Source organism: Phyllostomus discolor, chromosome 2 (genome assembly GCF_004126475.2).
Source record: "Phyllostomus discolor isolate MPI-MPIP mPhyDis1 chromosome 2, mPhyDis1.pri.v3, whole genome shotgun sequence".
In the NCBI taxonomy this organism is placed as follows: domain Eukaryota; kingdom Metazoa; phylum Chordata; class Mammalia; order Chiroptera; family Phyllostomidae; genus Phyllostomus; species Phyllostomus discolor.
In genome coordinates, this window is record NC_040904.2 from 178,443,015 (window position 1) to 178,515,103 (window position 72,089).

At 38.8% G+C, this 72,089-nt stretch overlaps 1 pseudogene; it reads right to left on the minus strand.

The window, feature by feature from the left end:
• Positions 1-23,564: 23,564 nt before the first annotated feature.
• LOC114513817 lies at positions 23,565-40,329 on the minus strand (annotated as a pseudogene).
• Positions 40,330-72,089: the final 31,760 nt, after the last annotated feature.

Consider the following 72,089-nt stretch of genomic DNA (forward strand, 5'->3'; position numbering starts at 1 on the left):
TATCTTTCCTTCTTAGACCATACATATATATGAGATTGTGAAATATTTGTCTTTCTCTGTGTGGAAGCCTATTTTATTTTATATTTTCTGAGTGTATCTATAGCTAAAGGCTGTTCCCACTGCTTCTGGCACTCTCTCCTTACCCTGTTATCAGGCTAATTCAAGTTCCTGCTTCAAGCCTTGACTTAGATGTACTTTCTTCAAGAAACCTTTTCTCCCATCCAAGTACTAACCAGGCCCGACCCTGCTTAGCTTCCGAGATCAGATGAGATTGGGCGCGTTCAGGGTGGTATGGTAAGGGTTCACGGGAACAAACTTAAAGGACACATGGTCAAAAACTAGGGGGAGGGTGGTAATGGGAGGGAAGTGGGGAGGGGTGGGAGGGGGGGCTGGACTGGGAGTAAAAAGGAGAAAACTGTATTTGAACAATGATTAAAATAAAATTAAAAAAAGAAACCTTTTCTAACTCTTAATCTGCTTTAGGTACTTCCTTTCTGTGTCTCTAGGACAGCCCTTACCAGCCTCCTTTTATTTCTCTTTCCCTCCCAGTGGACTGTGAATTCCTCTGGCTGTTGGTGTCATTAGGGATGAATATGACTCCCATCCTTAGCACCTCGATGCTCAGAGCATCTGTTCATATTCAGCTATAAATGAACGAATGAAATATGTTCCTTTTGAGTTTTCTTTGAGGAAAAGATAACAGATGCTTAGAAAGTGTCTAAATGAAATGATGTGTTCCAAACAGTTCCTCTTAAAAGTAGATAGATTTATTTCACTAAATGCAGTCTTTCAGGCAAACCAAACATAGGACTTCAGCAACAAATCCAGTTCTCTTGGGAGTGGCACCTGTATCTTTGTATGTCCATTGTAAAATCCTTTAAATGATAGATTCTCAGGTAACAAGGCCACAACACAAGCATTGACCATAGAGAATAGAAGGATCAGCTGGAAAAGTACCTGGAAAAGGAGACCCCAAGGGAGATTGAAGAGGGTTATTCATCCAGCAAAAATATGTTTAATTTAGGAAGAAGGGAATTGAGGCATCTGAAGAGGGCCATTGACGTGATGCTGTCAAAGGCAAAGCCATTAATATGTTACCTTGCATGTGAAGGTAATATTCAAACATTATCTTTAGGATTGCCCAAAGGATCAGCAAAGTCATTTGAGCCTTTTCAATTTCAAGCATCCAGCTTATTTTCTCTTAAGATAAAAGCCGTTCTGGGGCCTGGGATCTGAGTTGGATGTTTCTCCTTTTTACTTTGTCATATTTCTTGCCCATGTTTGCTACTGGAAGGTGGGCTGCTGAGAGCACCCAGCCCCATGCCTGGCACATGGCAGGGGCAGTGGGCAAATGCCTCGACAAGTGAGTGACATGGATAAATGCAGGAAGGGTTATGGCTAAAGGGCTCCTTCACATTTACAGAAGGGACCTGATTCTCTCCCCAGCCACTTCAGTTAAAGATCCTGACTTCCTGGGGGAAGGAAATAGATAACCTGCCAGCCCGGCCTGTTCATTTACTTTTCATCCCTCAGGTGTCTATTGACCAGTTGTTCTTTGCACAACAGTCAAGCACTAAGAATATACAGAAAAGTAAGAAAAATATCCTGCCTGTAAGGAGTTTATTGTAGACAGAGATCGAATATCACTTCATATCAGCACATAATGATGGATCATCTTACTTTCTTGAATCTCTAAACTCAGGAAAACTGTCTTGTTCACCGCACACAGAACGGTCTGAACACAAGGGTGTAGGACCACCGCTGGAAGGAACAATCCGGGATTACGTGCTTGTTTAGCTGTGGTGAAGTCTAGTGAAACAGCAATCTAACAGAAGACTGCTCTTGGTGGCTGAAATTGAACTAAAAACCAAGGGTAGAAGGTTTTCTTCCTGTTTTAACTTTAACGAAGATAAGTTTCAATCCTTCTAAATAATTGGAAGTCTTTTCTTCCATTTATGGCAGCTCTTACTATTTGTGATGGAATGAGATGGAAAATGCACAGCAGGAGTAGAAACACAAGTCATGCCCCAGGACGGGAGACGAGTGAGTTCACCTGACAGCATCACCCTTTGTCTCTATGTCACAGTGAAAGGGGGAGGCTGCAGTCATTCCCTGCCTACGGATTCTGTCTCACTTTCAAAGCACTGCAGGAAGAGAGAAAATAAATAAAAATCTTAGGTTTGAGTGTTGGCTCCACAGTTCACTGACTTTGTGTCCTCGGGTACATCACTGAGAGTTTCCTCATCCGCTCCAGGAAGCGAGCAGGGAGGCTCCGCTCTGGTGGTCATGGACAACCTTGAAGGTTTGCGCTGGTATTCTTCGGCTGTGATTCTGAGGGAGACACAGGCAGGGTGGCCCCATTAAGAACCCATCTTCTGAGACACAGAATTCCAGTGCCTTGTAAGTCAGATGGCCCAGTGGCAAGAACTTGAGCTTTCAAGTCTGACAGACCTGAGTCTGAATCCATGGGCTAGAACTTACTAGAACTTATTAGGTTAGTTACCCTTAAGGAAGTTATATACCTAGACTCTACAAGTGATCCTATAAAATAAAAATACTATTTGTACTGCATGAAGTTGTCGTGAGAATTAAAAGAAAAGAAACCCCAAATTAACAAATGTCCTGGTTTTCAATAAATGGTTGTACTGCCTCCCCCCTCTCTCAGACACACCTGTTGGCCAGTATAGACTACAGGCAGCACAGATGGGCGTGCGGCAGGGCCACAGGGATCTTTGTGCGGAACGCACAGGTCTCCTGTGCCCTCGATCATGAGAAGGCGTGTGCAACCAGCAGAATCGATTGTCATGGGCTTCAGCAAATCAAAGGTAGGCTTCCCTCAAGTAAGACTAGATGCAAACAATTTCTCAGACAAGAGGACCTTGGTTGCTAATAGCCATTTCTAGGCATCTGTGATGCCAGCCACAGCTGGCAAGACTGACTTTTCCAAGAGGGAAATTCCCTCCACGCTGGCTCAGGGAAAAAGTCCAGACTTCACCCTGTCTCTTTCCAGAAAACAAGAATCTCTCAGTTTGTGTTTACGAGAAGATTGCAGGTTTCACTCCAGCAGAAGGTGAAAAGAATGTCCCCCTCCTCTCAGCCGAGCAGAGCCCACAAGATTTGCTGAAGGGGTGGAGGAGTTGTTTCTCCCTGGCGTGCCTGCGTGCTTGTGTGTGGGGGGCGCCAGGCAGGAGGCGTCTTGGACTGGGGGCCTCAGAGCTGGGAGTCGCCTGGCGCACTTGTACACTGCATATGTTGTGCCTCGGGGGTTGGAAGTTGAGCCAGAAATAATTCCCTCTTGAGACAGAGCAGGGCCGTTCCTACTGGCTTGGACAGGGGGTGGCTCCCCTTCATCGGTCCTGGAGGAGCTGCTGTTGACAGGTTGCTGGGGTTCTTTCAGTTTGGATCTCCGTGTGGAGCATGCATAAGGGACACTGGGGAGTGGGGAGAGGAGGTCGGCTAGAATGTGAAGAGGGGTGCATACCTTGGTGGGCAGGACACCTGCCACTGCTTGCAGCCCAGGACCACCATGGGGTATGAGGGGGTCCACAGGTGCACTCTCAGGCTCTGGCCAGCTCAGATCACAATAGCAGATTCCAAATGTGTTTGTACTGACCAATGCCTCGTGCTTTGCACCAGCGGCAATGTGGTTGAGCAGCACAATTATCCACAGTGGTTCTGAAGAGTCATAATCAAGCTTGTTGTTATATAACTGTTGGTAACTTCCATTCCTTACTGTTGGGAAAATGGGCCAAGGAAGATGTCAAGGGAAGAGCAATCCAAAATGGAGCATTATGCGCTCTCTTGGAAAAACTATTTTGATGCCCTGGACCTGTTTCTAATGGGGGATTCTGGGGTAGATAATGTGGACCCGCATTCTACATTTGGCTCCCTTTACTGTCATCCAGAGGCTGTGTGGCCAAAGGGCCGACTGCGGCCCCACTCTGACCACCCAACCCATTGGATCTCTGCTTGAGACTAAACCTGAAAAGCAAATGAATTTCCTTGTTGTCATCCTTAGTAATCATATATTTTACCAACCTTGAAAGTAGTGAGGATAAAATTTTGGGGAAAGAGGCGATGAAAATTTATTTTACAAGTAACAATAGTAATAATAATCATGATAACACCCCTCAGACGAGCCAGGCTCTCACTCAGAGCTACGCTACCGTGGCTCTGGTTTGGCTGGCCTCCGTGGCTTGGCAAGCTCCATCCACTTCATCTCCCCCTTCTCCTGTTGGCTGAGCTCCATCCTCCTCTTGGCTCCTGCAGCCCGATTCCTGGCTGGCTACGCTAATCCCACATAATATTTTACGCAAATTTATATGAACCCCATTACAAAGCCTAGCAAAGAGGCACTGTTTCTTTTCCTTGATAAAATTAATCATTTATAACTTGGCTTTAAGAAACCAGCCCCACTTGTGGGTGCTCCGTTTTTGCTCATAAGAAACATTCCCAGCCCTGCTCTAAAAGAAAAAGATTTCCCATTCCTCTGCCTGGCTCTGGCCCCCTAAAGTGCCATCTACTTTGGAGATTCCCACCAGTCTCATTTAGAACCACACTCACAAGTTGCCTGGGAATTTCTCCCAGAAAGCTCCCATCTACCCCATTTCTTGGGGCTTGATTTCCCGCAGACCCCTGGGTGGTTTAGATTGTTGTCTGTATCAACAACATGATAGACTTACCATGTTTATCAAGCTTCTCCAAAGAGTTGTGGGAATCATTTGTGAATTACTTCTTTGATTTTTCTTAAACGAAATTCTGTTTTTACTCATGTTAAATGACTGTTCCCAGAGAACGGTTTCTTTAGTGGCATTGTTACATGAAGGAGGCAGATGCAATCCCTGGTTCTAACAGAAATCAGTGAAGCCACCGAATTCTAAATTTGCAATTAGGACAAAGAAAGTTCAGCCAAAAAGCACCTCAGTCAGCCCCTGATGACTCATTAATAAAGAAAGTAACTAATTTTTCACCACCAGAGAGAAAAATCTAAAGACTACACTATATGTGTCGGCACATACCTACAGCCTCTATACATAGGCTGTTCTAGGAAAACAGAATAGAATTTCTCTGCTCTTGTTTTCTTTAAGCAAAGACAAATAGCAGATTGTAGCATCTAGCACCTCAAACTTTTCAACAAGTCAGGGGAAATGGAAAGAGCATCTATTGATCCAGTCACTTTTCCCCAGCAGCGTGGGTGGCGGGAGGCTTGTGTGTGTTTTTGTACCTGGTGCTAGTGAAGGGTTAGTCAACTGTGCTTATAGTTCCAGCCTTGGGAATATGATTTCTGCTTTCCATTTAAACACTTAACTCTCCTTTTTTCTGTAGCAAAGAGTCATGCCACACTTACACTCAGGGAAGCTTTCTTATGTGGTAGTAAAGTAGGTTGGGATGGACAACAATGAGCACCCCTTCCCAAAGTGTCACAGGTTCAATTCCCAGTCAGGCCACATGCCTGGGTTGGAGGCCACAGCCCTCAGCAACCACACATTGATGTTTCTCTCCCTCTCTCCCTCCCTTCCCTCTCTAAAAATAAATAAAAATAAAATCTTTAAAAAATAGAATAAAACATCTGAAGCTCAGACATGTGGTTGGGTTTGCTCAAATCATGCAGGGACTTAGTGACAGAGGTAGGACTAAGGTCTAATTCTTCCAATTCCTCACCCATTGTTTTGTTCTTAACTTCATTTACTGTCATTCTTTGTCCCAAATATTTCAGGCAGCATTCTGGATGCTCAACGTATATGTTATAATTTTTTCCAGAAGAATTCCATATCGAATTGCTCACAATATATTCATATTATCTACTAAATAGGAAGAGATAAGTATATATCTAAATTAGCATCTGCCACACAGTCTTGTTTAGTTAATGTAAATGAAAGTAACCACAACCAACAGGGCGAACACACATGCACGCACACACACACACACAACTGGCCAGGTTCTACCAATAGGAGACAGAGCCAAGAAGCATTCTCCTTACAATCTACTTGGGAAGATCCTACTTTTGATCCTTTTAAATGAACTATTTATTTTAAAATAGGTTTAGATTTACAGAAAGTTAGCAAATATCTGACAGAGTTCTGGTCCACACAGCATCTAGTGAGCCCTATTCTTAAGGCCTCACATAAACATGGTAACTAATAAATGTGAGTCCATAATGATACAGTATTAACTAAGTTATTTTTACTAAAGTACATACTTTATTCAGATTCCTTTTGTTTTAGCCATTTTTATTTTCTGTCTTTGACTCCCATCTGAGATACCACATCACATTTATTGGTCATATCTCCTTAAGACTCTCTACACTGTGACAGTTTCTCAGACTTTTGTTTTTGGTGACTTTGAGACGAACTGGTCAGGTGTTTGGTAAAGTGTCATTTACTTTGGGGTGTCTGATATTTTCCTCATGGCTAGACTGTGGTTATGGGTATAGGGGAGGAAGATGACAGAGCTTACGTGCCATTCTCATCACATCTGTCAAGGGTGCATACTGTCAACAGGACAACACTATCGATGTTAACCTTGACCATCTGGCTGAGGTAGTGTCTGATTTGTCTCCCTGTAAAATGACTCTTTTCACCTGCTTTTCTAGTATAGCTTTTGGAAAGATGTCACTATGCACAATCCATAGGGTATGATGCTCTACCTGCTGAAGGGAGCAGTATTTATATAAATTATTTGAATTTGTCTTTGCTTTTCAAATCACACTATATATGTAATCACAAGAAACAGTAACCATAACATTAAAAGAACATAAAAAAATGTAAGATATGAAAAGGTCTCAAAAAATACTTCTTTCTGTCTTCCTGATTTAACGAGGACTGTATCAGCTAATTCGCACAGTGCACACTCACATATGGCCATGTTAAATTGTCAATATTTATTATTCACTCAATATATACTTTTTGGTACATATGCTTTGTTAAACTGGGGGTCCAATCACTTGAATTCAAAACCACACTGTGTAGCAAGTAAGAAAAGTGCCACCACTGTCTCTCAGCTTTCAGATGAGAAATCCATGGCTGAAAGTTTCCTTGGTTATTATTGATCTAGTTGTAAAGAATACACAGCTTTCTGGACAACAAGCGCAATGCTTGACTATACTCAGCAGTGTGGTCTTCCTAGCACCACTAAGCAGAACAGAACAGGCTGTTTTTATTAAATATTTCCAAGGGGAATCCTTATTTGCTGAGCCATACCTGCCGCTGAGAAATCAAGGATTCAGCTTAAAGTTTTATTTGGCTCATCCTAAGATTCCATCTCCTCTAGCCACAACCTCCTCGCTATCCTTGCCCCCCACCTCTGTAAACTGTTACGCTGGCTATGTCTATATTTCTGCTACTGAAAATAAGTAGTATGTGGACTACTTGGTTTTGAGTGTCTACTGTCCAAATATATTATCAATGTGTTTACCTGAAATCTGTTGCTGTAGAACTTTGGTGTTCTTTTTATTATTGTATTTTTCCATTACCATTTGCCCCCCTTATATACTCCTCCCCTTAGCAATCACCACACTGTTGTCCATGTCCATGAGTCTTTTTTCCCTTTTGTTCAATGCCTCCACCCCTAACCCCTGCCCCCAGAGTTGTCAGCCTGCTCTTTATTTATGAGTGTGTCTCTATTTTGCTTGTTAGTTCAGGTTGTTCATTAGATTACACATATGAGTGAAATTATATGGTATGTGTCTTTCTCTGACTGACTGGCTTATTTCACTCAGCATAATGTTTTCCAGGTCCATCATTGCTGTCACAAAGGGTACAATTTTCTTCCTTTTGATGGCCCAGTAGTAATGCATTATGTAAATGTCCTATAGTTGTTTTATCTATTCATCTACTGTTGGACACTTGGGCTATTTCCATATCTTGGTGATTATAAATAACACTGCAATGAGCATAGAGGTGTGTATGTTCTTTTGAATTAGTGTTTCAGGTTTCTTCGGATAAATCCCCAGAAGTGGAATCACTGGGTCATAAGGCAGTTCCATCTTTAATTATTGAGGTATCTGTGTGCTGCTTCCACAGTGGCTGCACCAGTCTGCAAAAGGGTTCCCCTTGCTCCACTTGGTTGCAGGACTTGCTGTTTGTTGATTTATTGATGACAGCCATTCTGATAGGTGTGAGGTGATATCTCATTTTGGTTTTAATTTGAATTTCTCTCATTGATTAGTGACATTAAGCATCTTTTCATATGTCTATTGGCCATCTGTGTGTCATCTTTGGAGTTCATGTCTATTCAGGTTCTTTGCCCATTTTTAACTGGATTTTTTTGGGGGGTTGGTGTTAAGTTTTATAAGTTCTTTATAAATTTTTGTGTTCTTATAAAAGATAAATTTATCCTGGAACTTTGCAAATCAGTCCAATAGTAGGAAATAGTGACTAGCTACTATGCACATAACATTGTACTAGACATCCTAGAAAATGCACTAAAAATAAAGGAAAGAGATCACCATAGGCTAATTGGAAGGTTTACAATCTAAAAATTGTTACAGAGTAGGAAAATCCCATGATTTGGAAATGTAAGTCTCATAATAAAGAGAAAAATAGAACTGTAAGAGGGATGAGGATTGAAAAAACCAGTGAAGTGAACTTAGAGTGAGGAGGAATGAGCTCAATAAAAACCAGGACTAAACTCAGAGAGAGGGGAAATCCTTAAACATTATATCTAACACCTCTAAAGAAAAAACATGATATTCATTGTCACACTCAGATCCCCCCTTTTCTTCTTTAAGGCTTTCTCATGAGTTATCCTTTATAATAAACCACTCTAAAGTATTTGGCACCAGGAATAACAAGTGATGTTCTCATGATTTTCTGGGGAATGGTTTAAGTATAAAGCAAACTCAAAATATATATTCCTCTTTCTTCAGAGTGTTAGGAGGAGAAACTATCCAAATTCAAGTTCATCATACATTTATTTCTAATACAACATGTTCAGATTTTATAGCGTAAGCTTAAGCATCTTATTCTTTTCTTTAGCCCTTCCAATCTTCATAGTATTGTGGACAATTTTGGCCAGACAAGATCTCCTGAGCTAGTTCACATACTATGTAATTACCCACGGTGAAAACATTTCCATTATTCTAAAACCATTCTCTTCTCCTTTTGGATATTGCATTTATTGATATCAAAGGAGACTAAATTCAGAAGATTTAGGACAGAAAGAAAATTTCTATCAAGTTTTGGGATCTTTGTCACACATGCTACATAGCAGGTGAAGGAGAGCGATATCATCAGGCTTCAGAGTGGAATACAATGGACTGAACCTACCCCTACTGCATGCTATGGGGGCAGGATGAATCGGATCCATTAAAGGTTTTGGCGGTCAAGGGAAAGTCTTACTGCCACCATGACTCAGGTCTAGAAATGAAAAAAAGAGGTTCAGTGGAACAAAAGAGCTTTATTCCATTGTCCTTCCTCAAAGGGAAAGGACAATGGAACAAACAGTATGTCGTCCCTCTTTTCATCCACAGATCAGTTTTCTCCTATTGTTACCATACTTGTTACTGACTTGTAGACAATGCATGTTGATATCAGACTCATATTCTGACAAAGTGACTAAATGGACCTTTGTTTTGTTTTCAGAGTAAAAATGTATTAGAAAAGCTAAGGGATTGCTGTGGAACAGGGAGTATAAGGAGGCTAAATGGTAATGGAAAAAATAATAAAGATAAAAATAAACAACAGCAACAACAAAAAGAAATTTCAAAAGCAATACCTGTCTTTTTTTAGGACTACTGACAAAGAGAAGAGTAAGTCACAGCCACAGCCTTCTGGTCTACCTGCCAAAAATTTTAGAGAAATGGAGAGTGATTCTCAAGTAAGTTCCAACCTCAACCCTTCTATCAATATTAAGAAAATTTTGTCAAAGTCAACTCTTTTTATCATCTGTACTCTATAGTGATTCTAAATAATTGTCTCTAAAAAGAGAACTTTGCAGACTAAATGGATGAAAATCTAAATTTCAAATGTAGAAAACATGTACACAATAAACTCATAAATATGATTAGTTCCAAATGAGGAAGATCATCATGATGTAAGTTACTAAATATTATAATATTTTATCACAAGACAGATTTATGTAATCTCCCCCATCTTCTGTGCTCTTCTGTGCACAGGGGGGACAAGGACAGGAATCAGAACCAATACACTCTAAATATTAAAAGATTGGGTTTTTTAAATATTATTTCAAAAGATATCCTTATTTATTGTAATGTTTAGAAAGGTTGATTGAAATGTAATACCCTTGCTAGGTTTACACCTGGGAAATGCATTGGAGGTTCAAAGAGGAGGAAAAGAAAGTAGAAGTTATAAATGCAAAATGTTTTTGTATAATTATCAAGAGGTGAAGGAACAAAAAGTTATATCTATCATCTATCTATCCTTTACACTACTTTTCTGCTCAAGGGCATATAATAGTTTACTCTTGGCAATAACATAAAATCTCCTTAATATATTTCCTGTTCTTCTTAATCTGGCTCCACTCTACCAAACCCATCTCGTTTTGTCTTCTCGTTGGCACATATATTCATTCTCACAGATCCACTGTTTGCATGAATTGCCCCATTCCTTTACCCAAACTGGGCTTCATGGATGTTGTTCACACCCTTCCTGGTACACATTTCTTTCAGCCTTCTGCCTACCTTGGTCTTATAGGTGTTTAAACATTCAGCCTAAATTCCTTCTTGAAAACACCTTTCTTTGTTAGACTACTGGCATTACTTTTTTAAAAAATTGACCTTTGAAAAATCCAGACTCTACAATTTATCCTGCAACTGTTTTCTAATGGTTTCAAGTGTGTTTGTTAGTTTGATTTCTAGGCTATACCATACAGTTCTCTAAAGAAGAAAACATATCTTAAATTCCTACTGTACTTCACATAAATTTAAGCAGTTCTGGGCTTAAATATAATGCTGCATAAATACTAGAAGATGATTGATTTTTGCCTAGTTGACAAAAATTCATGCAAAATTCTCTCAATTATTTCAAACACCTGCATGAAAAGTTTTTGTTTCATCCCAACAAAAGGAATCCCGTCACGTGGCCAGAATTGGGTGGTGATGAGTGAAGGTGCGGAGTAGGGAGCAGATTCTCAGAGAGGTTACATCATTTCCTTAAGTTCATGAGGCAAATATGTGGAATTAAATGCATACGTGATGTTGTACAGTCAATACCAGTCAATACCAGCATGCATCTCCATTATCTTTTCATCTCAGAAAACTGAAATTCTAAACTCACAAAACAATAACTTGCCATTGCTATTCCCCCAAGCTCCTGGGAACCACCCTTCTACTTTCTGTCTCCATTATTTTAACTAAGTGCCTTATATAAGTGGAATAATACTGTGTCTGTCTTTTGTGACTGGCTAATTTCATTTAACATAATGTTCTCCAGGTAGATCCATGTTGTAGTATGCATCAGATGAAACTGGAGGTTCAGGAATTACTCAGTTTTATAACTTGTCTTGAGATTTTACATTTCCTCATCTCTCAGGTGAAAACAGTACTTTTTGGCTTCTGTGCCGAACTGAATTTTTGTGATAATTAAATGTGAAGATAATTAAGTGAAACTATTGTCAACACTACAATTGTTTTTATCAACATGGAAAACTACTTTTTCTTTTGGTATGGTGTAGAAAACTACTCTAAAGGGCAGTGGAGTGAATGAGAGGAAAGTTTCCCTGGCCCGCCCCTGTACACACCACACAGCCACACTCACGGAATGATGAAAACCCCTCCAGTGTCTCCGTTTAACGACACAGCCAGGTTTCATGCTGCTTTACAAAATACAGCGAAGGTCTGAGAATCTTTGGACATCAGACGGTACATGACTGCCACCTTTTTAATTGAGGGTTAAAAAGTGGGCATGAGATCCAAGGAACCTCACGTCACTGTGTGCAGGACAGTCAAGCTGTGGTGAGCAGAGCATCCAGGCTGCAGATATTTGCACAATTTTACTAGGACAAACACCCAATCTACCAGTGCTTTCATGGAAATTCTGGCTGTGTAACTGTATTAACATTGGCCAAGGCTTGAAGCTATTTTCAGAATCCTTCACAAACTTACAGGAAGTAACTTCCCTTTTTATTTACATTCGGTATTGTTATTTTTAAGTATTGCACTTGCAGGAAGATTTTTTGGCCATGGCCATGACTAATATTCATGTTTTTTTAAATCACATGTATATGAAGAATCGTGAAAACACATACCAATTGGGTTGAGTTAATAAAAAAAAAAAACAACAACACTCCAACTCTCCCCTGATTGAAATGCTAGACCTGATGGCTCTTTCTAGCAAAGCTTGAGTGCTTGCAGACTTGGTGGAGTAGACTGGCCCTCCCCGGCCTCCAGCGTGAGCTGTGGCAAAATCAATAAACAAATAAATAAAGTAAAGACCAGAGACTCCGTGGAGAGTTGGGGCTCCCTGTCTCTTTTATGAGTAATGAATGTGGTAACCACAGAGACTTGGAAAGGACTGGGATTCTCAAATCTGCAAACTGACTTTCAAGAAGGTCTGTGCACTATGACAGGGGCTTGCTGGGGATCAGAGGATCAAGGAATAAATAAGAAGGAATTCAGGCAGAAAAGCATTGGGCTTTACAATAGGGTGATAGGATAGGGATTGCTGTAAATCGACCCTCCCTCCCAACATTTATGTTCAAGCCTGAGTCTCTATGAACTCTTGTGCAATGTGACTGAATTTCCCAGCCAGTCTCTTGAGAAGTAAGATGACTTGTGCCCAAAAAGACCCACCTGACGAGGCCATCTGTTTCAAGACTGTTTCACTGTCCTGGGTGGTCCCAGGCTTTTGAAAGGGAACATCTTTCTCTTAAGAAACACACACGAAATAAATAGAACAGAAATTGGCTCTTACACTTTGGCCGCCCCACTCCATTCCAAATCCTTCATGTTTTCTTAAGTGTTGGGGGGTGCTTTCATGTGTCCATCCCTTATGTGCCTATTCTCGAATACCAGCAAAGAAAGAGAGCAAGAGGGAAAAGGAGAGACTGTAGGAGCCCAGAGAGCACATGCAGGTCCAGATGGAGTAACACTACTGTGGGCATCTTAGCAACTGTGACTTCTCTCCTCACCACCCAGTAGTCCATCAGCAAGGTTGTGCTAGGTCAGAAAGGAACCAATGTGGTGCCTTGCTCCACACAAAAGAGTCGCTATTCTACAATACCAATTTTTTTTATGTTCACAAGGAAAAACATCTTTGGGACACTAATATGGGCATTTTCACTAATATATTCATAGAAATCAAGAAGAACAAAAAGAGGATTTATTTATTTTTCTCAGCTTTGTTAAAAGAGGTCCTCACTCAGTTCTGTGCAGAATGTATGATCACCTACTTAATGGATCAGTCACCCCCTTCTTTGTATCTTTAAAGAATTCTATGACTCAAAGAAGCTGTCAATAATTCACCAAGGAGAAAGCAATGTAGCTAAGAAGCTCCTTCTTTAAGAGAAAGTCAGAAGCAGGAAATTGGTATAAGAGAGAACCAAGTTGCTCGGCCAGTGTGATACCAGGTCAGGGCACATGCCTGGGTTGCAGGTTCGATCCCTGGTAGGGGCATACGAGTGGTAACAAATCTCACATCAGTATTTCTATCCCTATATCTCTCCCTCCCTTCCCTTTTTCTAAAATTAATAAACATGGCCTTGGATGAGGATAAAACAAAAATAAGAGGGAACCAAGTTGAAGCTATAGTATAGTTCTCTTTACCTCCTCTGGAGTATCCAGAGCTGACTAAGGCTTTACTCTCCTTTGGATGCATGTGTAAGAGGCTTTGAAAAACTTCCAAGCTACAAAGTTAGAGAGGATAGAGAAATGTTGGAAATTAAAGAGGAAGAAATGAAATGAAAATTGATCACAATACAGTGGCTCATCAGGAGGTGGTTTTTATTTTTTTTCTGTTTAAAAATGAATCAGGATACAAGGGAATGTCAACCCTTATCCCATTAAAAATGTAATTCTTTGTTTGGGCTGTTAGCTCCATTCCTAAGACACTGATTTTTTTCTTTATATGTAAAAAACAAAATCTTCTTTAAAAAATGAAGATATTTTTATACTGTATTCAGAACAGTGTTCTCTACTCTTCAAGTGGTAGTTAAAAAGAGGTCCCACCCCAAAGGACCTCCCAACTTCAGGGCCCACAGTGAAATAAATTCTGTTCAAGGGAAGTTAAAAAATCCTATAGCAAACACATATTTAATTTTGAAATATTGAAAGCTTAGCCTTGAGACTGGAAATGAAAAATGGATGTCCCCTCGCATCACTTCTATTCAGCATCGCTCTAAATGCAGTAGTAGACAGTTCAGTAAGCAAGGACAAACATTTCAAATGTATAAGAGTAGGAAAGGAAAAACATAGACTTATTCAGAGATGTCATAATTCTGTAGTTGCAAAATATGAAATCGTCTATAGAGAACTACAGAAGAGTCAGTTTGGCAAAGTTGCTGGATACAAGGTCAGTTTGCAAAAATCTGTTGGACTTTGATATATCAGTAATGCATAAATTACTGACAGAAAAAAATACCAAGAGAAATTAGAGTAGGTCAAGATAAATAGAAGGATATATAAAGTTATTAAAATGCGATATTTTAAGGGATAATATTTCTCATATTGATCCGCAGTTTATCATAATTTGAAACTAAACAACAGCATATTTTGTTACAAAAATTGATTAAATGGTTTTAAAATGAGTATAGAAATGCAAAGGTCCAAGAAAAGCTATGATAACCTTAAATAAGGAAAAGAACAAATGTTAAGAGATTATACTACTAGAGAGCTAGACCAATTAGAGAGCTAGAACAACTGGAACAGCACGGACTTAACTCAGACAGATGCGCTGACAAATGGAATGGCCTCCAGAGGCAGAGCCATCCATCAAATTAGTGGCAAAGGTGGCAGTGCAGTGTATGGGGAAAATGACTTCTTTTTTCAATAAATGATACTAGGCACATGGATACACGCATATATGTATATATGCATTATTTTAAACTTTATCTAAAATGAAAACATATATCAATTCCAGATGGATACCAAACCCAAAGATAAAAAGTACAGCCCAAAAGATTTTAAAGAAAAATATAGAAAGGACTCTAAAAGTGTTAACTGTAAAGAAAAAATGGTAAAGTATATTATTATATTAAAACCTTTTATTCGCCAAAATATATCCATAAGATAGTAAAAAAGACAACCTACAGAGTGGGCAAAGATAATTGTAATACCTCTATCTGACAAAGGACTCATGCATACATACATGTGTTTTCTGAATATATATGAACATGTTAAAAGTCTTATAAATCAATAAGACAGAAAACTCAACAAAAAGTGGGCAATTTATTAGTCCTTACAGAAGCTTAAATTAGCATCAGCATGGCTAAAATGAGATGAAAAATATCAAGTGTTGACAAGGATGTGGAACAATTCAAATTCTATCCACTGTGGATAGAAATGTCGATTGGCATACCATTGGAAAACCTTTTACTGTAGCTGCTAAAGCAGAACACATGCATAATCTGTGACTCAGTGGTTTTACTTGCGGGCAGGTACCGAAGAGAAATGTATATACACCAAAAGCTAAAGAGTACTAGAATGCTTATAGCTGCTTTATTAGCGATAGTCTAAACATGGAATCTACCCAAATGTCCATCAATAAAAGAACCAATAATGGAATTGTGGCATATTTACACAATGGAACACTAAACAACAGAAACAAAAATCCAGAACTTCACACATTTGAATTTATCTCACAAAACCAGTGGTGAGCAAAAAATTTCCAGACCAAAGAAAAGAGTACTATATTATTTCATCTATATTTACTCCACTTATGTAAAGTTCAGAAACAAGCAAAAATTAATCAGTTTGCTTAGAAGTCAGGAAAGTGGTTAGCCTGGGAAGGAACGGACAGTACCGGGGAGGAAGCCAGGCAGGGCCTTCTAGGTTGCTCCACTGTTTACTTTCTGGATTTGGACAGGTTCATTGGTGAATACTCACTGACCTGTATACCCATGATTTTGCACATTTTCTGTATGTGTATTATACATCATTAAATTTTTGAGTGATTTATAGTTCATTCTGAACTCCAGCAATTTTCTTTCTTTAGTGTTTTTGGCTAAGTTAATTAAAATAGAAGTTGATGGATTTACGCATTAATTTACAAAACCTTTCTGCCACACCTTTAACTATGAAATCTATTTTTTCCTACCAAAGCAGAATTTTCCATTACTGCCTGTGCTATTGCATTAGAGAGTTGCCATTTCAAACACCACTGGAAGGTTCCATTTCTTCTTACAGCCTATTTAAATTACACTTTTAGAAGCTTTTAATTACAAAAACACCCTGTGCTCTTTATAGGCATTTGTCAGTTCTCACCATCTTTAAATGGAAGAAAAGGTACATCTTAAAGTTGACTTTGTTGTAAAGTGGATGTAAGATGTTGGGGTATGAAGCTTTTGCACTCTTTCACATGTCTGGTATTCCTTAGAATTGTTTTACAACATCTCACATTCTAAATGAAACCAGGAGAACTGAGAGAACAGGCAGGAAGAAAAGGAGAGCAGTTATCTGAGCCACTTCTTCACGTGTAACCAAAGCTACATAATAAAAAGTGTACTTTCTAGAGGTTGAATTTTATGAAACAGAGGAGTTTATGAAACACACTGAGGAGCTCTTCCTTCTGACCTTCCAAAAGCCACTACACCAAGGCCATTCCCATACAAGGGCAATCTTGGCAGAAAAAGGTCAAGTGCAGCTGAAAGCCACTATCTCGATGAAGCATTTCCTGATGTTTCTACTCATCCTTAATTTCTTCCTCTGCTATAATTCTGTATGTACTTTGTTCATAATCACTTTTGTTTTCTATTCTAATGTAATTGGCCTCTCTTAACCAAAATGCTTCATTTTCTCCTTTCATAAAAACCTGGGTGCTTCAAGGATTGTAATAGCATCATAGGATTACACTTTGTCTAATGTTGCACAAATTTTCCTTAACCTGCATGCAATTTCACCTTCCTCCTTACAGCACTGATAAAGAATTTTTATGCTGGAACAGATAACTGTCATTCATGTTCCCAGCAGCAGAATTCACAATTATGTAAAAGGGTGATGTAACCAATTGTCTACTGAAAGATGAACAGATAAACAGAATGTAGTATGTACAAATGGAATATCATTCAGTCTTCAAAAGAAAATTCTGATATATGCTGCAGTGTAAATGAACCTTGAACGCATGATGCTGGGTGACATGTGCCAGTCACAGAAGAACAACTATTCAATGGCCCCACTTACATAAGATTTCTTGACTGACCAAATTCATAGCCACAGAAAGCAGAGTGGTGGTTGCCAGAGTGGAGGCTGGGGGAGGAAAGAAAGGGTGGGGTTACTGTTTAAAGGGCACAGAGTTGCAACTGAAAGGAAGAGAAATTTCTTGAGATGGATGGTGGTGTTGGTGACACAACAGTGTCAATGCACGTAATGCTATGGGGCTGTGTACTTGAAAATAACTAAAATGGTAAGTTTTATGTTATGTATATCTTACCACCATAGAAACAGTTTTAGAAATTTAAAAAAATTCTCAGCTCTTGTCCATCAGCAACTCCTGGTGTGTGTGGGGGGAGGAGGTGTGATTTTTGTTCCTAATATTCCATTCTGCCTATCCACAATTTTTCTGTCTTGTGTAATAACACATGACTCGTATGTAACTTTGGACAACATTATGGTATATTCCCAAACGCAAAGTGCTAAACACGTCACCAAAAGAGTCTAGAAAGGCATTTTCTTTTATTCAGCGACAATGCCTCGGAACAGAGATGTTTTGTTATGTTTTAGCCCCATAAGGAAGCTGTTTTGCTCTGATGAGTTTTCAACAATGGAACAAGATACACGGAAACAAAGAAATAGTGGCACCGACATCACTGTTGGGGTCCTAGGAGGTCACTGACCTTCCTGCTTGGAGTCCAGGACAAACATGTTTTTAGAAATTAAGGAAGTCTCATCTTCTGAATATATATGAATGGGTAAAAATGATATCGCCTCATGGAAAATCTCTGTAATTTAAAAAATTAAATTCAGGTTTAAAGGAATAAATGATCTCTACTATATTTTCTAATTTCTCTATTTTCTATTAAAAAGTCAGCACTATCCAACTGCTTATTCAATTTCTCCTTCCTCTCCTTCTGTGCCTTCCTCCTTTTCACACATACAGTTCCTTAGGACTCACAGAAAAAAAATCAAACTATTTGTCATGGAATATAAGGTTCATCACAACCTTTCCTTATTTCTTATTGCTGGCCCAACACACCCTGGATCCACTCAGTTCATGTCACAGCAGCCACCTTTCAGAGCAGGCCATGATATGTACGTACATCATCTTGTCCTTTCTTTACAAATGCTGCATGTTCAGATCAGAACACCTTCCCAGCTTTCTCCACGTGATGACTTCCTAGTCATCTCTGAAACAATTCACTTTTTACCCTCTCTGTGGAACACTCTGTGTTTTTCCCTCCCTTGCCAGTCAGGTACCTATCCCTCTTCAACCATCCCTCGTGATTCAAGAGTGTCCTGACTAGTTCTCCTACCCCGCACATGGTGCATTCTCCACACGCAGCTGCCAGCTTTTAAACTACTGGAGTGTCCAAAGTGGTGCCTCGGTTGTCCCACAGCACTGGGCACAGCACCTTAGAGGAAGCTCCCGGATACTTGTTTGATTACATGAATGAATAAAGAATAAAGGAATGAGTAAAAGTCAAGACACATACCTTCACTATTAGGGATTTCACAGACAGAACTCAGAGGCTTATGTGTTCATGGGACAGGAACAAAGGTAAAGTTTATTTAATACAGAGAGAGCAGAGTTCTGTAGTTACTGGTTGGACGTCAACCCCTCTTACAACCCAAAATCACTTACTCCGCTTTGTCTCTGCAGAACATCACACACAGGCATGCTGGGAAAATCGAGTCACAGCAGCTAACGAACAGCTTCAAAGTTGCAAGGTAATGAATTGTCATCATCACACAAAATAAAAATAATGTTGTCTTCTAACAACCTTTTTAAGTAGAAAAGAATCCCTTTCTACACACAACATGTGTGGTAAGAAAGTCAGTAGAATTGCTTCCACTTACAATGCTTTCAAGTTCTATCCCTGGAGCCACTTGGCCTGAGATACAAAGGTGGAAAGAAACCTGGTTTCATGCACATGCATACTCACACACAGTGTGCTCTCTTATATAAACCGGGCAGTGACAAGTTCCTTGGATGGCTAAGTCAAAACTGGTCCACCAAACAAAATTCTGCACTGTGCTGGAGAGCGCTCGGGCTGCTGGGGTTGAAGGTTTGCCTTGGCTGGAGTTCCCTGTAACACCACCCACCTCTCTCCAGTTGCAATGTTCTAACCAGGTCACCTCGACGCTGTGAAACAGATGTTCATTGAAGGGAAAAGGAAATAGGTGGTGTCCATTGAAAAGTGATAGCTATGGCAGAGGGAAAAGCATATTTTTACCTACAACACATGCTGAATATTAGGGCAGCTTAATGGGAAGGCAGGCATCCCTGGCTCTCCAGGAATGGGCAGCACTTAAGTGAGCCCTTCGGTGTACTGAGAGGCAGGGAGCAGGGTGCTGAGGGGCTCAGGCTCTGGGGTCAGACTGTTCGGTTTTAACTCTTAGCTCTGTACTCCCGAGTCATAAGTCCTTGGGCAAATTATTTAATTTGTGTCTTCAGTGTCTTATCTATAAAACTGGGATGATAATAATACTGATTTCATATGGTTCTTGTGACAGTTACGTCTTGATCCATGTAAAGGATTTCAAATAATGCGTAGTGCTGTCTCTCTGCAGAAGGACACTATTGCCCATTTGGGTTGGTGACCAATTTAACCTAAAGCCCAAACAAGGGACGAACAGTGATCAGGGCTTCATCAGGGGGGCTGGAAAACCCAGGTAGTCCTCAGTGTTAAGAAGATTTTTAACTCACAAAAGCCAGGAAAAGAAATGGCAAAACAAACAACTACAGAGCTTAACACTATCTCTGGACCTTTCAGAAGCTTACTTTACAAAAGCACCACAAGCCGTGTCCTGGCTGCAGCCCCTGCCTGGGAACTGACTAGGCATCTTCTTAGCAGTTTGGTGGAGCCCTTACTTGGCGATGCTCGGCCTTGGGTTTGGGGTCCCAGATTCCTTTCTTGAATCTTTTCCCCCTGCACCTTCATGACCTTTCCGAACATTACTCATCATCTCTTTCCTTCTGAAAGAATTTTTGTTCTTACCTGATCAAGTTGTTCATGTGTATTGTGATTCAAGGTTTTTGTATGTTACACATATACTTTTTGTGGTTTTGTTATAGTTTTTATTTTCTTAACTTTATTTTTATTGTTGACACTGTTACGGCTATCTTTCTTCTTTCTCCCTTTGCCCATCTTTACCCAGCCCTCGACACCCCCTTTCCCTCTAGCCATCACCATGCTACTGTCTGTGTCCATGGGTCATACATATATGCTCTTTGGCTAATCCCTTCACCTTCTTTTATCCAGTTCCCCCTGTACTTCCCCTCTGACAGCTGTCAGTCTGTTCCCTGTATTCATGCCTGTTTCCATTTTGTTTGTCAGTTTATTTTGCTCATTATATTCCATACGTAAGTGAGATCATATGGTATTTGTTTTTTTCTGACTGTCTTATCTCACTTAGCGTAATAATCTCCAGGTCTATCCATGCTGTCACAAAAAGTAAGATTTCCTTCTTTTTTATAGCTCCATATTATTTGAAAGAATATATGCACCCCTATGTTCATGGCAACATTATTCACAATAGTCAAGATCTGGAAGCAGCCTAAGTGCCCATCAGAAGATGAGTGGATAAAAAAGCTGTGGTACCTTTACACAGGTACCTTCCGACAGTACATTGTAATATCTACCAAGTCATTGATTGGCAGAAGTTAGAATTAGCAATCTGGATCCATAGCTTCTCTATTCACAAACTTATTTTTTTTATTACTGCTAACAAAACTACATGCTAGAGCATATAGTATATACATGTATAGTATATGCAGATAGTATATACATACAATAGAGTATTAACCTTAAAAAATAAAAAGGAAATCTTAACATTTGTAGCAACATAGATGAACCTGGAAGTCTTTATACTAAGTAAAATAAGCTAGTCTCAGGAGGACAGATATAATTTTACTTACATAAGGTATTTAAAATAGTCAAACTCATAGAAGTAGAGAAGACTTCAAATTGTGACATTGGAAAACATAATTCAGCTCTTAACACCCTTCTTGGCTAAAGAGATTCACCCAGAAATGAGGCTACAGGTAGAGAGATATGCATATGTAATATACTCATATCGCATAGATACAGCCAAATCCAAAACTAAAAATTCTGTTCCAATGACATTGCCACCAGCACTGTCTGATGGTGGGTGCTTTTCGAAGCAAGACTCACTTGAAATTTATCATCGTTTTAAACTCAGTTTGCCCTGGTGTAGGTTCCTGACAGCAACAACAACAGAGAGGCAGAGAATAGAATGGTGGTTGCCAAGGGCTGGGTGACAGGGAACTGAAACATTGTTCAGTGGGTAAAAAGTTGCAGTTATGCAGTAGGAATAGATTCTAGAAGTACACTGTACAACATTAGGATTGTAGTTAACAATAGAGTGTTGTGCACTTAACATTTTATTGAGAGGGTAGATCTTGTGTTAAATTCCTTGACCACATGCACAAAAAAAGGCACAGAAACTTTTGGAGGTGATCGATGTGTCTGCTGCCTTGATTGTGGTGATAGTACCCTGCGTGTACACATAAAGTCCGAATCCATCAAATTATACACATAGAACTGTGCAGTTGTTTTGTATATCAATTACACCTAAGTAATACTGTTAAAAGTGAAGTGGGGAGATAAGGATCAATGAGAACAGTCATACACTGCTATTGGCAGTATACATTTTCTACAACCATGTTGAAAATAATTTTTTTAAAGATTTTATTTATTTATTTTTAGAGGGGGAAGGGAGGGAGAAAGAGAGAGAGAGAGAAACATCAATGTGCGGTTGCTGGGGGCCGTGGCCTACAACCCAGGCAGGTGCCCTGACTGGGAATTGAACCTGCGATGCTTTAGTTCACAGCCCGCACGCAATCGACTGAGCTACGCCAGCCAGGGCTCCATGTTGAAAATAATATGACATTATTTTATGCATTTGAAGGTATACATACCCTTTATTCAATAATTGTGCTCCACACAGTATATAACCTAAAGAAATCTTGTCCTAAAATTTATAAAGAAGAGCAAAAACAACAAGAAAGAACATAAGGAAAATTTGCCTTATTAGATATCAAGATCTGCTATAAAGTAGTGATATATATTAAATAAATATTGTGATATTTGTGCAGAAATAAAAATTATATCAAACTATAGAATGAATCAAACTATAGAATAAAGCAGTTAGAAACAGATTCATGTATATGTGGGCAGTGTAATATGACAGGGTAGCAAATTAGCAGAGAAATAATAATTGTTGTTATATACAATGAACATACATACATGTGTGTGAAATACTTACATCAATTTTTTGTGCCAGGCATAGTTATAAGCATTTTTATGTATTAAGACAGTAATCCTAATAACAAGCCTCAGAAAACAGACTACTCAAACTATAGTGACAGCAGGGATTTTTTGACAAATTTAAAATAATTTACTAGATTATTTAGGTAAAATGTTAAATATTTGTGGTTTATCTGAAAATCCGAGCAAAAATTATATTTACAATTCCCTCAAAAAGGAAAAGAGGACTTAAGAAGTTTTAAAAGCATCTTTTTTCCTAATTTAAAAAAGTATTGTCTCACACACACACATACTATTATTTAGTAATTAGTAGACTCTTGTTAAGAACTTGATTCTAATGTATATGATTGTGTTTAAAATAGGTGAGCAAATGGGAGGGAAAGTAGGGTATTCTTACAAGTAGACAAAATCCTAAAAATGCAATAGACTTTTACAAAAATCATCTTCTATATGCTGTGTATTTCCTGTAGGGTATCTCAATTTCTGTGTTACTTAAATGCTTGGTAGGTAAGCTCTTTGTTATTAGGAATTCACAACCTAATGATGAAAAGAATATAGACAAAACATAGACATAATGAAAATAAATTAACCATGTATTTTTCATCATTAAACATATAAACCGAAGAGATGTTTGGGTTCCAAAGATGAAATAGTTTAAGTGGGTCCAAAATAATTAAGGAGTATGCACTCAAGGAGATGAATTTTGATGAATTCTTAAGTGCTTTTAGTAAGAATAATCATCATACTGTTCTAAGCATGTATTTATGTTTTGGTTAAGGGACTGGATATGAAGAATTATCTTCCTGGCTAGGTTGGGTAGGCAGGCAAAATTGCTTAGGCTTAGAAGGTAACTATAGTTAACCTGGGTAGGATACAATAATAGAATTCCTTAATCAAGTAAGAATAAGGAACCAAAATCAAGATTTCACATGTCAGCCACTGGACCTGGAAAAGAACCATTCTGAATTCCTGATTGTTGTCCGGCCTCCTCCTCCCTCTGAGTTCTCTCATGTTCTTCTTGAGCCTTCTTAACCCTTTCCATTCTTTCTTTGATCTCTCGCTGTCATCATTTCCACTCATACTTCCTCTGACATCCTGCAATTTTCTGGGGTCTTGGTTGAACTTCTTTCAGCATTGCACTAGCGTCTTCATCATAATCCAATTCACATGCAAAGGCAAGGTCATGGGCTACTTCTTCCCAATGTCCCAGAAGTCTGCGTGCTTTCCCTTGCCATTTATAAGGCTGAGATAAATCGGGATTTATTTCAATAGCTCTGTCACAGTCTCAGATGGCAACATTTATCTTATGTAATTTGATGAAGACACTGGCTCTCTGGGCACACAGAGTGGCCCAGTGAGGATTCAGCTTGGTGGCATCTATGAACAAGTCAATGGCTTTCTATAGTTCACCATCATGCCTTGGAGGTCCAACCTTTTGGCATCTCTGGGCTACACTGGAAGAAAAAAGTTTTCTTGGGCCATACATTAGATATACAACACTGATGAAAACTGATGAGCAAAAAACAAGTTTTAAATAAATTTATGATTTTGTGTCAGGCTGCATTTATAGCCATCCTGGACTGCATGGGTGTAACCTGCAGGCCACGGGTTGGACACCTCTGATAGGACATCAATTGCAGACACTTTTCTATCATTTGCCTGATTTATCATCTCCTCAGTTATCTCTACATTTTCATCTCCCATTTCATGAGGGGCATCACTGTGTGGTTTAGTGACACCCTCATTGTCAATTTCTACATCACTTTCTTCACTTCATGCTTCCTCTGTCTTTATGCCTTCCTCCACCTTCTTACTGTTTTTTCTTCCTTATTTTCTTCTGATTTGGTTTTATAAGTAGCAGGTGGTTTTGTATCTCCCATGCTCTCCACCTACTCACTCAGGAAGCGTATTTCCTCAATATGCAGAATGCTCAGATCCTGCCTACACATTTTCATGAAGGCCTCCAGCTCGGTCACTTTGTGGGGACCCACGGCCAGAAGTGACGGTAAGTGGTGGGTGGGGCTAAGATTGCTAACTTGGCATGACTGTGTGGGAGTGAAAAATCTATTTTAAACAATTATAACAATGTTAGGCACATAGCGAGCACTCCATAAATGTTAGTTTTTAATATTAGTATTATTTGGGTTCTCCAGCCAGACTTACTGGGGTGACCATTTCTTAAGGTATATATAAGTGTCTAATCACTCTGCTGTATACCCAAAACTAACATAATATTGTATGTCAACTTTAATTTAAAAATAAATTTTAGAAAACTGAAAAAACAGAAATGTTGGTAAGGGAAAAGACACAAGGATTGCTTTAGGCTATGCATATAATCTAATCATAATTCAGGTGAACATGAACTCCGACGTGCATGCACACACACATGTGCACACACCTGCAAACCAGGAAGAAGTGACCATTGTAACAGTGGAGTTGTGAGACTCCAATGAAGGTCCTTCCTGCTCACAGAAACAGAGCAGTGGGCACTAGTTTGAGAGGTATTATTGGCCAAAGAAAGTGTTGGGACTTGTCCATGAACCAGAATTACTCTGAATTATAAGAACTTGGAAGAGAATTTTATGAGTATGGTTTAAATGTGTAACAATTCCTGAGTTATAGGTCCAGTGAGTCATGCTGCACTGACTGCACCGGGGAGTGGAGGGTGCGACGCCCATTCACATTCTTGCACAAACCCGGCCTCCTCACTCACAGGGGATGGGGCGTTTATAGACATAGCCTCACTCAGGCCTATGCTCCTTCCTGCAGAGTTACAAACATTATGAAAATGGCCTTCAACTTGCTTCAAACTATGTGTATTTCACGCACTTTTTCTAACCTATGTGTGGCTTCAAATGCTTTCTTCATCATTATCTCATATTGATCTTGTAGCCAATTGCAAATGCTAAGTAGTTTTTATACGGTCATATCTTCTTCCTGGATTTATAAATTAGAGGCTCCAGGAAAGGACTTTATATTCTTTTGATTATACTTTGATTATACTTGAGTTTGCTAATTTTTGTCCATCAGTCCTGTCTGTTGAGATCATACTCTATCATCTAATAAGTTTATTATCAATTCTGATTTTGGGTCCTTAGTGTATCTGGTAAACCTACATGCTATGACTTCATCTAAGACACTGATACAAATATTGAAAAGAATAAGATCAAGTCACTATAGAGATCCCTCCAATGTAATATTAATTTAACTACTAGTTGATTTATGTATATACGCCAATTAGCTGCAGATAGCAGACTGTACTATTCATTAATGCAAGGGGACTGTATGACTAGGGGACTATGTATAGTCAGGGAGTTCAGAGGAAATCTCTTAAACTGAAATCTGATGATGTAGCTCTGATACTTCATATGCACTGTAATTGTTCAAATTCAACAAGGCTAAGTTTTAGGGCTCTACTTCTTCTGAACCATAAAGCCATGTTTTTAAAGTGCACACAGGAGTGCCTATCAATTATTCATGTGGGTTTCTCATAGCTCTAGTCCTGGGAGATTTTATATTACAATCACAAGAAGCATTTCATAGTCAGATATACTCTGGAGATGCTATATATTGTGAAACTCTGAACATTTTGCATTGCATGTTAGCATTACAAAGAAAATTCCTCAGTGAAGAGGTACTTACTTGTCTATGAAATACTTGCTCATGAGACACCACCTAAGATTTCAGGGAATTGCAGGTGTAAAGCATTGCGGCTGTGGAGCTTTAAGATCCTGTGAAACAATGTCTAACACCCAACATCATGTGAGATAGAACACCATCATGCATAGGAGCCTAAATAGTGTGGGAAGAGCAAGAGAGGTCTGGGAGTGGGTTCTATTTTACCTGCTTTAAGTCTACGGAAGCTCAATGTTCTACCTCCCTGGCTATGTTAGTCCCTGGAGAAGAGTTTGGAAGACAAGGGATGATAACCATGATTCCAAAGGAGAGTAGAGGAACTATAGTCTGTCCTGGCTCAGACTGCAGTCTTCTTGAGTGGAGGTGTCTAGATAATCCACCACAACGTAAAACAACGATTAGCTGTGCAATCCAATGCATACCTCCGAAGTGTGTGACTCATGTATCATGCTTCTCATTCCCATGGCTGACCATCCACTACGCTGTAAGGCGTAGCCACGGTGGCACAGTCTATTCTCTGGAAAGAAATGGAAGAAGATTTTATTTCTATTTTGGGTATTTCTTCCACTCTCTGGAAGTTTTTTGTCTACTGGAGTGTCAGAGGTAAGAAGAAAGAGAAGACTAGGCTGCAGTTTGTTTACTTGGTGGGAGGGGAAACCTCTGTGGAGAAGCACTCGAGGACAGAGAGAGACCCTGCTCTACCTGGGCTCAGACCGACGACTGCATCTTCATTCCCCTCTCCTTGCGTGTGTTGGGGCTGTGCAATTATAAGAGTGTCAAGACATGTTTTCAGTTGTCTAATTATCCAGAGGTTATGTCAGCCAGCCAAACAACACGCTTCTGCCGCCGCCTCCCCTGCCCGATAGTTGACCCTGCCTTGGTGAGACCACCCTCCGACTAGCATCAAATCAAATCCTCCTATTTGTTCATCCATGACTTCTCCCACACACTGGAGAGGCCAAATGCACTGACTACCAGAGATTATTTTGTAATCCAGTGGGCTACCACCCTACAGAGACTCCCGCTGAGATCACAATGTTCAGTTCCCTGTCAGAAATCTGTTGTGATTTTAATCCGTGTGTCTCAGAACTGAAGACTTCAAGGCTTTCCCCGTAGCTCACATATCAGACTGTATGTCACCCATGGGACGCTTTGGCAGCAGGAGGAATCAGGCTCCCTGGCCCCTAAACACTTTTTAAAAGCCTTCCAATCTCTAAACACATGCATACTCCCACCCATTCTACCTTCTTTGCCTCCTGTTTTTCTTGGCAGGTGTTAGTGTTGGATAAATACTCCTTTCATGGAGGTGCTTGTCTGTCAGGTCCAGGGAGAGGAAAGAAAATGGTAAGTTAATGAATTCAGGGCTGTGTCTGGCAGAAGGCTTGTTCCAGTCCTGTGTGGCACATCTGGCAGCAGGTTATAACAAAATGAAATAGAACAATGAAGTAAAAATGCAGCACTCAGAAGCTCGAGGTTAAAGCAGAGTTAAATAAATGTCCTACATGTGAATGTCCCTAAAACCAAGAACATGTGATGAAAGCAGAGGAAAAGGACCAGAAAGGCACAACTTCAAAGCAGTCATAACAGCACAATTCAAAAAGTACTTACAAAACAGCAATAAAAGCTTTCAAAGTGAAATTGGTCCAAAAATGTACAGCATTTTTAGCATCTGGCCCTGCAGTGCTATCTGAGGAAGGCAGCCGTAACGGACTGCCAGCAGCAGGGCGCCGGCCCCTCCCTGCTAGAGCCTCCCCAGCCAGTCCCTCAGGGTCTCATTCACTGTAAGGCCAGCGCCTGAGCTTTAAAGAAAATGCAAAATCATTGGTGATTATTATTTCAAGTAGGCTTGCAGAATTAACTTTTCCAAGAATTCCATGTATTTGAAAAATGTTTCTGTTTTGTTGCTCACAATATCTGTTCATTTAACAGGATGGGGTGGAGGGATAGGGGGCATATATCTTGTCTGTGCAGAAGCAGAGTGTAATATGCACCACAGAGAGAGAGCACAGCCTTATGAGGAAGAAAGTGAAGGCTCTTTGGATGTGATATTTTATATTTTATATTTTAAACAAGAAAAGTTTAAAATAGAAAAGAGTGAAATTTTGAAATGATGTAAAAACTAAAGGAAGAACTGAAAAGGCTATTACTAATGGGACATACTCCTCAAAGACTTTCATAAAATGGTAAATGTGTTAACAGTGAGGCCCTGGTGAGCTCATGGAAAGCAAAAGCATCACTTCCGTGGGAAAGTTTTGGGCCAGCAGATCAGACCATCATGTCTAAAGATATTGCTGGTTGAAAATGGAAACTTTATTCTCTCTATTTCTACAGTGTGGTAGGTTTTGTTTGCCTAAGCCACTAACAAGTTTTTCTTTGCCAAAAACAAAACAATGACAGTAACAAAAACTGCAGTTGAACAAACAAATCTTCAGTGGTGCAATTAACCTCAAGAAATCCATGTGTTCATCAGACACCTTATCATCCCTGAGTTCTGGAGAAGCTGACGCTTGCACCTCATTCCTCACCAGATGTCAGCTACAGAGTCACTGTCATAAATATTTGCTTAGCCAACAAATAGTAACAGGATGGAAAACAGATATTAAATAAAAACACTCATCTCCTTTGAAGACATGAAGGTAAGGCAAATAAAAGCAAAAACTTCCAGGGGAAGAAAATTTGGCATTTTGGTCTTGACAGTTAAGTATTTGAGAGATCTTACGGTGTTACCTGTTGGAAGGGCAGAGAGGAAGGGGACAGAGAGTTCCCAGAGGCCACAGTGGACTGGTGTCATGAGTTACCGATCCAAAGACCAAGACTCCCCTAAGGCCACATTAGACAGGGTTTATGCTGAACAGGATTGTGGAGGAATGACGGAGTGTGCACATAGCCCCCTGTGTTGGGGAGACAAGAAGGACAGACACTTCAGAGCTCTTTTTTCAGGGATGTCAGGAATAGGAGAAACCTGACCACCAGGACAAAAGCAGTTTCGCTAGGAAACCTGAGTCCAGGGACTATAAACTCCTGGTGAGGTTAAAAGGAGAAATTTGATAACAGCAGAATATTCATCACTCTGTTTTTCCACAGCCTGGTGAACTCTAATGCAGGGATTGAGGCCACATACCTGTGGAGGGGGCTTATAACAGTAGGACTGCTTGGAGAAGATTGCTATCAAACATTGAGTTCAAGGTGATGCTCTTTATGTACTAGTGTAAAAAAATGAGTAGAAAGGACTTTTGCTTTTCCTTCAATAAAGGGTGATAGGAGCACAGTGGAAGCAATGAGAGAAGGGCAGGTGATTGCCACAAGATACAACAAGGACTTGAAATCATAGTCACCTACGTGAAGATCACATTATTCCTTCAAAAATCCTCTGGTGGATTCCGCTATACTCCAAATAAAGTGGAAACTCCTTGCCAAGCTGAACAAAATTCTGTGCCTTGATCCCTTCTTTCCTCACCAAATGTGTCTCCTCCACTTCATCTCCCTCTTTCTGCATCAGTCATTATGACTTTCTTGCTCTTTCTCAAGCAAGCCAAGCCCACTGCAGCCTCTGGGTCTCTGTGCTGGCTTCTGTTTCCTTCTGGCTTGCTCTCTCCCTAAATCTTCACCTTGCTTCCTCTCTGAATGCATACCAATACCTGCTTACATGTCACCTTCTGGCAAAGGCCTTTCCTGAGTTCTAAACCAGTTAGGAAGAGTTAGAATTGGATTGGGGTTCCCCTATTCCAAAGGTTAACACTGAATCAGAATCATGCTCACGGGTGAAAAATATCCTGCTTAGGTGCAGAGGCTAGTGTGGCCTGGAAAACACGGTCCTCGCAGACATGCCTCAGAGTCAGACGGCAATACCGTTTTATATGGCGCTGTTCAGCAGCATGATTTGAAGTTTCCCCGAACTACTGTGCTCCTGTGTAGAACTGAATGCTGGAAGGTTCTCTACCAAAACTCTTAGCATTTAGAAGTAGTACATCAACATGGTAACCAGATCATCCTGAAAAATTAGATTTCTAAGAAATGAAGACCTCTACCAAGTCATGTAAGAACATCTAATAGTCTCTTGGGAGGAACCACCTTTACAAAAACAGTCCGAGACCTCAGAGTAGAGATGGACTTCCTTGACACTGTTTATCAAATAGCCACCAACACTGAAGACTGCTTGGGGCATTGGAGAGTGAGTCTGAAAATACATCAAGGGACATCCAAAATTTGACAAACAGGCAACCACGCTTAAATCTCTTTTCCCTACAATACAAAGTAATAATAAAACTAACATAAAAGAGAGCTTTATTTTTAACTTTTTTATTCTCAAATACCGTGAATGAGTATTTACTGTGAAAAGGCTGAATACAGATGAAAGAGCATCTTATTATCAAATTTAGTTTTAAAAACATGCTTTTAACTTTGGAATGCTTATAAGCAGGGTTGTTTATCTAAAATCACACCCCAGTGAATTTCCTAAAGTTAGTGCAATGCTAACTCATTTAGTACCAGGCATGACTAACACATATCAGCTTAATAAGTCTTGGCAGTAAACAAGTAGAAGAGATGGAAAGAGATATTATCACAGTTTATAAACAAAAAAGGGGAACAACTAATGTTACATTAATCTGTTCACACTTGAGGGTGCCAATTTTTTTAAAGCTACAGTGCTGATTTTTGTGATAATTAAAGAATAGACACTAGCTTCCCTGGTTTTCTTTCATCAGTACAAATGAGGTGGGGTGTTTGCACGTACAGGTATGAATAGCAGGAGTGCACACATGCCCAAGATATCAGATTCTGCACTATTTATGCAGGTGAGGTGTGTAAGAGGGGAAATATTCTGGATTTTCCCCTCCAAATTTGTAGAACCCAGACCCAGGAAAAGGCCTCCATCACCAGATCATAACCATTCCAAGTACAGGCCATGTTGTGGGATAGGACCCAGAATTCAATTTGAAGTAAGCTTTAGTGGTTCAACCAGAACTATGATTCAGAATTTAGGAGGAACACATGTGCCCGGGTTTGTCTCGGGTCTTTCTGCTGGAACAGCCATCTAGGCAGTGCTGATTAATTAGGATGATATTTGTCCTGAAATATTCTTCTTTAAAATACGTATGACTTGGAGAAATGGTTGATTATAGAATGGGACAGAGAAAAATCCACGATGAGCCTAGAGCAACTTATAATGCAAATAAATAAGGCAATGCTTTAAAAAATAAATAAAAGGGAAGTTTTTTTATCAGGAAATCTATACTTTTAATAAGTACTCCAGGTGATGCTAAGATAGTAGATTCTGAACCATATTTTGAAAGCACTGCCCTGAAATCACTACTCCAGCATTTTGTCTGTCAGTAAATCAATGAGAAGTACAATATGGTGGTGTTTTCCAAATTAAAGGTAAATTGACTACACCATCAGCAACTTCTAAGGTAAACATACCCTTAAGTTGAGCCGAGATATATTATTTATGGATCATTTACATATAAATGATGCTCCTTGTTGCTTATTAGAGTACTATTACTCTAGATACAGAATGTGTTACCAAAATAAACAATGGAGACCACCGTTTGGCAATGTTTATGCCCCAGGGACATATGGCTATAGTCATGGCCCAGGGACTTCTGTGGGAGCATGGTCCTGTCACCCCAGTCACTGTCACCTCACTCTATAAAGCGAAAGGAGTGAGCGTGCTCACCCAGGCTCTTCTCTCCATTGTTAAATCCCCCCTTTTGCTGGTTCTGCTATTTTCCTTTAGCATGATTTATTTCCTTATTTTAATAAAACACGTCCACTAGGAGTATCTTAAAAAACAAGAAATGAAAGGCAAGTAGTGTTCAAACTAGCCCCTCTGAAAACAATTATTTTGTATCCACATATTTCATTAATAGTTGAAGTATCAATTATTTTACATTAAAAGCAATGATAAGGTTAGAATACACAATTTTTAATGCTGTGCCTCTCTGTCTTCGATCTATCAGTTTTGCTAGATTAAATGTTATGCCTATTGTCTCTCTTTTCTTCAAAATATCATTATTTGTGTGGGAGGCTGTAGGTTCTTTCCTTCATCTCATGTATTCTGTGATTTGTGTTATTATTGTGCCTGGGTGTTGGTCTTTCTCAATTATTTAGGTGAGCTCTCATGTCCTTATGTTCCTGTAAATTTTCTTCTATTATTTCTTTAACAATTTACTCTCTTCTGTTTTTTCTGTTCTCTTTTGGTATTCATTGTCATTAGATGTTGAGTTACTAGAATTGAGCTTCTAATTTTCTTATATTTTAACTCTAATTTCCATATCTTTATCTTTTTGCCCTACTTTCTTGGTAATTTCTTCAACTTTATTTTTCAAAGTCATTTATTAAGCTTTTATGTCTGCTATCATATTCTTAATTTTAAAAGCTCTTTTTATGACACCTATTATTTTATATGCATGCAATATTGCCTTTTGTTTATACAAATGTATTTATCAATGCTGTATTTTTAGTTACCTTATCTTCCCTGCCTTGCTCTATTTCTTACATTTTTATTCTTTTATTTGTATTGATCTTTACATTTCAACTTTTACTTTTTATAGTTAGCCCAAATGGTGAACTAATGAAATATCAGTTTGTATAAGTCTTTTCTTTGCAGCACTTCCATTTCTCTAAATAAAAAAGTCACGAATTTTCTGCAAAAGATGTGGTTAAGAATGATCTATTTCTGGCTGGCAGAATCCTCAAAGGGCAAAGATGTGACACCATTTACTTTCACTTAGCCCCTTTTCAGTTTGTACTTAACTTTTTTCCTACTATTTTTACCCATTTTCTTGGTTTACACATTTAAAAAAATTCTCTACATTTGTGATTTGAGCTTGTGGTTCATCCACCACGTTTAACCAGTCTAGCATCCCCCGGTCCCATTTGCCTAGAAAACAACAGATTCTCAGTAAATGTCAGCTGAATGGGTCACAGGCATTTAAACATGAAGCAATGGGAGAGAACATTATACTCTCTGAAATTTTTCTTTGCTGAGAAACATTGATTTTTCCCCTCAAATGTCATAGAATTCTTCTATTATAAGAAGTGAATTTTGCTCCTGCCACTTTCTCCAGACAGACCCTCAAATTTAGAATTTCCTAGTCATGGTTCGACTGAGAGCTCCTCAGGGATGGGCTCCTGTCTGACTCTATTTCCACCTGACACATTGCTCCTAAAAGTATTGAATGAAATTTTCCTTTGGATAAAAGTAAACCTGGTCTAAATTGATCTCAGTTAAGGTCTAGTTCAGTAGCCTGGCAACAAAATAGGTGGATCAGCACCAGAGTAAGATTGATAAATACCCCAGGCCAACCAATGGTTTGCCCTTCTGGACATGCCTTTTCAAACTGACACTTTAAAGTTTTAGTTCACATCTGTTTGGCAGAGGGGCAAGAATGCACATAGAAGAGTGGGGTAAGAGGACCAGAGGTGGTAGTGCCTCTTTTGGGCCTAAACTTGCATCTTTCACTTCATAGAAAGGGAAGCTCTGCATAACCAAGCTTTTCAGTTAAGCAGAACATTTTGCAGATTATTTTAGATACCCTCTGTTGCATAACTACAGTTCTTGTAAGTGGAGTAACGCCGGTGGTAGTGATATGGTGGTGATTCTTATAGTTTATCCTGCAGCTCACATGGTTCTCTGCCTAAGAGGAGTTGATGTATGTTTAATTTTCTCTCTCTTTGCAGTGTCTCTTAGAAATTCATGTCCTGGATAATTGCTCAACAAATATTACCCTTAATTTAATTCTAGTCAATGAGTATGTACAATTAATTGTTTTTTCTTCTTTAAGCTGGAAAACTGATGCTAGAAAGAATGATAGAGCAAGGGTGTTTGCCTTCATAATCTTGGTGATGGTTATTTCCATAACAATTATATTAGTTTTTACCATAATAGTTATTTTAATAATATATTCCTCATATTTATGCATAAATGTCCAATAATAATTTGAAATGTATTATGGTACAGCAACTTACTGAAAATGTAGCAAAATAATAAAAAACTAGCAAACATGTCTACAATTTGCATTTTAGTACATATGTTCCTCTGAGAAAAGCATTTACATAAAACAGTTTAAATTACCATGCTAAACTAAGATGAACTGCTTTATTTATAATGCAGTTGACACAGAAAACACTGTAAAATGAAGACTCCTGCTAATAGTTTTTAGAAAATGAAATGACTAATGCACACTGATTATTAAATAATGAATATTCTTGCTTTTCATTGTAGATGTTAAAATTAAGCAATTCTATTATTATAACTTATCTAAATATAGTCTCACTTTTAAGTAAATTTCTGATAACTAGACAGAGACTAACTCAGTGTTATGGTCTTGCTCAGAATGATCCTAGTGGTGTTAACCCAAGATTTTATGTCTTTGATTTGATAACTCTTTGCTTATCAAATGAGGTTTCTTTAGATTAGAATGGTGGTCAGAAATATACCAGCGAAGTTACCTAACCAGCAGATTTAAATGTGTTGCATCCAAAGCAGATAGCCAGATTTGCTCTCTGGATCTTGGACAATTTTGAAAGCAGGGATTTGAAATGTGGAATTTGAATTATGTTTAAGTGGTGGTGTTATCTTCCCAGTATGTTGCTAAACATGGTTTTATCTCACTTTGTTGCCATCTTCACTTCCGATATAGACTTCATGTTCCTCATACATTATGTTCAACTTAGACTAGGGTTTGCCTTCAAGCTCTCACTATCTCACTGTCTTCTTGGACAACTTTTGGATGCTCAACCACTTTAGATGGGCTTGGATATATTTGTTTACACAAAGGAAGGTGTTATTACCAATTACCTATTATTCTTTCTTTTTTTAACCTGCCATTCTTGGTTACTATTGTGCCTAAAACCATCTCCGCATCTCTTATTTGTTCCTTCTTCGAAGACTGACTGGTTCAGGTCTTCCTGGGCCAAAGTGGCAATAGACTTTCTAAAAGGCAGAAGTGGTATGTTCACTATTGTTACAATGTGAACCAGGGATATATGCTATATTACTTATTTTTAAATTTGATTTCATTATTTTTATTATTTTATTATTCTTTTTTCTTTATATGGTTTAGTGGAATGTGCACAGGATAACATAAAGCTAGCATGGAGAATCAGACAGACAGACTTGGATTCAACTCACAAATAGGCCACTTGTCCTGGCTTTGTGACCTTGATTAAGCTCATTGATCTTCCTAAACTCAGATCTAAGATGTGACCAAATATGATTGCAGAAAACTGTTACCAGGTTCATATAATAAGGGGAATCTTGTCTTAATGATCTGTAATTAGGTTTTGAATAGTATGTTTTATCAATAAAGTTAAATTAGTGTTTCTCAGGCTTCATTGTACACCAAAATCATCTGGGGCACTTAAAAAAATTTGAAATGCTTGAGCCTCAGAGATTCTGATCCAACCAGTCTGGGCTACAATATGGATGGTAGTATTTTTTCAAACTTCCAAGGTGATTTTAAAGTGTGGCAAGTGTTGAAAACTATTGGATGAAAACTCAATAAATGTTAGTGATCATCATTCTAGGGTGATGATGAATAACTTCTTCTCAGGAAACATAAAATGTTAACAATTCTGCAGCCACCATAGAGAAGCAAGAGCCTATTGCTTCTCTAATAATCAGTTCATCCTCACCTTCCCAGTACTGGAGGAAAGAGAGAGGCCCATGCAGCACTCCTTCTGTCCTCTGTGCCAAGATAAGCTCTTGAATGAGGTGTTGCAGGTTCTGTGGAGAGAGTAGAGACCAGTGTTCGCAGTAGCAGTGAGATGAAAATAAAAACAACAGCATGTCATTTAGTAGTTATTACTCAGAGATACTCTGCTATGGTGGCATATAAAATCCCATGCAAAATTGAGGGGGAAAATCCCTTCACATGAGTCAAAATAATTACTACATATAAATTTATAGACACATCATCCAGAAATTCTAAAACTTCTGATATTTCTTTCTTTAAAAAACTTCAAACAGGAAATAAGTTAGAAAAGCTTTAACACGTGTACTAAAGAAATTTTAAACTCTTTTGAGAGAAATATAAATCAAGATAAATCAAGTTTTCTATCATCCTATGTAGAAGAATCTGCACAATGATGCTTTTTGCTTTTAGTCTCAAAAAAAAAAAAGAAAGCAAGCCATAAATCTCATAGCAGTTTGTTACTAGTATTGGGGGATCCATAATTAAGTTATTCCATACTTAAAAGGTAACTCTAGAAAGTAAGTCAGAACAAACATTTTCACATGCTAACAAAACCAGCATAGAGGTAAGGCCACCAGGGATGAATAAAGGTCTGATTCCTTTTGTAGCTTATCCAGATGTCTGACTACAAGGAGAATTAATATATAGTACCAAGTCAAAGATAAATACATTATTATTTTTATTATTTCTACTAATAGTAAATTTATTCATTGCACTAAAGAGACTATATGAACAACCAAAAATAACCACTTTAAAGGAAATACTTCAATGTTTGGAAATGTAAAGTAGAGAATTTGCAATGAGATATTTGTTCCAGAACACATATAAGAATTCACATCAAAGGCATATAGTACACCTTTGTGGGCTTTCCCATAAAATGCACCTAATATACAGCACTGAAATATTTAATCCTGTTATCAAGCACCTCACATTTGCCAGGCACTGTGCCTTGTACATCACCTCATTCCATCTTCACAACAATCTAACCATTATTGTCGCCATTTTATAGATGAACCCCCTTGATTACATCTGGGAATACTCACAGGTGTCTTATGCTCACAGCCTCAGTCCTGTCAGCTGACACTGGGTGCCCTCTAGTTTTTAATTTTTTCTCCCTCAATTTTTCTATAACACAACCTGTTCACTATGTCCACAGATATTGCTCTTTGGCCATGTCACAAGTGTGACTTTCCTTGAAAATGTCTCTGTGCACCAGGCAATATCCAATGCAGTGTCCCTGGAAGTCCATTGAGCTGAGGGCATGCTTTCCCTTGAGCAGCCTGCTAGAAGAGAAACATTGTTCCTTGGGGTCCTCCTGCCCATGGTTTTAGGGGATGCATGAAAAGCCCAAGGCACATGGCCATGTGACAACTTGGTCACCCCTCGGCTAAGACTTTTCTACCAGGTCAACCTCCTCTGACTGGTTCTCTCTTCCTGTGCAACACTTTTTGCCTACATCACTGTGTGTGGCAGTTTTGTACAGCAGGTACTATGTAATAAATGCTCAATACATATTCATTGTTTTGAATGGATGATTCTTTCTATAGTTCCTCAGGCAAGTTCTGGTAGGTCTGGCCACTAAGTCACCAAGCATGTTCAGAGTCACCTCACTAGAGACAGCTTAAGCTTTCAATGGGATTCTTCTTCCATTAATGAGAAGGATGGATTCTACAATAATTGATGTATTAAAAAATTAGAGATAAGATACTGCTGTCCTTATTTTTTTCTCTGTGTACCTACATGAGATATGGGATTCCCTCCCTCTCTCCCCTGCAATACCTAGAGGCTGCCTCCTTTCCTGAGACACTTCATTTATTGATTCTAAAGCTACATGAAATTGAGGCCCAATCTCGGCTTCCCCAGCTCCCTGGCAATGTGCTCAAATAGGGTTTATTATCAAGTTTTCCTCAGCCACCTCCTTTCTACAGATGCCTCTGACCCAGCACCAAGGAGATGGGATTTCTCCCAATGACAGGCCACATTTGCCAAGAAATGTCTAATATCAGAGAATATGTGAATCAAGACACAAGGGAATTGTATGTTGGGTTCACTTCTTTTTATTATAGACAGTAGTATACAGGGTCTGTCTGAAGAAAGTCCAGCCATTGTTGATATAAACAAGAGTGGTTTGCATGACATCAATGGAACCTGGCAACCAAGGGGAGTGGACTGGAATGCACATGGGTGAACAATGACAACTTCACTGTACTAGTCAGTGGGGGTGGTGGATGCCCTTGAGTGATCATGTGTACTGTGTGGCCATCACATTCAAAATGACTGAGCAGGTAGGGCGATGAATCAGCATCAAATTTTCATTAAAAATACCAAATTTTGTATTAAGCTTGAATATTCCTTTGTGGAAACTATTTGGATGATTCAGAAGGTTGCAGCTATAGGCAACTGGTGACTGGCAGCTTCATCACAACAATGCACCCACTCATGAATCACATCTCGTGCAGAGTTTTTTGGCAAAACATCAAATCACCCAGGTGACTCAGCTCCCCTACAGCCCAGACTTGGCGCCCTGCAACTTCTGGCTTTTCCCAAAACTAAAATTACCTTTGAAAGGGATGAGATTTCAGACCGTCGTTGATGAGATTCAGGAAAATATGATGGGGCAGCTGATGGCAATTGGGGGAACTGTGTGAGGTCCTAAGGTGCCTACTTTGAAGGGGACTGAGACATCATTGTCCTAGGTACAATGTTTCTCATATCTTTTATCTTTAATAAATGTCTCTAGTTTTCATACTACATTATTGGATACCTTCTGACCAGGCTTCTTATAACCAAAGACTAAACTAAGTGCTGTAGAATTAATTGTTGCATTTAATTTAATCTTTACAGTCCTTTTATGAGATAAAACATTTTTATAGGAGGAAACCAAGGCTGAGCTAGGCACATTAATAAGTAAGGTAGCTAAGAAGTAACACAACTAAGTGATATGGGCTGGATTAAAATCTGCATCTGACTGCCTCCATATCCAGTCATTCTTCTGACAAATGTGGACATTGGTCCAAGGAAGCAATGGGCTCTGTCTCCTAAAGGAGCACCTCTGTGATCTGAATCCAAGACAGAATCAATGACTCTGAGCTCAAATGAGAGAAATGGTATAAGTTGTATTATTTGGGTTTGCACTTCATTACACTTGTAGAGGCTGTTAAACAAGTTCATTTACTGACTGGTGTCAAGTAACTCCTACCAAAATGCTTGGTGGGTCCCCGCTGTGGGCAGCAGTCTGAAGGGGGTGGTGCTTAACTGTCCTTGCCTACCTGTCAACAAGAGATTCAGAAAAATAGTGTGGGCTTGTGAATGGTGCTGACAGAAGAATGCGCTGCCACTGCCAATGGGAGGCCATGCCAGTAAGAGCCATGGTTATTGTGACTGGGTAATGAGACATGCCCCACAATCTACAGCCAACAGCAGCTGCCTCAACTGAGGACCAGATCCTCTCTGGAAGCTGTGTGGAAGCCTCATGCTGACAACACCCTTGGGAGCCAGTCCAAGGCCACCTTCGTGTGCCCAAAAAGCATGTAGCCTGGGGAGGCCTGGCTCCCCTCACTCTTCCCAGCATGAGTCACATTTGTGAGGATAGAGTTTGTTGATCTTTCAGGAAAGTTCTCATTGAGAATGAATAACAAATTCCCAAAGGAGAAACTGGCAGGATCAGACGCACCTACTCTTGGGGTTTGGGGAACCTTCTGCAGAGAGTTTCAGTTCTGACTGGATTCCTTGCTTGGCTGGGAAGCGCCTGGAGAAGGAGGGCTCTGCGTTATCATCTGCCATTTGCTTTGGGACATTTGGTCAGCCTATGTTTACAGAAAGTCATCTCAGACTTTGGGGACATCAACAACACTACCCAATGATTTATTTCCCTTCAAACCGATTCTATCCTCCTGGCACTCCCATCCTCTGACATCTATATTTGGGGTGTAACCTAAATGCCTCCTGAAATTTCTGGATGTTTCTCTAAGGCTCTCAGCTGACCCTTTATTTTCAAACACTTTTCTGGACGTTCTATTAACACAACGTTGCGAAGGTCCCCAGACTCCTCTCAATCAACTTCATGGGCCTGCCCGCACGGGCCACTCTTTCATCTCATTCCTGTTTGGGTCCTGCTCATAGCTGTCTCATGTCCCCACCACCCAAACATGTCACTCTTCACTCTCACCCAAAAATGCCCTCAGCAATGTTTACATATAATAAGCTACCTTTTTCCAAGGCTTGAGAAATTCTCTAGGAAAAACTTGAGTCATTCAGGGAGGCTTCTTTAAACTCTATCGTTCTGCTCAGTTTCCAGGTAATTACTGCTCGCTGCAATGCCTGTGGCCTAAGAGCAGCTGTGGCTTACCTTGTCCAAGCAGGCCAAGAACACTCCCGTGGCACCAGGCAGAGTTTCCGACGGTGGGAGGTCATGCCAACCCTTCCCTCGGTGCAACATGCCGCAAAACACTGGTGGTGCCACCAACTTAGTGTGGAGAGTGAATGACATGATATATCAGTGTATTAATGTATCTGAACAAGCACTGCGCCATGTCTGGCCTCTCTTCCATCTGTATCACATGTCTTTGATGCTAAATACATCTAAATTCCTTCCAAGTCATCATTTGCACCCTCACATACCTCGACTCTCCTGTGAACAGGTGAATTTAATAACTATTTGCAAAAACTTTGTCATGTGTATGTACATTATTTTTCTTAAAATAATGCATTTTTAAAATTTACTAGTACCCCCAATGAAAACTTGCTGAGGTTTTTTAATCCTAATTTATTTTTCCTTTTCTAACACAAAGAGATTGCTGGAAATATTCTCGTATGTACTGAATCTCATTAAGGGCAACACCCCCTTGACTTATATTCTCAGATAAACATGCTCTAAGAAATCTAGTTACATTTTTTCAGTAAAATAATTACAGTAATTTTTTAAAGTAAAACTTTTCTCATTACCTTAGTGAAATGTTGTAAGCATCATTTCTTCAGACTCACATTATTGGTTGAGAGTAAAAAAGATTCTATACTCATGCTTAACACTGAAATATTTTATTGCATACATACCACACCAAACACATTTAATGGTGAAATGCTGAACTTTCCCCTCTAAGACTGGGAATAAGGCAAGGATGCCTACTCTCACTACTTTTTTTTAAACACTGTACTGGAGGTCCTGTCCAAGGGAAGTAAGGCAAAGAAAAGAAATTACAGGTATACATATTGGAAAGAAAAAAGTAAAACTGTTTTTACTCACAGACAATATGGTTGTATAGAAAACCTTGTGGAATCTATAAAAAATTCATCTAATAAGTGAGTTAGCAAGGCCTCAGAGTACAAAATTAATGATCAATATACAAAAGTCAATTGTATTTTTATATATTAGCAATAAACAGTCCAACAATAAAATTAACAAAATGATTCCATTTGCAAAGAGTATTTTTGTTAAAAAAAAAAAGAAGGAGGAAGGAAGACGAGGAGAGTGGGGGAGAGAAACTTCCTCTAGGAACCAAATGGAGGCTGAGAGAGTGGTTTGAAATAAAATTATATAGAAGGCCAAGGGAGGATGAGTCACAAAGTTACTTGCAGGCTCTATTAAGAAGTTTGGACTTTAGCCTGAGAACTAGTAGAAAATATTTCAGGGTTTCATGTTTTTAAAGAAGGAAAGATCTTTGCATTTCTGTTTTGGGAAGATCATTCTGGTTGCAGCGCGCATGGGAGATGGAGAAAACAGATTTAGGGAGATAGTTAGAATGCTGTCGCAGCACTCAAGGAAAGGATGAAGTTAGTGAAACCGGAAAGAAATGGTCATATTTGAGGGCTACTCTGAAGGATATGTAACCTAAAAATGGTTAGGTTTATAAGGCAAAAGTTTGACTCAGTATCAAGTAGTGTCAGTGTTTGCTTATGAATAGTTTCCTGAGAAAGCTGCCTTAGATGGGCTATAAAAATTGGTTTCTGATGGAAGTTCCCTCAATCTATTTTACCCAGTTGCTTTATGAGTACTGTGCTCAACTGGCAGTTGTGTTAGATGAACTTAGGGGCTGTTTAGATGTTAAGATCCTAACGACAATAAAACTAGCTACTGGAAAAAATGCTTAGAGGATAGATGATGTCAAGAAAAGGAATATCTGAAAATGAGCAATGAGTATAAAATGCTTCTATCAAGGGGCAAGCACTTCAAGACTGAGATGAAATTATGAAACTGGGCCATGTTTTTAAAAATTACTCTAGATTTACTCATTCATTCAATAAATATTTATTTTGTATTTAGTATGTTTCAGGAATTAATTTAGGGATCTATGGCACAAGGATAAACAGAAAAATGAGTTAGAAAAATGAATCAGAACAAGGGTTCTGATTTCTCCACATTCACATCAACACTTGTTACTGTCTGCCCTTTTAATTATAGCCAGGCTAGAGGTTGTGAAGTGGTATGCCATTGTGGTTTTGATTTACATTTCCTTAATGACTAATGATGTTACATATCTTTTTGTGTACCTTTTCCACTTGTATTTTTTCTTTTGAGAAATTTCTATCCAGATCTTTTACTCATTTTTTTAAATTAAGTATTTGTTTTAAGCCCTGGCTGGTGTGGCTCAGTGGACTGAGTGCTGGCCTCCGAACCAAAGGGCCACCTATTCGATTCCCAGTCAGGGCACATGCCTGGATTGTGGGCCAGGTCACCAGTTAGGGGTGTTTGAGAGACAACTGATCAAGTATTTGTTTTATTTATTTTTCAGTTGTAATTGTTTCATGTGTGCTAGCAAGAAATGTATGAGGTTTGTCCAGAAAGTGTCCAGCCATGTAATATGAAAAATAGAAACATTTACTGAAGAAGGTACAAGATACAAGAAACATTGTACATAGGACAATGACACCTCAGTCCCTTCAATGTAGGCACCTTGGAACCTCACACTGTTCTCCCAACTGCAGTGTGATGTTCCTTTGGCTCTGGTAGCAGAAGCTGAGGAGTGAATGCTGCCATGACATGTTTCATGCCAAGATCCTGAGTCAAAATCTTAGACACAGTAGTTTTGGAATCCCCAGATCAGCTTCTAGTTCTCACACTGTCAGGCACAAGTTTTTGTTGATTGCAGCCCATACACATTCAACATTCTCAGGTGTTCTGCTTGTTGCAGGCCTTCCAAAATGTGGATCACTTTCAACAGATTCTCAACCATCTTTGATGTGTTTGTGCCACACTTTTATTTGTGCTGCACTCATTGCATCATCCCTGAAAGCCTTCCAAATCATCTGAATAGTTTTCATGGAGGAATTTTCAAGCTTAATGCAAAATTTGATGCTGATTCGTTGCTCTACTTGCTTAGTCATTTTGAATATGACAGCCACACAGTATACATGCTCACTCAAGGATATCCACCACCCGCACTGTCTAGTACAATGAAGTCATCATTATTCCCATGTGCATTCCAGTGCACTCTCCTTGGCAGCCAGGTTACAGCAATATTGCACAAACCATTCTTGTTATATTAACAATGGCTGGACTTTTTCTAGACAGACCTCATATATACTACTATCATTTGGTGTGTGTTCTATTGATAAATTTTATGTCTAGATTTTTAATAGTGATATTTATGTTTTCTATTTCCTTTTTGATTATTTTTATTCTATCCATTATTTAAGTGGGATAAAAATGTCTTAAACTATTATTATTGAATTGTCTATTCAATTTGGTAAATGCTTGATTATGTAACTTGAGGATCTCTTGTTTACAATCATTACATCTTCTTATAATTGTTCTATTTTGAAGTGTTGACCTTTTAATCATTACAAAATGTCCTTCTTTGTCTGTAGTAACAATTTGTCTTAAACTCTATTTTTTGTTATTTTAGTATAACCACTCAACTACCTTTAAGAAACTGCTTCACAGTATATTTTTTCTATTATTTTCTTTCAACCTATTTTTATTTTAAATATAAAATATGTCTCTTGTGGATGACATTTAACTGAAGCATGGAATTAAGACAGAGACAATTGGTACAGGGCCAGTTAAAAAGCTACAAATATCACTATTCTTGATGAGACTCAGACTTTTATTTTTAAATTCTCACTTAATTTCTGTAAGCCTTTGGTTATTTTCAAAAGTTCTGAAAAGATTGACAATTTTTGTTAGTATTCTCTATGAATGAAAAGATTTTTGGAAGTTTTATGGCACCATTGTCACTGATGTAACTGTGTAATCTGATACCTGAAAATGGCATGTCCACCAAAGATGCTGAAATATTCATAAATAACTCTAAACTACAAAAAAGAAACATTAACATAACATTGAAAAGGCATACATACTAATTAGAAGTCCTGCATGCATGCCTTCTGATGGCTGCATTATATAATGGTTTTGGTTAGCCATTCAAAACAGAATTATTTTTAGAACAAGGCCAAAGAAATGTCTGCTTGATTTATGAGAATATGTAGAATTGTTTTCCTACCTTTATTCTTTAGTCTAGACATAAGCTCCTTTGTGTTCCTCTGAATGGACAATTTTACCCTCTCGTGTCTAAGCCTACGAGAATACAATTCCCTTTGCTTAAAATAGTATCATATTTTAAAATGCTTGACTATCTCTTTATTTTTCCAAATCAAATTAGATATTTATTTCTCTGGGATATTGTATTTGACACCCAAGTTCAATCACACTAAGCAATCCTATATATGCTTACACGGCATCTGGAATTTATGTAGTTACATCATCTATCACACTAAATTGTAATTGCCTCTTAACTACCTATATTCTCTAAAAATATTCAAATTTCAGTGAAAGTAGAGATAATGTTTACTATATTTCTAGCACCTAGAGCACAACTCAATATATAGTTTAAAATAAAATGATGAAAGTTGAATCATATTAGAGCAAACAAGATCCACATTTTTAAAAATGTCTACTTTCCTGCCATATTTTACATCTTTTTCTTCTTTTTCACTTGTTTAACTAGGTTAATAGTTCTTGAGGGCCTCCTTGAATTGTATAAACAACAAGTGGTTTTCTGTTAGAAAAATGGTGTTGTATTACTTTATTCTGATATCTAGCTAATTCACATCACTAGAAGAACTTGAAAAAGAAAGACTAGTGCCTTTGTGGGATACTGTAGAAGTACTCCACACAGGAAATCATTTGAGAAATTACTGCTGAAGAGATTTGTGTTATAATACACTTACAGTGTATTAAAGAAAAGGCCACATTCTTTTTTTGCACTTAAGTTCTCTAAAAATCACTTTAATAAGAAAATTTTATTTGTTGAAGATTATTGGAAAAATTATACATCAAAGTAGAGCTATTTTTACTATATAGAAAGTGTATTTCTAACATAATAATCTCTTTGAAGAATAAGGAAGTTAAACATTCCCCCAAATTCCCTTACAGGCAAACTCTAACCATAGATTCTAATATTTTCAATTATGTTTATTCATTCAATAAGTTTATTTATTGATTCAGCAGACTCTTATTAAATGACAGTTTAAATACTCTGCTAGACGTTTGGAATTATAAAGATGAATGAAGTTGGTTTCTTTGAGAAGTTTACATTCTGGGGGGAAAAACAGGTATGAAAATATATAATTACTATATAAGGTGATAATTGCTCTGATAAATTCATATAAAAGAGACCGTGGAAGTGAAATGAAAAGAGCATATAACTCTGGATGGGCCAAAGGGTAAAAGGAGAACTCACAGGAAATATAATTAAACCATGTTGAAGTAAAAGTATTAATTATTTAGATGAATAAAATAAACAAATACATGGCAAATGAAGTTAATAGAAATTAAGATGATAAATAGGATGTCTTTTATTCTGGAGTTTTGGATGATGCTTCCAAGCTGAGATAATAGGTGTCAAAACCCTGCACATTGTAACATTGAGATTACCCATTCATGTTCACAAAGGTCCACCGATGTGGCCACTATCAGCATTTGTGATAGAGATTATTAGCAGTTTTTTCCTTCCTAGACAATGAAAAGACATACATCTCATATCCTGCATTTAATTTGGATAGTATGAATAGTTCCTGTCAAGGAACTATGATTAATAGAAACATATCTCATGTCTTAGTCCATTTAAGCTGCTAAAACAGAGGGCACTAGTCTGGGTGGCTTGTAAACAATATAAATTTATTTTTCACATTTCTGGAGGCTGGGAAGTCCAAGATCAAGCACCAGCATGACTGAGTCCTGGTGAGAGCCATGAACCTCCTGGTTCATGGGAGAATTTCTTCTTGCTATGTCCTTACATGGAAGAAGACTGAAGGATCTTGTTGGGGCCTCTTCTGTTACAGCACTAATCTCATACAAGGTGACTCAACTCTTATGACTTATTTACTTCCAAAAGGTGCAACCTCCAAACACCACCATATTGGGCATTAGGACTTAACATATGAATTTTGGGAGGACACAAATATTTACTCCATAGAATACCACTTTCTGATTAAGGGAGGAGAGAGCTCTTTTTTTTTCTGCTGAAGAGAATCTGGAGACACATCTTAAAATAACAGATCTTGAATTCAACCAAGTGGCTGAATTTTTATCTGCTGCTAGATGCAGCAAGTTGTTGGATACACATTTTCAAGCTTGAGATGGAGTATGGTAAAGTTATAGTTTGGATTAAAGATAAAAATCTTCACCCTGGCTGGCATAGCTCAGTGGATTGAGCGCAGGCTGGAAACCAAAGTGTCCCAGGTTCGATTCCCAGCCAGGGTACATCCCTGGGTTGCAGGACATAACTCCCAGCAACCGCACATTGATGTTTCTCTCTATCTCTAGCTCTAGCTCTATCTCCCTTCCTTCCCTTCCTAAAAAATAAATAAATAAAATCTTAAAAAAATCTTCACACAAACTGAATTATAATTTTTAATATCTGAAATAAGAATATTTGTTCATGTAGGAATGGTTTGGATAAACTAAGGTGTCAGCTCAATATTTTACCTAGGTGCATTTAAGAACAACTCAATGGATTAATTTTTAAAAGGAAATAGTGTCAAAGAATAACTCTACTTTCTGTTTGTATCTTACTGATTCAACCAATCAATTCAGCGATGCAGGAGAGCTTGGTTTGCATAGGATCTGCAAATAACTTGGAAAATTGAAAGCAGATGTAGGACGGGTCATTAAAAGCCCCATATGTGTTGCTAAGGAATATGTAAGTAGTGAAGGAGTAGCACATCAGAGTTGTAAGGCGGGACACACATCCCTGGAAAAGGGGAAGGGGTTCGAGCTGCACCTGTGTGATTGGAGACTTTGCCCCCCTGCTAAATACAGAAGCCAGAAGAGAGGCAAAGGCAAACATGGCTGATGCTGGCCCTCATTCGTTGGAAAGCTGGGCACTCCCACTGACCTTTGGTACACATGGGATTCTTGGGGAGGACTTTTGAAACGGAGCTTGCTGGGAAGCGAAAAGTCAATTGGTTCTTTCTGCTCCCCCAGTGGAGGGTGTGTCAACGGTGGCCAGTGTAGGCCTGTGAGCAGAGGCCTGGGAGCACAGACTGTAAAAGATGCCTGGAGTTGGCGACTGGAGACCAGCTAAGCCACCTATGTTTATGAAACTTTTGGGTGGAAAAAGAGGTTCCTGGCTCAATCTTGAACTGAGCTGGGAGAGGGTTGCAGGGTGAATTTTTCTTTGGGTGTCTTAGAAGGAAGGGGCTTTGAGGAAGAAATTTGCTATTTCCAAAGACCATGGTGATAATAGTCAGCACCATGAACAGATTTTTGTTCTTGTGTTATTTTCAGGTCTTGAACCTATGTAGTACTTGCAATGACAAATGTTAATTAGCTGTTTTTGATGTCACACTCTTTTTCCTTTTTCCTTACTTTTGTTATCCAGATATTTTAGGCAGAAACTTGTCATTAAATAAAAGGCTCCTTTATTTCTCACTGAACTCCATCTGTGGAGGTTTTCCTGGTAGGCGGTGAGCAGTAGAGCGCCCTGACCCCCCCTCCACTGGTTGCGTTCAGTAAGAGTAGCTGATCAGATTTGCCTTTTAGAAGATCATTTATTGAGCAATATGGAGTTGAATTGAAATGAGGTAAACATTGAAACACTATTCAGAAGGCTATTGTAATCTTCAAGTTAAGAGCAATGGATGCCAAAACTAAGGCAAGAAAAAAGTGAAACACAAAGAGAAAGCTCAAGAGTTGTTTGGAAGGCAGACTAAAACTTAATTATCAATTGGATATAATGTATGGAAAGAAGCTTTAAGCATCAAACCGAGAACTCTGCTTTAGAATGTTTACTAGAATGGAGAAGGTCTATGGAAGAGCAATGTGAGTAGAAGGAGAATTCAGTTTTGGATTGAATATGTGGTGCATTAGTTGCCTCTGGGACATCCAGGTGGAGCTAGATATGTAGATCTGGAGTCCAAGGTAGAATATAAGAGAGAAGTCAGAGGTGAAATATAATTTTATTTGCTTTTGTCTATTATGAAGTTATGGATGTCATGTGACACAATTGGAATGAGATGCAGTTGGAAATTTGCTGGCTGAGGGTTTCTAGAAAAGCGTTTAGATCCTTGATGGCAAAAGATATGGACTTGGCTGTCGTGTACCTTGTCCTTCTGCCCTTTGTCACTCCCATTTCCTCTTCCAACCTGGAATGAGATCATGAGGCTTGGAGTACAGCAGCCAATTTCTGTTCATTGACACCAACAGAAGGACATTGCCTGCAAGCAGGAGACAGGGGGACCAGAAAGCTAGAAGGACCCAAGATCCCTGTTAGTATCACTAAAATAGCTTGGACTGACTACCCCTATATTTCTTCTTATATGAGATAAATAAACCCATAAATATTTAATCTAGTATTAATGAGATTTTGTATTGTTAAAAGCTAAATACTTTCAAAACCAATATTTGAGATCTTAGATAGTAGTTGAAAAAGATCATGAAAAGTGCCCAAGGTACTCACCTAAGTATCTGAGCAATATTAGCTTACTTGTGACAAAGTGCCTGTGTTGAGTTGCCATACAAGTCCAAAACATGAAGAGTTAGGTCACAAAGAAGCAAATGAACAATTGAAGCAAATGAACCTGAGAGGTTAAGATTGCTGTAGTATTTCAGTCATTTACTAAATCTCTTCTATAGACACGTGTCAGGCACTCACAGGTCAGTGAGTGGTTCTTCTGGGGCATCTGCAAAGGTTAGAGATTTTCCTATATGAGTTTGTCAAGTCATTGCAGTTGCCTTCTTGTTGATCTTGCTGAAATCTATTCTTACTTTCTATTTTTCTTTTTGTTTCAGTCTCTTAACATCCTTACTTTGGGGATCCCTTGTCTTGGACTGAATCTCCATTGCCATATGTGCTCCAAAATCACACAAGGAACATGAACTCTCTCTGTGTGTATATAATACAATGAGACTGTCATGCATTGAATTGTGCCCCCCTCAAAGTTCATATGTTGAAATCTCAGGGTCATTGCAAATGTACAATAATTAGTTACTTAAGATGAGATCATACTGGAGTAGGGTGGACCACCTAATCCAATGCCACTACTGTCCTTATAAAAAGAGGACATTTGAGCCCTGGCTGGCGTAGCTCAGTGGACTAAGCATGGGCTGTGAACCAAAGTGTTGCAGGTTTGATTCTCAGTCAGGCCACATACCTGGGTTGCAGGCCATGGCCCCCAGCAACCGCACATTGATGATTCTCTCTCTCTCTTTCTCCCTCCCTTCCCTCTCTAAAAATAAATAAATAAATTTTTTTAAAAAAAGAGGACATTTGGACACAGATCTACACAGAAGGAGAATGCTATGTGAACACAAAGACAGAGATCAGGATGATGTTCTGTATGCCAAGGAATGCCATAGATTGCCAGAAAACTCCCAGAAGCTAGGGAGAGGCATGGAACAGGTTCTCCCTCACAGCTCTCACAAGGAACCAACCTGCTGACATTTTGGTCTCAGAATCAAAATTCTAGTCTTCAGGACTGTGAGACAAAAACTTTCTGTTGTTTAAGCCACTCAGCAAGTGGTACTTCTCATTCAGCCCTCTCAAGTGAGTGCAGAGACTTTTCTTTCTTTCTTTCTTTTTTTTTTTGATATTCCAATGGAAAGAATTCTCTTTTTCATTTAATGTTCCCTTTTCTCCTCAGACAATCCCTTTTGGGATCTCTTGGGACCTCTCTTTCTAATCAATCCTTGAAGGGATATTCTCTATGATACATTCTTGAGATGGTTCTTGTTTTATTTATACTTTAAAACCAAAATGTTATTAATGGCCTTCCTCTGGATGATTGCATTGGAAAGGTTGAATGGATCACGATTCAAAGTGTGATTCAACATTCATTTATCTCCTTATTTATTCTACTGGATTGGCAAAGAGTGTGTGAAAATGAACTGTGATGGAGATTTTATGGTTTTGGTGAAACATTTATATTCAGAACTAAAATATAACATTAGTTTCAATGCCATCCCCTTCCTATTTAAAGCAAGTAACAGGGTTCAGTTACCTTCCTCTTAAATTGAACAAAGAGTATGTTCTCAAAGAACATAGAGAAATGTGAAGAAAGAAGTTTGTGATGAGTACTGTTTTAGATCAGAAGGCGCTAGATACAATTTGGAAGGAATGAGAAACAGAAGTTAAAAAGTGGAATATTACTGTACTTTAGTCCAAGAAAGGATATCTGTCCTTTTTAGAGGGCAGCATGATTGAAAGACGGGTTCAGCCAGTGGCCATGCTCATTAGAGCAATACCAGAAACAACCTGGACTTCCGTAGCGGTGCAGTGCCCTGCCAGGCCACAGACCATTTTGGTCTGTTTTCATATGGATGCTTTAACCATACATAGAGAGTTGAATTAGAGGAGATTAAGTGATAATGCACCCATCTTTGTTATAATTCAACCTAATTCAAGCCACATTTATCAAACATTGCTATGTGGCATGTTCTGTGCTCATTGTGCAAAGATGGATAAGGGCTGGACCCTGCCTTATTCACAGTCGGCTGAGGGAGGTCAAAAAGTCTTCATGCAATATATCAGGTTCATAATATGGCAAAACCAAAGATCAAGTCATATTCTTCTTTGTATGCCCACAGTGCTTCACATACAGTAGACCTTTGGTAAAAATTAGATAATATAGATACTAGCAAGGTGGCTAAAGAGACCCCCAAAATAAAGAAACAATTTTACCAGGAGACATTAAGGAGAGGTTGATAAAAGAAGCTATTAATAGATTGGGACTTGAAAGCTACTAAAACTTAACTTGTTAAAAGAAAAAGTGTGGGGTAAAGCACTCCTGGTTGAGAGACTAAGATTAGGCAAGCAAGCATGACTTGATTAAAACAAAAGTAATAATAGTATTGACTAAACTCACAATTCATTCTGGGTGTTATACACAATTCCTTTTATTCTGACAACAATACCGTGGGGAGAGTGTTATTGTGCTTAGTACATATATGAAAACATGATGGGCACATAGCTGCCAAGCATCAGGGCCAGAATTTGAACCATTACTCTTCATTGGACAATGTTTCTTCAGGGAGAAAGATGGGGCAGGGAAGATCTTGATGGTTTTTAATCTGAGGAATAGCACATCTGGGTTTGGTTTCAGCCAAGAGGAACAAAGATTGGAAGGTGGCAGCTTTTTGCCAAGATTACCTAAACCCAAGTCAACAGTCAAGTTAAAAAACATACATCTTTGAGGGTCCTAATTCAATTGAACTGATTTGAAGGTAGGTACTACCTTTGTAAGTTCTGAACTTAAAAGCTTTCAGTATCATTGAATGTAGAGATAATCTGTAATAAATTTATATATTGAATATGTGTATTTTAAATTAGTGTGGGCCCCATGCACATACATTTGGAAGTAGGATTTTTAATATACCTTATCTGTTTTATGCCTTTTTCTTTCAGGCAGCCAAATACATAAGGATTCTGCATTAGAGCTCACTTTGGTATAATAAATGGCCTCATGCTATCTTAAGAAATAAAGTGGTTTGCATGCAGACAATTGAACAATAAAGTAATTAAAAATAAAGTGTTACGCCTTTGGTATTATTTATAGAAATTACTTTGGCTATTAGCATACAACTTGTTTTCATGCTCTCTTCAGAACCTTTAGGGCACGGGTGGCAAACACAAGGCCGCAGGCCGAATCCAGCCCTCCACCTTGTTTCTACCCGGCTGCAGCGCTGAGCTCTTGCTCAACTGTTAGGGAGCAATTACGTTTATACAGTCCTAAAATTACATTTGGCCCTTTGAGGGCAACCACGAGGCTGATGTGGCCCCCGGTGAAAATGAGTTTGACACCCCTGCTTTAGGGGCTAACACCTCATTCAAATTTAGAGGGTGGAAGATAAAGCAACTGTTCGGTGCTTTATTTAGCTAACTCCACCAAAAGTTTGTTGTATCTGCAGACATCATTTAAAAGATTGCTATTTAAATATTTAAAAGATTGCTATTGTCTTTTGCTAGCAATGAACCCTAAAGGAGGACAAGAAATAATTAAAGCAGGAGGTTTAGGAAAAATCATTTTAAAAGGTGGATTGGTTTAGTAAAGGTCCATGTGTACTCCACCAGTGTGGGGGGTTTTTAGCTTAATGTACCCTTACTGAGCTCTCACAAGTGACCTTGCACTATGTTTTTAGATGGGAGGTTTATGTTGAGTGGTGTGCTGAAACAGAAAATATAGGGCAAATGGCAACTGCTCAAAATCTGTGAGCAAAAAGGCTGACATTCTCAGAGAAGTCCAACCAGTAAATTGCAGCCCGAGCCATAACAAGGACAGAAACCATTATGGAAAAACAAATGGAAAGGCTCTTGTTATTTGATGACCATTTTTCTTAGAACTTCATTAAAAACACTTCTTACTCTTTCAGTTTTCAAGGAGATGGCATGAATATTATCAAAATCATTATGATTTCAGAAGTTGATCCATCCCCAAGTCGTAACTGAATTTCTCAATAAAATAATCCCAGAGTAAACATCTCTTGTTGCCCAATGCATTCCACAAAGCATCTTTAGAGACTTTTAACATTGTATTCCAAGGTCCTTGATGAAATAGCCGTGGATAGTGTTGAAATCAGTTCATTCGGGTGATGGTCTGAAAAATAATCACAGTGTAGAACAGAGAATTCCTGGGCATGAGTGTTTCTATGATAATAGTCATCTTCATTCTTCCCGGGTAGTTTACTGCTTTAGTCTATTTGCCATAAAAAATCTGCTCTAGCTATGGCTCTCTACCCAATTCCCAAATTCCCAGAAGTATTCTTTCAAAGAAATTCAAAATTATTCAATTTTTAAATTAATATTATAGCATAGCATAGGGTCTATAGATATTCTGCTTATGTTATCCTGATTAAGTTTGAAGGAAGCAGTCTCTACAAAATGATAAACCATGCAAGAAGACATTCTTTTCATGAATCATCCTGAGGAGAAGTTTTCTTATCCTGCCTTATATTCTGGTCAACAGAATCCTGTAAACAATGTTATCTGATTCATGCAAGTTCAGATACTATTTATTAAAAAGTAGTGTGGTTAGGCTTTCAAAATTTCATAGAAATTTTTAAAAGGCTAAAATAATATTGTGAAGTATTCTACTTTTAACCTAAATATACATATATAACATATATGATAGCTATAGGTAGTACATAAAGGCATCACTGACATGTGAGTCTATCAATCACTGTCAATACCACCTCAAAAGAGAAGATAAAATATTTAGCTAAGATGTAGAAAAGGTCTTTCCAGGTTTGGGTCAGAGTCTTGTCCATCATCTCCCATGATATTATGCAAAAACATTATTCTATATAAATGTCATTGCTATCTGCAAATATTCAATACCTAGCCTAATCCCTCTAAAAACTAATTTAATAAAGATATGTCTTTGAGAGACTGTGGTCCCAGAATAATGTCAAACCAAACTGAAAATTTGTCTCTAGACTTGGAATGGAATTACAATTTTCCTTATTGAAACTACTGTGTACCTTATATTTTCACCTTCTGGGGATGTCTCATTAATGTTACCTATGAGGCATATTTTACATTAAATGGGGTAATAGGAACACCAACAAACAGACTGTAAAGTGCTGCCAGTATATTTGTTTTAAAACAATGACTCTAAAATCCCAGAGGTGCCATATTTGCATACTAGTGGTCTTCGGACAAAGCTTATCCATCCTGGAGTTTTCATAACTACTGAAAGCAAGACATTTCCATTAATCATGCAAACCAGTACTAAGCTTGTGCATGCATGCTCACAATTTAGAGTTTTATATAAATTTATGTGCAAATTAAGTGCAGCCCTCAGGCTTCTGGCAAGTTGCCATTGTACCCCTTGGAAGTATAGAACTTGAGTGGCTCAAAATTATAGCTTTTTCCACTGAGATCTGCTTCATTGACTTTTGCTTTTTTGTGGTCTGCTGGGGACTTGATGCCTGACTCTAAAATGTACATTTATGTTCTTATCTCTTCACTTGGGAGACCCAATGAATGAATTATTTAAGTTTGGAGGAAATATTTTGTGCTCATTTCTTCATTTTCAAGACTTTCTGTTAAGCTCATTGAAAACCTTCATTTGCAAATGATTATGTGAACAGAGTAGTAAAGAGGTAGACAAGTCCTCTTGTTTTTAGCTGCTTCCTGTTTAAACTTACCTTTTAAAATAGTTGACCTTGTGAACATAAAATTGGTCTTCACTTATTCAAAGATCACTTACCCAGCAAACTCTGTTAGCTCATTTCCAAATACCTGGAAGAATGCCTACAAAAACAGTCAAAATTGATTTTGCAGTCTCTATACCAGAGATCATGCACTACACCAAAAAAGAGTTTCTGACAATCAATAAAAGCCTATTGTATGCATACTTTATCTTTAATTCCAATATATTTAATGAGTTTGTTTCCTGGTCCACATCAATTTGGATACTACAACTCAGAATAAACTCCTTTGTACCTAGGCTGGGTCCCCTGACTCTAAGAAGCAGTAGCACTTGACAATCTGATAATACATGGGAGAGGAAAAACCAAAACCAAAAGCAAAAGCAAAACTAAACTAAAAAAAGAACTGGCATAAGAATGTCAGTCTGAGGACATTTTCTATGTTGTCAAAAGCTCCGTTCACTTCTACAGCCCATGAGATTATCATGGCTTTACTACACAACAAAAATATGGCTTAATTCATTCAACACACAGGTATTAAGAACTTAATACATGCCTGGAGTAGGGGAAGCAAAGACAAGTAAAAAGTAGTTCACATCCTTGAAAATATTACAGTTCAGCTGGGAAAGCAGAAACATTGGCAGTTATGATAGAGATAGAAAATGCTGCATATAGAGAAAGAAAATGACAGCATAGAGAAAGAAAAAACTGATTTCTCTAGAAGGCTTAATGGATAAGTACCAGTTGAAATTGTACTGAAAAGCTAATCAGAAGTTTTCCAAATTGATAATGGAGAAATAGATGTAATAGAAAGAAAAAACAGTATATGCAAAGCCATAGAGTAATAAAAGAGCATGTTGGGTATAGCAGGCAGAATTCTCAGATCACCGCAAAATTCCCACCCCTGCTGAGCACACCTGGTGTAACCCCTTCCCTTGAGTGTGAACAGAACATACCTGTAAATGTGATGGGGTATCACTCACATGTATATGTTTTATTATCTGTCAAAAGAGATTTTATAGATGGGATTAAGGTCCCTAGTCAGTTGACTTATAGTTCATCAAAATGGACATTATCTTGGTGAGTCCGACCTAATCAGGTGAGCCCCTAAAAGAGATTATGAGAGTCAAAGTGCGGGAGAGATCCTCCTGCTGGCCTTGAAGTAACAAGCTGCCAAATTATAGATAGGTCCTCTGTTAGGGATGTGACAGCCACTTCTAGGAGCTGAGAGTGGCCCCTAGTTACAGTAGTCCCTATAATAGCATCTAAAAAACAGCTACCTCAGTCATATGGCTGCAAGAACATAGATTCCACAATCTGAAGGAATAAGAACCTGAGTATCTCCCTAGTTACCCTCTCATATAAAGGTGCAAGTGCCTGATACCTTGATTTGACTTTAATGAGACCCTGGCTGGAGGACCCAACTAAAATGTGCCAGAGTTCTGATTCACAGAAACTGTAAGATGTTAAAAAAATAACAAATTGTCATTTTAAATAGCTAAATTCCTCATAATTGGTCCTAGACCATTAAAAATTAATACAGAATTCTTGGGGAGCAGAAGTTTAAAATTTATGGATCTTGAGGTAGATGGACAGACAGTAGGAGAAATATAAACAAGGAGAAAACTAATTAAGGATCTGATACATAATGAAAAGAAGCCTGGTTTTATTCTGTGGGTCGCAGGAAATCATTAAAAAATAGTTATTGTAAAGGGTGCCTATAACAGGTTTATGCTTTAGAGAGTTAATGTTGGCCCAAGGGACAAAGATGGATTGAGTAGGAGAAATAATGGATGAAGGGAATCAGACTGTTCTAGAAATTGTCCTAGTAAGTGGCTATAAAAGTTTATTGAAAGGCAATGACAATAGTGAGGAGGCAAAAGGAGAAGATAAGCAAAATATTTTGAGGGCAAGATCAATGTGATGACCAATGTGAGAACATCATGAAAGAAAAAGATCAATGAGAATGATTTAAACTTCTTTGCCTCATGTGAGAAGAAGGGGATACAAATGATTAGGGAGAGGAGTTTCTTTGGATTTTGAAAATGGCATGTTTTAACTGCCTGCAGGATTACTGAGTCATTAAGAGGGAGCTACCCAGTGTAGGTTACAAATACAGTGCTGAACTCTAGAACAAAGTGGAGGCTGGAGATTTATTTGGGGAGTTATCAGTAGACTAGAAAGCATGGGAGTAAATGAGATTATTTAAGAAGAATATGTACTCTGAAAAGATGAAGGCAGATTACACTTTAGGGAACTTCAGTATTTAAGTATAATTAGAAGAGGAGCAGAGAATGGAAATAAGGAATTATTATGATTATAGGAGCAAAAACTAGAGAAATGCTATCATGGAATAGAAGGAGGAGAAATTCTCAGAGAAATAAAGATTAAGTATTGTCAAATGGCAAGTACAGGGAGTATTGAGGAAAAGCCTTTTAATTAAGCAATAAATTCACCCTACCCAATAAGAGCAGTTGGCCAGTGTAAGAGGGTTTCAAGGGAATGGTGAGTGTCGAAACCGCATTGTGGTGGATTTTAGGAATGAATGGAAATGAGACATGATGGACCACAAGGAACTTCTTTCAAATAACTAGGCAACAAGAAAAGAAGAAAATTAAGAAAAAAGAACATTATTAGAAAAGTGCAAAGACAGCCCATAGATGGGAGAACATATTTGCAATCATATACCTGTAAAGAGACTAGATAGATAGATATGCATAAGAACCCTTACAACCTAATAGTGATATGTAATATAAAGTACCCTTACAACTTAATAGTAAAAATAACCCAACTAAAAGTGGGCAAAGGATCTGCATAGAAATTTTCAAGAGAAGATATACAAATGGCCAATAAACACATGAGAAGATTCTCAACATCACTAGCCAGCATGGAAATGAAAACAGGAAACACAAAAAGATACCCTCGCACACCACTAGAATGACTAGTATCAAAGAGTCAGATAGCAGGTGTTAGCAAGGATGTGAAGAAACTGAGACCCTCATGTACTACAGGGAGGGATGCAAAATGACATACAGCCACTTTTGAAAACAATCTGGCAGTTCTTTGAACAATGAAATACAGAATTGCCATACAACCCAGCCATTTCACTCCTATGTATATACTCAAGAGAAGTGAAAACATATGTCCACATAGACATTTGGACACATCTGTTTATAGCAGCATTATTCAAAAGGGTCAAAGGTAGAAACAATCCAAATGGACTTAGAGACTTAAAAAACCTGGTATAGGCACACAATGGAGTGTTTTTTATCATAAAAAAGAAATTACTGATATAAGCAACAACATGGATGAACCTTAAAAACAGTTTGCTAAGTGAACTCAGTCACCAAAGACCTTGTACTATGTGATTCCACTGATAGAAAATCCGGAAGGAGACATCTAGAGACAGAAACAGATCAGTGCTGCTTTGGGCTGCAGCGGGTGGGGCTGACACGAAAGGGCGGAAAGGATGATAGCTCAGGAGTAGGGGGTTTTTTTTATAAGAGTTCTGAAATTGACCATGGTGATAGTTGCACACACCTGTGAACACAATAAAATCATTACACTGTATGCTTTAAACAGATGAATTGTGTGGTATATGAATATATCTCAATAAAGCTGTTTTTAAAAAGCAAGTAAAGGGAATACTTCAAGGTAGATAGGGTCAAAAGGAACATTTCTCTTAGCTTGTGAGAGGTTCCAGTACATTTGCACTTCTGAAAAAAGGAGTTGAGTGCTATTCATAGTGATTGATGCTCCGGATGATAACTCTGAATCATCAGAAAAGGTCAAATCCTGTTCAATATGTAATATCTTTTAGAAAAAGTTCCAGCAAAAATATTTAAATGAAATATACTCCTTTGAACTCAAAACACATCTTCTTTTATTGGAAAATTAATCTGTGAAGAATAACATTCCCTCTTTGATGAATGACAAATGAGGTGTTACTCTAAGTAGAGGAACAATGGTTACCAAAAAAGTGTCTTTTTAAACATTATTTATTGTTTTTAAAGTTTTGAGGCAATTTTTGGGCTATGAAAAAAGAAAAGGAAAAAACCTACAAATCTCATGATTCCCATAGAATTGTTCATAAGATCTGTGTTACCCCTTTAGCTGTCTGGCTGCTCTGCAGTGGAGGTTGTATCATCAGGCCACACACCTGTCCCTCTGCTCTGGAGTAAGAACCAAAGGGCCCTCGTGCTCAGCTAGGGAGCAGATCGGTGTTCATCTGGCAAGACTTCTGGTACCCTTTGTATTTCAGCCAAAATGTTTGCTGTCACCATTTTGTTTCTCTTTTGAACCTGTGTTTGGCATTATTATTACTTTCATTTATTTGTTCATTTTTTTTTTTACAAAGTACTTTGTTACTCTTCAATGCCTACCCTCGTAGCGTATCACCTGGCTATTAAAAACGGATTGTTCAAGCCTTGATGGCAAAACCCCAGGGGATGTATATGGATTTATTTGCTTTAAAAATTTATTAAAATACTCTGGGTACAGGTTACTTTTGCTTCCTCAGTATATTTTGTTGCTGCTGTTGTTTCACCTGTTACTAAGTAGACACTGAAACGGGGAAGGGTTTTGTTTTGTTTTGTTTTGTTCTGTTTTGTTTACCACTAAGTTCCATCAGAATTGTTTGAAAGTGCCTAAATATTTTCCATTGGAATGACCCGCCGCAAACAACCCACCACCCTCAGGAGGGGGGTCACTCACACAAGGTAGCCAGATGTGCTGGGTGAAGAGCAAATATTCAGCATCCTCAAGGAAGGGCGAGACTACTTCGGAACTTGGCAAGAGCTCAGCCCATTAAGAAAAGAGACCGATTTCCCATCTCTCTGCTGATGACCAGGGAAAACGGTCTGCTGGATCCCGAATGTGAGAAAAGGCAGCTGAGCCTCCTGTTGATGGAATAAGCCAGGCAAAACAACTCGCCTGGTGCTGCGAGGACGAGCCAGATCAGAGCGTCCTGTGAAAGGAAGTCCGCCGGGCAGGGATTCATTTCTGGGAAGAACATAATGAGAGCAAACTGCATAATAAATAAGAGCTGTTTTTTCCCCCTTGATTTGGATTTGACCTTCAGTGTGGATAGCAAGTGGTTTTTTAAACAGAAAAGAAGTGTCTCCGGTTTAGTATAAGTGATGTTTCCATTTTGTACCTGTTTAATGAAGAAGGCTTCAGAGAGAAAAAGTACCTTAAGTCTGTTCAGCAATTTCCTCAAGTGTGAAAATCAGACTATTTTGCTTTTCCTCCAAAACTGACCACATATTTTCTCTTACCTTTCTATCCTGAGACCAAAATCTCCAAATAAGTGCCTTCTACTGCCCTCACAGGTCAGAACAGTGGATAAGAACTAACAGAGGCCTGAATTTTAAAAAACTGTTGTTGTCCAGAGGCACAGATTCATGGGAATCTGAGAGCAACAGTTTTGAGGGCAATCTGTGGCCCTCAATATATTCATCAGGGAATCTGTGCCCTCAATATATTCATGGGAATGGAAACACGTAGAATTTGGTCTCTGGAAACTTCAGTTGGAACCCCATTCTTTCACTTAGTAGCTGACTAATCATTACCCTCCTGAAGTCTCTATCACCTTATCTTTACCTCTCTGTTTCCTCATCTATAAATTGGAGATACTAATACTATCTAATATTGTTTGACAATCAACTAAAATACATGTGAAAGCTCTTTGTAGAGTGTAAAACATAATATTTAGGTTAATTAGAAAATATCTTTGAACATTTTTCATCTAACTTTACAAAGCCAGGATTTGTTACATGGGTATATGACTCCAAAGTTTGTTTTTTCTAAAATTGTCTTGTTAGCCAATTGCAAATAAATAGATATTTATTAAAAATATTTAATAGTAACATGTGTAAAGTATTTCCAATTTGCAAGTCATTTTTCTTTCATAGACACTGTTTTCAAAGAGCATATAGTTTATTACAGAAGGCAAGGTATGACACAAATATTTTCCCTCATTAGTTACAAAATGATGAATCCTAAGAGATGTTCATTCAGCTATTTGTTTGATAATTACCTGCTGAACATCTACAATGAGACAGGTACTGTACTAGATCCTGCGGACAGAACAATAAGCAAAAATAGTTTTGGTTTTTGCCCTTTTGAATCTTATTGTCTGGAAGGAGAAGAAAGCTATTGATAAAATAAATGAAACAGCACAACATTTATAAGGGCTACAAAGTAGAGATATTTATAAAGTGCAAAACTACTTCGAATGGAAGGCATAGAGAGTTGCTTTAAAGACAAGTGTTCATGGCTGCTCGACTTTCGAAGACAGATAAGATTTGGATCTGCTGGACAGAACAGACCGTTGTCTCAGGTAGAGAACACAGTCAGCATGCACCGAGGAGCAGGGCTAGTGATATGAGTATTCAAAAGTGTTTGGAGGAATTGAAAGTAAACCCATTGGCCTAATATAAGGGAAGAGGATTAGCAAAATAGTAATGGACAGGCATGCTGGAGCCATATTGTGAGAGTTTTGAATGTCAGGTTAAAGAGTTTGGATATTGATCTGTGATCCATAAAGAATTTCTGGAGGTTTATGAACAACAGGGATATGTCCAAGTCTATGCTCAGTGTAATAATCTGCCAGGTCTATGGCAGATGTATTGGGTAGCGAGGCGATTAGAAGAAGAGACACCATTGAAGAAACTACCTCAGCAATGAGCTTCTTGAGAACTGAGACAAAGAGGGTCCAACTCAGGCAGTTAGAAATGAGAACACCACGTAAAAAAAGATGGCAAAGGGTACAGCTGTCAGATTATTGACCAATTTTTGTTGTAGATGAAAGGACAATAAGATTCATTAAATAAATATATGGTAATTTAAAAAAATCCTGTAAATTGGCATTACTCTTTTTATTGCAGATGGAATCCTTATATTAGGCATTGCATATATGTTAACATATACCTTTTGGACTTCAATTTGTTTATTAAATAAGATGAGTATAATCACATAAATAAGACAACAATAATGAATGTATTCAATAAAGTTCCTTTGTGGAAAATGGCTGTCCTAAATTCACCTATTCAATAGAGAGTGTCAGGGCTAGATAGAAGCTTAGTGACCTAAGTGAGCAGTGGGTTTTGCAAGTTAGGAAGCTGAAGTCCAGAGAGATTAAATGACTCAAGTGTGGCCAAGCAAGAAAGAAGAGCAGAGTCCAGATGTCCTCTTTCCCAGGCCAGGACTTTTTGCCACTTCATGGAGTCTCTTACTTTGAGAACTGATGTTTATTTGGGAAAATGATATCCTCATTGCAGCTGGGCTTGCCCAACCCATAATGGTTGCACACTGTTCAACAGTCAGTGATTCCTTCTCTGCAAGAAAACAGCTGGATGTAGGCTATTACAGCTAGGGCTGTCTAGGGCTCTAGACAGATTCACTGTTTTGCCCATCCGAGGTTCTGTCCTATGTCTAAGAAAATTAAATAACTGATGGGAAAAGCCACTGTGAACTGAGAAGCCACTCAGGAAAGACCTCATTCCAAGGGGGAAAAAAGAAGCCAAAATGTATTCACTTGGATTAAGTTGCATAAACCAGGTCTGGGAAAGAACATAATATCGCCCATGGTGGCCTTATCACTATTGTTTCCCATTTGAGTCACAGGGTGAGGAGACTATACCAATGAGCAAATAAAACATAAAAACTACTGTTTCTAGACCTTCTTTGTGAATGTGAAAGTGCAAGGCGAAATGACGGAGATGCCAGCAGAACTGGCATTGGTGGCCTACAGGGCAGAGGGCTGCCTGCAGGGGCAGCATTAGTGTGTGCTGTGCTGGTCACGTGCCAGCCCCTAGTCACAAACACCTGCTTTCGTGGTTTTGGGTGCCAACATTATCAATACAGGGATCAGCAAAAACGCCTCCACTTGGTATTTGGTAGCTTAGCTGTCACTTTTACTTTGGCAGCCTGGTGGGGAACAAGTGGATACAAATAATGAAATTCCAAGAGTGTTTGTGGGAACCATCTAGGGGATTCCCAGAATTCCTAGAGTGGAAATTGAGAGGGAAGAACCTCTACAGAATGAGGTGGGGGTGAGCAGATAAATTCTCTTAATACCTAACACTTCTTCTACAGTAAAATACAAAAAAATAACTTAAATCAATTATTTTATAATGATGTTTGTTCTTTGAAATAGTCTCAGCCTCTGGAACATTGTTGGGGGCTTGGTCAGCTGTTGGATTTGCATTTCTGAATGACCATAGTTTCTGTAGAAACAAACAGACCATTGATAAATTGACTCTTTTATCATAAGTATTTTGAGCTTCTTGGAATCTAGGTGATTCATTGTTATCCATCAATGTTTTCTCAACTTTTAATGGAGATCAAATACGTATCTACCTGAGGTATTGAGTGGATATCCTAATCATATCTGAGAAAAACCAAGGTAATGCCAGTGAGCCTCTGGGAGCATCCATCTGTACAATATGGCACTAGCTTCTCAGACATAGTTGACTGGTTCAGAATATGGGCCCATGACCTAAAATGAGCCAATGGAATGTTTTCTCTAAAAATCTTCAATTGGAATGATATGATTCTGGGCTTAGTTTTGGCTTATCTCTTAACTGCTATCACTTAGGCATAGTGAGCTGATGTGTTCACCACCAATTGGACTGGAATACAGAGAAAAAGTGTCTGTGGAGCATGATAAGGGTGAAGCTGACATGCACCAGAAGGAGACCCAAGAGGCAGAAAGAGATTCCAGCTTTCCAGCCCCTGGTTCTCTCTCCTCCTGGGAGCCAGTGCATCTTTGATCTTGGGTGCTGCAAAACATCTCTATATTCTATCATTTTACCTCTCAAAAAAACTTGCTGTGTTCTATTTTTCCAAAGAAATGGGTGAGTAACATTGTTCAGTACAAAACAGTACAAAGGGAACACTATTGTTCCAAGTACGGGCAGTACAGTTGGTGAAACAGAAGGGTCAAATCCAGACAAAGTACAACAGAGTGGGAAATGCATAACTGGGGGTGACAGCCACACCTGAATTTGAATTCTGGGTCTTCCAAGTGCAAGAGACTATCAAGAGTGGGTAATATTACCCTCTCTGGGCCTCAACTTCCTTGTCTGTAAAATGTGTATAATAAAATTACCTACTGCAAATAGTTTGGGCGAGGATTTAAAAAGATGATGCATAAAATGTTAAAAAGGGACATAGCATGCAATGAGAAGTCAATAAATATTATAACATCATTATTTATGCACTCATGGAAATAACATTAATCAGCTTGTCCTCAACAAAATCATCAAAGATCATGTGTTTTGTGATGGAGTTGTTTTTGTTTGTTTGTTTTCGTGTGTTCTGAGTTTTGGGACACCAAAGAGCTGTGGACAAGCTGCCTAGGTGGGCTCTGCAAGGGACTCTGGGCAGCCCAAAGACAACTAAAAGATACAGATGGCTGGGCATATGAGAAAAGAGGCCAGACAGGTAGGAAAGAAACGCATACATACAGAAGAGAAATCAGCAAGGCCAGTCCTGAGAAACATGTCCTGCTGTGCTGAATGTCCCTGAAAATCACTACTGCCCCTTAGCAGAGCTCTTTCTACACATTTATAGGAAGGAATCAAATCATCCCTCTCACTTCATTCTCCACCATGAGTGAGCTCTGTCTTCAGGATTATTTGCACGACCATCCCATCCTTCTTCCCAAAGACAAGTTACCGATCAACTTCACTAGAGTAAAGTTGGCCTGTTGGTAACAAACTGCCCTTGTGCACACAAGGGTCCCCGGAATTCAGGAGGAGGGCAGAGGAAGCCATAGGCTCTCTTCTGAACGCCCACTGACCTGGGGAAGAACCCACTCCCCAACTGTCCCCGTGCCTTGCTCCACAAGGTGTTTGGGAAGCAAAGAAAACATTGCTGGTGTAACTGTCCAGAGGACCTTTTTTCCACTTTTTTTCCAACAGGTAAAGGGACTGTGGTCAACATATGCTTTTCTTTTTTGTTGGTCATTTTCAATGAGTTTGTCTTTCCATCCTTTTACATTCTGCCCCTTTGCTGTCTGTAGCATTGCATACTCTGTTGGCAAAGGTAATTATTTTTATTTCTGCAGGGGAGGAAAAATGACAAGTGAACTCATTTGGGGGTAGCGCTTACACTAAAGAAAATTCTCTGGATTAGAACAACAGGAGAGGGAGGAAAGGAAAATCAGTTGGGAGCTCAAAATTGGATAAAGCACAGAGGGGCTCACTGGGCTCAGGCTGTGAGGGCAATGAGAACTCTGGCCTGACTGAGGGGCCCTCTGCGCTCACTGATGGCAGCTGTACACACTGTAGCCTGGCACACTCTTTCATTGGATACTGCTGTGTTTCTGGGTTGGTGCAAATAATATCCCCTGGCTACCACGGCATAACTGTTATTTGGTATGGGACACAGAGAGACTTCTTTTAGAGATGCTACAGGTTGCATGCCTTGTGATATTATTTCCTATCTAAATAAAATGTTTCCCGTATCTCAGTTAAAAGCAGAAATGACTTTCTGGTAACATTATTTTGATGTAATCTCTCTTCCTTTGTGGCTCCTCCTATAAATCTACACATCAGCCTCAGCAGGTTTCCTTGCTCTAACTCTCACCTTACCATTGTTTTCATAGGGTAATTAGGTCTGTTAGGATCGTTTTTTTAATTCTTGAGATTCTCTAAAGATGCTAATGAGGGCTGGTCAATAATTCAGCTCTGAGCCTTTTAAATTATTTTTCCCATTGAAATTTAGAGCCAAGTGGAATTCATTAGCACCTCTTAGTTATGTAGCTGCTTTATCAGTAACATGCGATTTAGTTCATAAGGTTTCAGAGAAAAACAATAAAATAATGGAGTAGAGGCAATTCTCTCTCCAACTTATTTTTATATTGAATGATAACCCCATGCTTCCCAATAATTGAGAAAAAAGCACTATATATAAAAGGGGGGTTTGAAATACTAATATAATGATTGATTAATGAATGATCTGATTAAGTTAATACACTTGGGAATGAGTTAAAAAAAGCCAAGAAAAGGAATGTGTTTTAAAGAAACTGGGTTTCTGAAGAGGAGGGAAGGTGGGTAGCAAAGTTCTGAGCCTGCAGAGCAGCCACCGGGGGAAGCGCATCCCACACAGAGGCTGAGGAAGCCTGATTTCACCTTCGTGGGGAACTTTCTCAAGCAAGTGTCTCTTATCGCTTCTATAATATCATTCCCCTTTCTACTCAACTGGGAATGTAGAGTACAGAGCTCTTATCCGCTATCTAAATACAGCCAAATAAATAGACTAAATAAAAGTACCACAAGGCAGTCATTTTCATAATTAAGGGAAGAAAAAGCCACTGGATAAGACAATTCCAACAGCGGAAGAATGAAGATCTATGAACTGGAACACTAGAAAAGTCTTGGGTTGCTTTTCTTTTTTTTTTTATAAGCCTAACCAAAGATTATAGTGTTACACTTTTATAGAATGGTTTCATTCATTCATTCCATAGAGTCACCAAGTCCCAAAATGCACGCATTATGGTGCATGCTGAAAGTACAAAATAAGTCAGATACATTCCCTTGCTTCAAGGATTTAATGATCTTAGGTGGGAGATTTCCATGTAAGCAATTTAATACAATAATCATATGGCAAGGATTGGTAATATAGTACAGAAAATTACAATGTTATTTCAAAGGGAGTCACTATCAATCAGTTCAGCTCAGAGGTATCCGTATCATTTCATAGAGGTGCCAACAATTGAGGTATAATTTGAGAGAGGAGCAGGAGCTTACGAGGTGGAAGAGGGAGGGTATCTTTCTGGTGATGAGAAGGGCTTAAAAGAGGCAAGCACACGAATGAGTGTAATGTGGTGTGGCAAAGGTATGGCTGAGGTGTGGCATGTATGGGGTATAAATGGAGGATGGTAAATGGAATTGAAGCATAGGTGTGCACCGGATTGTGAAAGGATTTTTCTGCTGTCTTCCATATATTAAGAATTTTGGACTTTATATTTTATGCATTAGGTTTTACTCTCTGGTTTTATTTGCACACTTCTCTGTAGCAAACAAACTTGAAAAAATGTGTTTTAAAAGGTTAACTCTTATACAACATATAGACTGGATTAGAAAGACGATAGGAGGTGAAGAAAAAGACCAGTTCACTGCAGTAATCTTAGAGGAGAAATAACTAGAGCTTGAACTATGGTTGTGGCAGAATAAGTAAAGAAAAGAAGGATGGAACTGGAGAAATAAGTGAAATAAGCCAGGAGGTAAAAGATATACCATAAGATCTCACCTATAAGTGGAACCTAATCAACAAAACAATCAAGCAAGCAAAATGGAATCAGAGACATGGAAATAAAGGACAAACTGACAGTGACAGAAAGGGAGGTGGGAAGAAGGTAATGGGGGAAAGAAGGGGAAGGTTCAAGTCAGGCATGTGTATAAAGGACCCATGGTCAAGGACAAGGGGGGAGGAAGATTGAATGTGGGAGGTGGGTAGGGCAGGAGAGAGTACTGGGGGGAAAAATAAGGACAACTGTAATTGAACAATGATAAAAAAAAGAAATTAAGAAAAATATAGATGGATTTTAAAAAGAGAATATAATAAAATTGGTCTATAAATTAAAATAAGAGAAGAAGGATTCAAGGTATACTGATGAGGTACAGTGAATAAGAATTGGTAAGTGGTTGAATCTGAATGTTGAGGGGTGAAAAAATTCATAAGTAACCCAAAGATTTCTCCCCTAACCAACTGGGTGATACATTCATTCCTCTGGTATATAGGAAGGGAGCAAGTTGTGAGAGAATGCAGTAAGTGCAGCTCCGAACACCTTGAATCAGAGGTTTGTGGAGGGTAGTCAGGATGACCTGTCTTCTAGGTAACTAGAAGTATGGCACTAGAGCCTAGGAAAGCTAGAGGACCAGAAATAGTTTGGTGGTCACCAGAATATAAGGGGAAATTGAAGTCACAGGTGTGTATAAGACCACCTGGCGAGAGCATAGGGAGAGGGGAAAATGTCCGCGGCAGGTGTGAGTGGAAAACTGGGAAGGGGGTGGAAGAAAAGGAGTCATAGTGACAGAAGAACCAGAAAAGAGCTGAAGCAAAAGTAGTTTCCAGGAGGAGGGAGCAATCAATGGCTTTGAATTACTCAGAGACATCCTATAAAATACTGAATGTGTTTTCTTGAACTTGGTGATCTCAGTAAATTGAGTTTCATGGTAGTGATGAGGCAAAAAAACAGATTACAGAAGGTTGAAGAGTGAATGGAGGGAGGAGGAAGCATGAGTTAGTGATTTGGTGCTCACTGGGGAGAGAGCAGGACCCAGGAAGCAGTACATGTGAAAGGAGAGAGAGACATGTTTACAGATTTAGGACAAAGCCCAGAGGAGGGAGGATCATTGAAGATTCAGAAGAGAGTAGAGATATTGAGTCTCCTCTGTATACACACATGCTTATAAATTATATCTTTCAGCCTAAAGTGCAGCTTTGCAAGAAACTGAACAGTAGCCAAATAAAAGTGATATTAACCTATAGCAAGATCTACCTGGGTGGGGATAGTGCACTTTGTTTTTAAAACCAAAACAAAAATAATTGCGAACTCATGAACCATTTAAAGTTCTTTTTTATTCCTCCACAAACTATTCCAGTTAACAGGGGAAAAATAAAGTTTCTAAATAAAGTCTTCCCCTAGGATTGCATTTTTGACTTGCCAAGCCAAACGAACCAAATCTTTTGTTTCTCTAGCAATCTTGCTTCCCAAGAAAAATACACCTGCAAGTATCAGGGGCCAGGTTTTCGTACCCTTAGCCAATTTTTTTCACCCCTAGAACAACGTTAGAGGGCACTTCTCCATTGTGTTATGCTATCCTTCAGCCAAGAAGGTTAAAAAATGTAAGTTAAAGCAATCAAATCACCGTCTCTATTTTGGAGGTGAAGTAATTGCCCCTCATTTGCTCTTGAGGATGCTCAGGCTATGAAGTGATCCCTTCAGTGTATTCCAAGGATATATAGTTTGAGGATTCTTGACAGTTCTGGCACAGTAGCATACAAGTTACCATGTGTTAGTGCTTGCGATAATAGCTATTGTCTGTACCATCTAATTATCTCGTCTGGCATTCTACAATCAGTCATTCTTCCGTGGCTTGATGAGAAGGAAACTCTTCATATTTTATGTGCATCGTGGAGACAATAATTCCCTAAGTGCAAAACCCAGACACTTTATGTGCAGTTCTGGCATGCAGGCAGGCTTTATAAAATTCCAAACCATGGAAACTTTACCCAGTGTACTTTATTTTGGAACTTTGGGTTTTTTTTTTAAATCGAACCAAAAGATGGTAGTTCTTGAGATTATTCTAGTATCTAGAAGTTCTGATATACCTAAGTGTGAGTAGTTGGTGATTAATTTCTGTACTTAATAAAAGGAAAAAGGGGAGTTAATTTTTGAATGTTTTCTATATGTCAGGGACCATGAAAATTGCATCATTTGCCTAATTTTCACAATAATCCTAAGATATGTGTCTATAGATAAATAAATAAATAGATAAATAGCTTGACAGAGATAGATGATAGATAGATAATAAATTCTCGCCATTATGTGCATCTAGAAATTAAGGCTTAGGTTAAATACCTGTTTTCAGATATCACATCTAGTGAAAGGTAGAGCTTACAGGTAACTCCCTGGCTTCCTGAAAAATTCTAGTACTCTCTTTCAGTGTCATTTGAAGGTATTTGATTCCCCAAGGAACCAAAATATTGATTCTGTGCAGGAGTAGTAAATATTAAGAAAGAGCCACCAATAGATTCTATTACCATTGCGTGAAATATAAATGCCTCAAGAAGCTCCCTAGATCCTCTTTGATACAATTTTCCATCCCTTTTTAGGCCACTTGAGCTTCCACATGTTTGGTCAGTTCGCTGACTCTGACATAAGCCATGCACAAGGTACGTTTGGAATGCCTTCCCTTCCTCTACCCACATCCTCCCTTCTAAACTCAGGCCATCTCCCTCTTTTTCCAGGATGCCAGCTAGGAGTGAACAAGCCTCCAATAAACTTTTTTTTCTCTGCTCTCTTGTCTCACTTATAGAGAGCTGCAGTTCAATTTATACAAACTGATACTGCTAATATAGATACTTTACCCATCTTCTTATTTGCCTTGTCTTCTTACTAACTTTTCTTTAACATTGTCCAGTACTTGGCATGAGTCGTGGCCAATAGCAAAAGACAGTGTTCAATAATACTTCTGAATGAGAAGTTGATATGGTGTTGAGGGAGTGTTTGAGATGGAGAAAAAGCAATAGAAAAGAAATTTAATTTTTGAATTGTGAAGCCAAAGGAAATCCTCATGAGTACGCCATTTAATGTGGACACAAACATCCATCTTGACAAGCTGAGACCCTTCCTCTTGACTGCAGGAAACAATTGAGCCTCACGGGCACCGCCAGCTGGTGTGGGAGCCCAGTCCAGGCCAAGGCATAGCAGCCGTGAAACGCACAGTAGCAGGAAACCACCGCAGAGGAGACTTCGCTGGGGATCATCCACTGGTTGATTCAGCACCCACTGACATCCTATTCGATACCGTCTCTCCTGTCGTGGGGACCAGAAGAAGCCTTAGCAATGCACCTGCACAGAACCCCTCACACACAGACTTTCATTACCATTAAGTAGCAACAGACCTTTGAACAAGATGTATGGGGCAGTTTTGACATCGACAGTGGTTTCCTGAAGTCTCCTGACCTGTGAGTGTAGTGACACACTTTGCCCCAGAGAAGAAGCAAACTTGGTGAACACTTGCTCAATCTTTGCTCTTTCCTCTCTTCCATGGTTTTCTAGCACATTCTCTGTATTATATCCCTTTTCAGTTTGAAATTCCTAAAATGGTTTACATTGTCTTTCCTTTTTAAAACTTTTTTACCATTTATTTTTAGAACTGTTTATGTTGGTAAATAAATACATAGAAGAAGAAAATAATCTTTTTTTTTTTTGCTTTTCAAAAAATAAATTGCTTGGAGTGACAGTGATTAATAAAATTACATAGCTTTCCAATGTACAGTTCTGTAATACATCGTCCGTATATTGTTTCCTGTGTTCACCACCCAAAGTTGATCCTTCTGCCACCACACATTTGACCCTCTTTACCCTCTACTCCCCCCAACCACCCTTCTCCGCTAACCACCACACTGGTGTCTGTGTCTATGAGGGGTTTTGTGGGCTTGTTTGTTCATTTATTATTTTTAGTTTTATATTCCACAAACGAGTTTTCTTCATTTATGCAGAAAAGGACTTGAGCTGGGACCAGAATCCAAGCTCCACCCTCAGTGAGGAAGATTACGGACAAGAAGCCCTTACAGTGAAAGGAATCTGGCTTATGGAACAAGCCAGGTTCTTCTTTGCATCACCAGTGCTGAGCTTTTTGCTCTGTAACACATTTCTGTGGAGTGAGTTGTGTCCCTCCCATGCACCTCCCCCAACAATTAATATGTTGCAGCCCCAGCCCCAGGGTGGTGATATTTGGAGTTGGGGCCTTTGGGAGGTATAATTAGGGTTAGATGAAGTCATGAATATGGGCCCTCATAGGATTAGTTAGTGGCTTTACAAGAATAGGAAGAGAAAGAATTCTCTCTTTACCATGTGAGAACACAGCAAGAAGACAGCTATCTACAAGCCAGGAAGAGAGCCCTCACTAAGAACCAAACTGGCCAGCACCTTGATCTTGGACGTTTAGCCTACAGAAGTGTAAGAAAATAAACCTGTGTTGTTTCAGCCACCTAGTCTATGGTATTTTGTTACAGCAGCCTGAGCACATTAACAAAACAAGGATCACAATTTGGAATGCACTAAACCCATTTCCCTGCTTTCACTCTACCTCTTTTATTACAACGGAGCTGCTGACACTGGCACTTGATTACTCCCCAGCTAGACCAGAGCAGCTATGAGGAATGGCCTGCGTTTCCATAACACGTGGATTTGAGCTACATTATGACATTCTTGAGTGACCCCTGAGTCTGACACAGGCTGGCCCCCTACATCACCCAGAAACAGGGAGATTGCTGGTAGCTTCTCCTGACACTGGAAACAATGAAAAAGCCACTTCCAAGTGATTGTTCCTCTCCCATACTCTATTTCTTCTAGAGCTTGGGTGGAGGGTAGACATGATCCTGGGAAGCAGTGACTCCTGTAAATGTCCTCTTTTTTTTTTTTTCTGCAGGAGAGGTACATCACCAAAGCCAGAGAGGTGTCCCTTGTGCCCTAGAAATGGAGTGACCCAGGACTCCCAACTCTCCTTGACAATAAAAGTTGGGACTTAACAGAAGGGCCTGAGCCCTGGAAGAATCCCTTCTCCTTCCCCTTTAGAAATCCCACATGAGATCCAGGGAAAATACTGCATGGATTTTCTTCTTGCAGACACCCTACAACTCAAGAGTTGGGAGGAGTTCCTTCACCCCGATCATCCAAAATTTCTGTGCAGGATGAAAGTAGACTTTTTCTTTGAAAATATTGGGAAAGCTAATTGATAGAAAGTTGGAACAAAAATAAAGAGTGTTATACTCATCTGCAGCTCTGAAAATAGAAATTCTTCCTCCTGATGGCCACGGTTTGCGGTCATGATGAGCACATAACTGGTATTAAAAATGGAATAAATCAAACAGTG